This window comes from Fusarium tjaetaba (genome assembly GCF_013396195.1).
Source record: "Fusarium tjaetaba strain NRRL 66243 chromosome Unknown NRRL66243_c0000257, whole genome shotgun sequence".
Lineage (NCBI taxonomy): Eukaryota > Fungi > Ascomycota > Sordariomycetes > Hypocreales > Nectriaceae > Fusarium > Fusarium tjaetaba.
In genome coordinates this window covers 2044-63453 of record NW_023501453.1, presented here as the reverse complement: position 1 = coordinate 63453, position 61410 = coordinate 2044, and the positions used below count along the sequence as shown (strand labels likewise).

General features: G+C 49.5%; 13 protein-coding genes across 13 annotated transcripts; 7 read left to right on the top strand and 6 right to left on the bottom strand.

Annotated features, from left to right (window-relative positions):
- Nucleotides 1-1041: 1041 nt before the first annotated feature.
- On the top strand, nt 1042-2590 carry FTJAE_10862 (uncharacterized protein; the record flags this gene model as incomplete). The annotated part of the gene is made up of 2 exons (XM_037343745.1): nt 1042-2092; nt 2145-2590. 2 exons carry the CDS (start codon nt 1042-1044, stop codon nt 2588-2590), a joined length of 1497 nt encoding a protein of 498 aa, XP_037202097.1.
- Nucleotides 2591-3273: 683 nt separating this feature from the next.
- FTJAE_10861 (uridine-monophosphate kinase (UMP-CMP kinase)) lies at nt 3274-3939 on the top strand (the record flags this gene model as incomplete). The annotated part of the gene is made up of 1 exon (XM_037343744.1): nt 3274-3939. One exon carries the CDS (start codon nt 3274-3276, stop codon nt 3937-3939), a length of 666 nt encoding a protein of 221 aa, XP_037202096.1.
- A 388-nt stretch (nt 3940-4327) lies between these two features.
- FTJAE_10860 (DNA topoisomerase 3-alpha) lies at nt 4328-5501 on the bottom strand (the record flags this gene model as incomplete). The annotated part of the gene is made up of 2 exons (XM_037343743.1): nt 4328-5343; nt 5399-5501. The coding sequence occupies 2 exons, from the start codon at nt 5499-5501 to the stop codon at nt 4328-4330; spliced, it is 1119 nt and encodes a 372-aa protein (XP_037202095.1).
- A 1689-nt stretch (nt 5502-7190) lies between these two features.
- On the bottom strand, nt 7191-8693 carry FTJAE_10859 (eukaryotic translation initiation factor 3 subunit M; the record flags this gene model as incomplete). The annotated part of the gene is made up of 2 exons (XM_037343741.1): nt 7191-7980; nt 8128-8693. The coding sequence occupies 2 exons, from the start codon at nt 8691-8693 to the stop codon at nt 7191-7193; spliced, it is 1356 nt and encodes a 451-aa protein (XP_037202094.1).
- A 1053-nt stretch (nt 8694-9746) lies between these two features.
- Nucleotides 9747-12095, bottom strand: FTJAE_10858 (CAMK RAD53 kinase; the record flags this gene model as incomplete). Its single annotated transcript, XM_037343740.1, has 5 exons — nt 9747-10189; nt 10240-10609; nt 10675-11267; nt 11323-11890; nt 12054-12095. 5 exons carry the CDS (start codon nt 12093-12095, stop codon nt 9747-9749), a joined length of 2016 nt encoding a protein of 671 aa, XP_037202093.1.
- A 1807-nt stretch (nt 12096-13902) lies between these two features.
- On the bottom strand, nt 13903-17508 carry FTJAE_10857 (ADP-ribosylation factor (ARF); the record flags this gene model as incomplete). The annotated part of the gene is made up of 5 exons (XM_037343739.1): nt 13903-15211; nt 15262-16718; nt 16768-17151; nt 17210-17343; nt 17445-17508. 5 exons carry the CDS (start codon nt 17506-17508, stop codon nt 13903-13905), a joined length of 3348 nt encoding a protein of 1115 aa, XP_037202092.1.
- A 4087-nt stretch (nt 17509-21595) lies between these two features.
- On the top strand, nt 21596-25783 carry FTJAE_10856 (C2 domain protein; the record flags this gene model as incomplete). The annotated part of the gene is made up of 3 exons (XM_037343738.1): nt 21596-24154; nt 24205-24786; nt 24845-25783. The coding sequence occupies 3 exons, from the start codon at nt 21596-21598 to the stop codon at nt 25781-25783; spliced, it is 4080 nt and encodes a 1359-aa protein (XP_037202091.1).
- Nucleotides 25784-32495: 6712 nt separating this feature from the next.
- On the top strand, nt 32496-36678 carry FTJAE_10855 (NIK-1 nonidentical kinase-1; the record flags this gene model as incomplete). Its single annotated transcript, XM_037343737.1, has 6 exons — nt 32496-33312; nt 33372-33404; nt 33460-34286; nt 34348-34614; nt 34666-36165; nt 36241-36678. 6 exons carry the CDS (start codon nt 32496-32498, stop codon nt 36676-36678), a joined length of 3882 nt encoding a protein of 1293 aa, XP_037202090.1.
- Nucleotides 36679-46866: 10188 nt separating this feature from the next.
- Nucleotides 46867-48843, top strand: FTJAE_10854 (uncharacterized protein; the record flags this gene model as incomplete). The annotated part of the gene is made up of 6 exons (XM_037343736.1): nt 46867-46985; nt 47196-47307; nt 47365-47419; nt 47523-47714; nt 47761-48588; nt 48644-48843. The coding sequence occupies 6 exons, from the start codon at nt 46867-46869 to the stop codon at nt 48841-48843; spliced, it is 1506 nt and encodes a 501-aa protein (XP_037202089.1).
- Nucleotides 48844-50842: 1999 nt separating this feature from the next.
- Nucleotides 50843-53519, bottom strand: FTJAE_10853 (condensin complex subunit 2; the record flags this gene model as incomplete). Its single annotated transcript, XM_037343735.1, has 4 exons — nt 50843-51094; nt 51157-52737; nt 52789-53371; nt 53425-53519. 4 exons carry the CDS (start codon nt 53517-53519, stop codon nt 50843-50845), a joined length of 2511 nt encoding a protein of 836 aa, XP_037202088.1.
- Nucleotides 53520-54867: 1348 nt separating this feature from the next.
- On the top strand, nt 54868-58025 carry FTJAE_10852 (cation exchanger; the record flags this gene model as incomplete). Its single annotated transcript, XM_037343734.1, has 2 exons — nt 54868-57644; nt 57695-58025. 2 exons carry the CDS (start codon nt 54868-54870, stop codon nt 58023-58025), a joined length of 3108 nt encoding a protein of 1035 aa, XP_037202087.1.
- A 1130-nt stretch (nt 58026-59155) lies between these two features.
- Nucleotides 59156-60083, top strand: FTJAE_10851 (phosphomannomutase; the record flags this gene model as incomplete). The annotated part of the gene is made up of 3 exons (XM_037343733.1): nt 59156-59260; nt 59314-59771; nt 59831-60083. The coding sequence occupies 3 exons, from the start codon at nt 59156-59158 to the stop codon at nt 60081-60083; spliced, it is 816 nt and encodes a 271-aa protein (XP_037202086.1).
- Nucleotides 60084-60353: 270 nt separating this feature from the next.
- FTJAE_10850 (WW domain protein) lies at nt 60354-60773 on the bottom strand (the record flags this gene model as incomplete). Its single annotated transcript, XM_037343732.1, has 1 exon — nt 60354-60773. One exon carries the CDS (start codon nt 60771-60773, stop codon nt 60354-60356), a length of 420 nt encoding a protein of 139 aa, XP_037202085.1.
- Between the last annotated feature and the right edge of the window lie 637 nt (nt 60774-61410).

Genomic DNA, 61410 nt, shown 5'->3' with positions numbered 1-61410 from the left:
ATCCTATACGAGGCGACAATACATTCAGCATGAAAGCATGGTCTCTTTGAAGCAAAGGTGAAGGTTGGTCTCACTTACGATTGACAGCAGCTTCATGTCCTTACAGAAATTGTGAAATTCTCCAAAAACTGCACTTGATCCTGCTAACAACGAAAGATCAAGCGATCGTCAGCGAAGCAATCAAGATTCTGGGCTACGGGGCACAAACGCTACTACAAAGACATATCAGTATTGTGATCAGGTTTGGATCATCAGTCCTAAGCTAATTCGCGTTCATTTGCATCTCTCTCCTAATGCCTATGTATCATTGCTAAAGTTAATTGGTACCAGCGGGACAAACGCATCGAAACGAACGTCACGACAAGTATGTACTGATCCAGAGCAGCGTAGACACAAGTCAATCCCTAGTCAGAAAGTGAATGACAACCTAAGCGGATACAGCAACTTGGAAAGAATAAGGGGATTTTACAGTGTATTGTTAACTTACCCTTAACGTTGTAAACGTTAAAATCTAAATGATGATATCCTTGATTGTGGTACCTATGAGGAGAAATACCGATGATGGGTCAAACAGAGAGGCTATTCAACGAAAACGTTTACAAACTTTATATTTTCTACGCTGATTACCTACTAAGCATAACAGCTTTTGAAACTCTAGGTAGAGAGCCGTAGACCATAAAACGCAATTCTGTAGACTCACTCCTAACTACAGCCTTACGTGCACTGCCTATTGGCATATATGTCAATCACACGTTTCTGTATTGTTTCTCAATGCTGCCTGATTTTATCTATTGTGCATCAATAGAGCCTATTGATATCCTATTGTTAAAATGGGCGGCAGCGCCCTGCCAGTGTCAGCTCGGCTTGCTATTGTTCTCCTCCTCTTCTCTGCATCACTGCCAGCCCCAAGCCGCATAAAAGCTCACAACTTTCTCCTCAACTCCTCATCGTTTCATTTATCTCCTCGCCGTTCTCCCCTGAGAAGCTACGATTCACTTGCTTCTTGCTCTTTGACTTTCCATCACATCGCATCAAAAAGCCATGGAGTTCACGACTCCTGACAGACAAGAGCGTCCCTCGCGAGCTGCGGCCCCTAAGTGTTTTAAGGATCCCGAAAGCGACTCTGACGAGCCAATCGTCCCGCGCTACCGCTCCGTGTCTTCCGTGAGATCTCGATCAATTCATGTCAAACATGAGACTCCGCACTTCAGCTCTGATCCTGCGGTCGAGACTTCTCCTCTTCCCACCTTAAACCAGTCCGCTGTGCTTAACAAACGATCATCCTCCAACGAAGAAGCCGACTCTCCCAACAAAAAGGTGCGGAAGATTGTTCTTAAGACCAACAAGTCTGCGACCGCCAGCAACAATGCTGCCACCCCCAGGCCAGCCACGCCGGACCCCTCGCACGTTGATGATTCGCCCTCGGACGACCTTTCTGGCATCCGAAGCCTCCATAAAGGTCTGACATCTATCCAGAAACGAATTTCAGTTACTCTACGCAAGACTGAATTTGCGGTTGAGCTTGACGCGGCCAAGAAGAAAATCGCTTCCCTTGAACGTCAACTCCTCCAGGCTAGTTCACCGGACGATAGCACTTCCAAGCTCAAACAATGTGAAAAGGAACTCGCCGCGGCCATGAAGAGAATTAATAGACTGCTTAACCACAACGTTGATCTCACCAGAAACCTCAAGGAGGCACAGGCTTATGCCAACGACAGGCAGGCCTATGCCGACACGTTGAGAAGGGAAATAGCTACCATGGAAAAGGAAAAAGACCCCAACTTCAATGATGCGTTCAAGGTGCCCGATGACGAGGTCGTGCGTGCCTGGGATGGTATCAGATACGGCATCTTCACCTTCGTTACTCAGGTCCTCACAGTAAAGCCTTACCGAAAGGCGGCCCCTCGAGGAGCAAACCACAACGTGGTCGAAGCGCTCAAAAAGGAGCAGAAAAAAGATATCAACCTGGCCGAGTTCCATTTTGAGCAGTATATCTGGAAGTGTCTTGTTCGTGACATTTTTCAAGGTGAAGCAGCCACCTTCGGTGGTCCTGCAGGCAGAGTTTTCCAGTTGTTCTGCTTGGACATCTCTAGTATGACCTCCAACTTATCCATATTCTATTGTAATGTATTAACAAAGCACAGAGATCGATTGCGAGAGTATGCCAGAACTGAGTCGTGTCAAAGCTCACACAGCCAACTTTTTAAGTAAGCAGTTCGACGAAAACAACCAGAAAGAGGCTATGGGCATCGTCGACAGCATGAAAAATGACCTAGCTATCTTCATGGACCCTGACGAGGAACACAAGGCGGAAGAGAAGCTTAAAAACATTGTCGACAAAGCGGTCAAGCTGAACAACTACTTCCTCAAGTCGAGGGCATTCTTCGTGACAGACTGGGACATCGAGGAAGAGAGTGATGACTTTGACGACCTCATTATTCGCCACAGGAGTGGCATCCAGGGCGGGAAGCCAGTCGTTGGGATTCAGATCACGCCCAGACTCAGCAAGATTGGCAATGCCGATGGCGAATTCTTCGGCTCGACTGCTATGGTCATTTATAAACCAATTGTCACACTGGACTATGAATAATGGTTGCAAGCCTGTATTCGAGAATATCATGTCGTTGCCAGCCGGGATGAGGTCGTCCGTTGCCAGGCTACGTATGAAGATGTCGGTAAGAATTTTGGAGCAAGTCTAAGCCCAGGTCAGAGGTCGGGCTTCAGGAGTATGTCCAGCATATGATCTGGAGAAACTGTATTGTGTGTATCGCAAGGAATCATCACTTGCGGCTGATCAAGGATGTGTCCATGGGCTGGGAGATTCTCGCTATATTCGAATGGTGGAGGCAATACAATCAAGGACTCCATTTAGCGCATGAGAGAATAAATTCTGTCAAAATAGTTGTCTTTTTCTATCGAGGTGATCGCGGATGTTACATTGCGGTTGATCTGATAAGTTAAGAGCTGATCTGAGGTTGAGCTTGTAAAGTGGGTTGTAGCAACATCATGGATGCCTCAGGCTCTATACGTATTGGACACCGCTCAATCCAAGGGTCTATTCCACTCCTCCTCGTCTTGGCAGCATCAACACGATCGATTTTCTATCGACTAAAAGATCAGGCTCCTTTCCTTGTATTTCCCTTCCCTAAAGTACCTTTTTAATACCTAAATGATCCCGCATTGACAAAGGAACCCAATCCAAAGGTAAACCCCTCTTCCATGATGAAACTCCTCAGCTAACCTCAACCTACAACTACAGCTCTATATCTAATCATGCCTGCTATCGAACAAGATGCGCCCGCGACCATCGCGCCCCAAAAGTCAACTCCGACTTTCGACCCTAAGGATGTGACCGTCATCTTCGTTCTCGGCGGTCCTGGCGCTGGTAAGGGCACTCAGTGCTCCAAGCTTGTCTCAGACCACGGCTTCTGTCACTTGTCAGCTGGTGATCTTTTGCGCGCCGAGCAGGAAAGACCCGGTTCACAATATGGAGACCTCATCAAGGATTATATTCGAAACGGCCTCATTGTTCCCATGGAGGTGACTATTGCTCTCCTCGAGAACGCCATGGCCGCCGACCTCAAGGCAAAGGATTCGCAAAAGGGGCGCTTCCTCATTGACGGCTTCCCCCGCAAGATGGACCAGGCCGTCAAGTTTGAAGAGACTGTCTGCCCCGCCAAGCTTGTTCTTTTCTTCGACTGCCCGGAGGATGTCATGGAGTCTCGTCTTCTCGAGCGTGGAAAGACCAGTGGTCGTGACGATGACAATGCCGAGAGTATCCGCAAGCGTTTCCGTACTTTCATCGAGACCAGCATGCCTGTCGTCAACCGTTTTGAGGAGGTTGGCAAGGTTCTCAAGCTCGATGCTACCCCTCCTCCTGACGAGGTCTATGCCAATACTGAAAAGGCCCTTGCTGAGAGGTTGGGCCCTGACTTTTAGCGATAAAGCGGTATAAATTGGAATTGCATACACTTGGGAGGAGCTGTGCCGGAGTCGGGCTGTATAGAAATAAATTCACTAATCCATGTTGCTAAGCCTATGAAACATGAACACTTTGCGTCTCGGACTATAATAGAATACTCTTGAATATCTATGCCGGGTCCAGTCGACGTGTAGTTTATACTGATTGGCAGTCACCGGTGTAATCTAAGCCTACACGACGAATATACTTTTAACAGATGTTTTCGTTTGGGAGGCCACACGAGAACTAATCTGATACTATTAACCAATCACTAAAAGGGTATATCTAACTACATTACCAAAGCTCAAAGCTTCTTACATCATCATAACCATAACCTTGCCACGTCTAACCTGACACTTAACACGATCAGTTGTCATCATACATCTTCATCAAACCAGCCTTGATATTCGTCATCTGACTCCTGTGCATTCGTTCGCGGTTCTCGAGTGCAGTAATGCGCTCTTGCATGGTAGCAATTTTGTCATCCTTGATCTTGAGGCTTGACCGCGCAGAGTCACGGCCGAGAACAATGCCCTTGGTGCGACGTGCTGCAGCTTCCAGGATACTCTGTACAGATGACAAAACGCCATTGTCAATTTGTTGGCCTCTCAAAAGATTCATAACTTCGTCCGTCACATCGTAGCTCGTCTCCGGAGGGCTACTTGTAGGAGGTCCTTGCGTTCCACATGGAGTCTTTGAAGGTGTCGTGGTGGCCGACAGAGTCGTAGATGACATGGAGGGAGTATCTTCAAAGGATACTTGCTTCTGTCTCTTGAATTCGCTGGTGGGAAACAGCGTACGCGATACAGAAGGAGTTGGCATCCCTGAGAATGAGCGGGTAGTGGTGGGAGTGGTAAAACGGCTCTGGGCGGCCTTCTCGGCGCTCTTGTCCGCAATGGCAGCCATCTGCCGCTCTTCATCCGAGGCAATATCGCTGAACTCGTCCTCATCTTGCTCAAAAACGTCGCGCCGTCTCTTGGTAGGTCCTCGGGTGGGTGTCTCAACAGCTGCAGTAGGCGGAGAGGGCAGCTTTGAATGGTCGGCAATCTGTGCTTGGTTTCTGATCGATTTGGGCATTGGAGTATCAGCTTCTGAATCCTCGCCGGATTCTGTGCTGTCAGCAGAATTATCGTCGCTCTGACGCCGACTCGGAGTCACTTGGTAGCCATACGACACAAGTGATTGCTGTGTCATGGGTGGAGGTTCAGATTTGGAGGATTCGCTACCTCTTCGGGAACCCCTCAGCCCGGACTCGCGTACCTTGGCTTCGTCCCTCCAGAGGAAGAAATTGCAATCATCGCACTTCCAGAAAAGTTTGCCGTTGTTCGGTCCAGACTTCTTCACCTCACGGAGTGTGGCTTTCTGGCGGGGTTCACAGTTACCTTGAGAGATGTCAGAGTTCAGATAAATTATGAGGCGGGAAAAGTTGTCACTTACACCACCAGTGTCCATCGCTATAACGGCCCTTGGGCATGCGCTTCTTCTGCGACCGCGGCGTCTGAGGGTCTCTTCGACTCTTCGACCTTGGTGTTGACACCATGATGACGGTGGAGTTGGCGTAGCAACTAGACTAGATCTGTAGACGGGGTGAAAATGAGACGGCACGACAACCACAATGATGATTTCGTTTCGTCTTCAAAAAGTCAAATGATGTCAATGAGAATACGCTCTGCGCCAAAGCGGGAGCTACCGTTGAAGTATGTGTACCGTACAAGTATCCGTAGTCGTACCTTATGAGCTCATGCGGGGTGCAAATGCAAGCGCTTAACATTGAGACAGAGCTGAGGCGAATCGTAATGTGAGAGGCTGGTTTGAGAAGGCGACCGGCATTTGAACCAACCACCAACCACCTCGTTGCATAGTAGCTGAGCAATGCTTCTGCTCATTCCCAGCAATTTCATAAGTATATATAATCTTGGTTCATCCAAAAGGCTTAGTAGTACTTTGATTTGTACTCATTTGAAATGAACCTGAACCAAGTCGGGATATTTGACTGGGCTTGGTCCCTTGTTCGAACAGTCCTAACACTGGCAGTCTGGCCTAGTCACCATGGATGAAGACTATATGGGATCGACCGTTAGTTCTTAATGATGAGCTCATCACAACGGATTGAAAATCATAGTCTGTCTTTATCTGCTGATGCTAGGTAATCCACCTAGAAGTACTACCGTTTCTCAACCTACCGTAGGTGCTATGAGAAGGGTCACGTGATTACTCATGTCTAATCCTCGCCTGATTTTGCTATACGATCTCATACCTCAATATGGTCCCACCTGAACTCATCACTACAGACTTCAGTTCGTCGATTGCTTAACCCATCCGACTCTCAACGGAATATACCTAGACTGGAATTACACATCAGTCTGAAGAAGCCAGGTCTTGGTCGCATTCAATGGCTTCTCGCATGTCCTTCCAGTCCGGGCGCTTTGTGGCTTCGGCCTCAAGACTTAGTCCTTTCACATCCTCTTCTCTGGCTTCTCGAAGCAGCCGTTTCTATTCTTCACAACCGCCAAAGCCCCGTCGTAATGACGAGGTCAAGTTCTGGCCTTTCGTGGTCGTAATTCTGGTGGGAACTGGAGGCTATGTTGCCCTTGTCAATCGACGCAATGGTAAGCTACGATTATTTGTGTGCCCATTCTCAGTATTTACTCTCCAAGGATTGTGCAATGATAGTGCCATTCCTGCCATGAAAACTTTGTCTACTCTAATTTACGTTGCATTGTGATGCTGCTCACGGATTCATTGACTGTGAAGATATCACTAACTGTTTCATAGGACGGATACACAACCCAGACCCTCACAAAAAGTTCACGTCATCATTCTAATGCCTCCGTTCTGTTGTTTGAAAAAGGCCACGGCAGTCAATAACACATGTACAATATAATAACAAAACGCCCCTTACACGCCTCCTTCACACAAGACTCGCTCTGTGTTTAACATGCATTCAATTTTTGTTCTATTTTGAAGAAGAGTGCCATGACACCATCTTCGCCTAAATGCTGGGAAGGTAGAAGACCAATATGCTCATGAAACCGGCTACGCCATTCGCATTAGCAATCCTTCGTTCGCTGGATTCCCTCTCTCATATGCCCAACGATGTATTAACACAAAGCAGGTATAACAATGTCCCCTATTCCCAGAAAAAAAGCCCCCTCATTTTTCTTCCCCACGACTGCTCTAGTCTTGTTTTTAGTCATGTCCTGGCATATCCTTCTCTGCTTTGCCTCGTCTAGTCGTCATCTTCTGTCCTCTCCCGGGGCTCCCTAGGTTCGCGGGGTTCACGGGGCTCTCGAGGTTCGCGAGGCTCCCGGTTTTGGTTCTGTCGGCGTCTACCACCATCTTGGTTTCCGCTAACGCCGGCGTTGGCGACCTTGCGCTCCAACTCTTGGATCTCGCGCTCCTTCTGTGCCTTGGCGTTGGCTTGCTCCTGGCGCAAAACGCCCAGAACGTTCTGCAGGGTTGCCCTCCAGTGGTCAACCCGGTTGGCCAGCTCCTGGTACTGCTTCTGGCCAAAGACGCGGTATGTAACCTTGTGAACAAGGAATTTCTGGCGTTGCTGGGAAAGCTTGCCTTCAACAAGTCCGGCACGGATCACGTCAATGGCCCACATCTCAATCTCGGTCTCGGGAATCTGGAGAGCCTTGGTAATCTTGGAGTACTCGATCTCGCGGCTAGGGGTGGAGGCAGCCAAGCTGGAGAAAGTCAGGAGGCGCATCTTGCGGTGAAGCTTCTCGTGGTCGAGCTTCTCCTTCTCAGCCCAACCCTGGTGCTCGTCGTTGAAGTCGTTGTAATCCTCCAGGTCCTGCTCAGCAAAGATATCGAGGAGTTGCGAGTAGACAGGGTGTGAGTCGCTTAGGGCCTGGACGCTTGGAATTCCCCGCAGGTCTTGAAACAGGAAGTGGTTATTGGAAGTGAGTGCCTTCTTGACGGCACGAAGAGATAGTCGCTGGGCCTCCTCGGAGGAAATGGCATCGCCGTCGAATGTTCGGAGAGCCTTGACGACGTACTCGTAGGCTTGTCTGTCAGATGTTTAGCAGGTTGTTCAGCAGTTGAACCATACAGGTGCGATAAGTGTCTGCAGACATTCCCAGGAATGGTTCCAGGCTAAATCCCACGTCGCCAGCAGAAACACTCGCGCACACTGTACACATTATAGAACAACTTACTGCTCCTCGCCAGCCTCAATGGCAACCTCGGCGACCTCCTCATAAATCTTTCGCTGGAAATCGGCGTCGGTGCCCCAGGTAGCAAGCCATTCGGGTAGCTTATCGAGATATGTGCGCAGACTCTCAAACATGCCGTGGGCTCTCAGGAACTTGAGGATTTCCATGAAGACGCGGGCGCGGACGGGGTCGGCGGGGTCGAGCAGGTTAAAGACAGTGGTCAGGGCGTTGAGTGACAGGCCGGCGCCATGGACGGGAGAGTTGAGGAGAGGCTTGGCAAAAGTAGTGCAGAGAGTTGGCAAGAACTTCTTGGGGTCGGAGGACATCAGGACAAGATGGGTCATGAGGTTAGAAGCGGCGGTATACTCCTTCTCGGGGACAGTGTTGAGGGCTCCAGAGGCCGAGACTAGTTTGGAAATGACCTCCTCTTGAGAAGGGGGCTTCTCCTGGCTCAGAAGCTGCTTGGCATCCTCAGCCTTAAGGTAGTCGGCCATCTCGGCAGCGAGGTCCTCGAAAGATCCATCGACAAAGACCAGAGTGGGCTGGCCGACAGTCTTGGTTTCGGCCATGTTTGCTGCCTTTGACTCCCTCTCGGGAATGGTAGTAGTTCGATATAGAGATTTCGGTCGCGGTGATGATGGTCGAGTGACTCGTTCCGGCTTGGGCGGTGCGGACGAGGATAGAGCAACGGGAAAAGAAGCGAACTCCGGGGACGCGCGGGGGGACGATCTCGAGGCGTTTGTAAGGTCGACAAGCGGATAAATGTGAAGTTTCTCGTCCCAGACGAATAGCCCTCTCTGGTGGGGCCTTGAGAACCCCGCCAGATAGGTTTTCTCCAACCTGTATGTGTGGGCGCTAAGCGATAAGTCACGTGGAGATAAGAAACACCTTGGTGTAAGTTGAATGTGATTGAAGGGTGCATCAGTCTCAGCTCTCGACAATTTTATCTTGAACAAGCCTTGTAGCTATGGTCAATTCAAACTATTCAGGGTTTCCATACTCTCCTGATTCGACTTCCAGCTGTTGCATGCTTGGCATATTTGGATTGTTATCTCAACCTGTAATCGTGGTTCTAGTTTGTTGCTTTCCAGGAGGACCAAGACAGGAATAAGAGAAGAAATTGAAAATAATCTGTACCCGGAAAAGCCTTTCGATTCTCAGACCTTGATAATCCTGCCACAGTACATATCTTTGACTACTTTAGTCTCGCAATTCTGTTGTAAGACCAGGAAAGTCGTGCTGCCATGTCTTCCACTTAGCCATCTCTCAAGTCAGGTGTGTAACACTTCACAATATAGAAGTGCTGCTTGAAGCTCTTTCAGCAGGCATTAAAAAACAATCAAGACTTTTCGTACGCTTTCAAGTTACTACTGGCTGATGAGCAGCCCTTCTCAATATATCCGTCCCCTTTCCTCCGTGATTCCAGCTGTATGCAAGCGAAGAAACAAACTAGAAACAACAACATCCAATACAAGACACCAGATGATCCCATGTACCGTCTCTATAGAGATACTCCTTCAAACATCCAATATCGGATACCAACTCAATGAGAGTAACACCAGAACAAAGCCAAATACTCCCTGATCCCGCATACTCAACTCTAACATTCCAAACCCACTGATTTATCGCTTGGCCTTGTTCGCCTTGATCTTCTCGCCATTATCACCTATTGGGTAAATGCTCGAATCATCGTCTGCGAATAATTCTTGGTCGCCCTTACCTCCCATCTCAATAAATTCGTCTGGTGCCCGTTGAGCGGCAGGGTCAGACTCCTTTGCAACATTGGTAACGCGACCTTTGTTCTTTGAAAACACCTTCACAGGGTTCTTGTCCTTGCCAACTTCAAGCTGAGCAGTGACCTGCACAGTGTTGAGAGAGGCCAGCAAGGTTCGCTCACGAGCAGGGGCTCTTCGGTTGACCTCCAGACCTGCAATGCCTCCGACGAGACCACCAGTGCTGTCATTAACACCCGGGCTACTCTGTGTGAGCCACGGATGTTGCAGGCACTGGTCAATCGTGAATCTCTTCTCGGGATCAACGATCAACATAGAGTCAATGAGGTCGACTGTGCATTGTTAGCAGCTGTATAACAGCCTCAGTATGATATTCACTTACGTGCTGGGTCTCCGACGGAGTCCCAATAAGGGGAAGGGTAGTCAAAACGGCCACTCTTAATCTGCTGGGAGAGGGTGAAGGGGAAGTCGCGCGAGTAAAGCTCATCGGAGAAAGGCGGGAAACCACACAAGCAAATGTAAAGCACAACTCCCAAAGACCAGACATCAACTGCCTTTGTGTACTTGCGCTGCTTGGAGTCTGCGAGGATCTCAGGCGCAACATAGCTGGGCGTCCCACATAGTGTAGTTGTGAAAGACTCCTCTCCAATAATTTTGGCCAGGCCAAAGTCAGCAAGCTTTACATGCAGATTCTTATCGACTAGCAGAATATTTTCAGGCTTGATATCTCGGTGCACAATGTTACGTTCGTGCTGAACAGACACGGTTAGTCCTGGAGCGTCCTTGTAGAACGTGCAAGGGGAATGCCATGGCTTACCAAGTACTTGATGCCCTGGAAGAGCTGCACAAATAACTTCCTTGACTCATCTTCGCTCAGCTTCTGCTTCATCACGATGTAGTTGAAAAGTTCTCCCTCTGGTGCTAACTCGAGCACCAAGTATACGCGATCACGTTCGTTAAAGGTGTCCTTTAGGCAGAGAACGTTTGGGTGACTAACCCCCATCAATACACCGATTTCCTGCTGCAAGCCCTCCGTCTTTGAGCGATCCTCCACGCCAGGGTGCTTCGTGAAAATCTTGACTGCAAAGCGCTGACCAGTGGCCTTCTCAACGCATAGATAAACCTCGGCAAAATGACCCTTTCCAAGCTTCTCTAAAAGAGTGTACTGTTGGAGAAAAGCGCTTGTCTGTCGACTCTGGGGGTAGCGGAAGACAAAACGCGCCTTGCCGTGGACAGCAATCTCATCTTGCTCCTCAAGTTCGCGGCGCTGATTTCGGCCCACGATGGCTTCGTTGACGTACGTCCCGTTGCTCGACAGATCCTCAACAATTGCGACAGTATCGTTACCTTTATTTTCGGTGAAAATAAGGCAATGGCGGTTCGACACAATACCGTCGTTAACAACAATGTCTGTTGGTAAGTTAGCTGTTGCCATCAACGGACGCCAGATCTTTCTAAAACTAACCACACTCGGGATGTCGTCCAATCAGATAGCCACCAGAAGAGACGCCCTTCTCCTTCTTCTTCTCGAAGGCCTCTTCATCTTTCATCGCAGCGGACTTGCCGTTCTCATTGGTGTGATATTTGTTATCCTGCTTGGCGGAATCGGCCACTGTGTCTGGTAGGGGGCATGCGCTTCGTTTCTTCAGGACAATCGGCTTGTCGCCGTACTTCGGATCAAGTGGAACGAGGTATCCCCAGACGCCTTCGCGAATTTCGTCTTCGATGTCGTCGGAGATGGCAGGGTGGCGATCAACGAACTGACTGAGCGGCTGAGTGTCTTGAGGTGGTGACGATAACGCTTGGCCTTGAGAATATGTGTCCTCAGTCTTCTTGGGGGTCATCTCGTGTTGCTTCTGTCCCGGGGGGGTCGCGGTTGGCTCTTTGTTGAGCTCGTTGGAGTCATCGGTAAGATGTGTGAGAGGTGATGGCAGATGCTGCTTGTTGACAATCGGGGTCTTGTCTGGATCAGCCTCGAGGCGCTCAGCTCGGCGAGGTTTCTTGGTCTCAGTCTCATCGTCTGGCAACGAGCCCTGCGATGCGAAGCAAGTTAGTAACGGTAGGCGATAGATGGCGCGACACGAGATGGAACGACAGGCGCAAGAAGAGTTCCGAGAACGCCGACATTTTGCCCACCAACAGAATAGAACGTGAATCTTTTCTTCAGAAACGCCAAAGAGAAGGGAATGGACTAACGCGCGGGCGCTTCAATTGGCTCTTCTCGGGTTGCGGAGCCATGGCGAGGGCCAGGAAGGGTGAGTATTTGTGCGTGAAGCCAAGCCAAGGAGGAGCCGGGTGAAATGGTTCACGATGAGGTGGTACAAGTCTTCAACCAGGAATAAAAGATGCCGGTCAGTGGGGGGCTATGGATGAACAGTGATGCCTTGAGTGAGGGTAAGGATATGTAAGAAAAAGATTATGGACAGGAGGAAGTTGGAAGCGAACCAGGGCGTGAATTGAGCCTGGACCAAGAAAAGGTTATGGTGGTACTCTCTTGACGGGGAGATGGTGGAGGGTGCCTAGAGCTAAGGTAAGCTAAGGTACCTGAGTGCGACAACTGCCTAGAAGTGGTACATTAGCACCTTTTGATTCGATCCGATCCAAGCCACTTCTACTCCTTAGCAGCCCCCGAGTACCTGAGATGCAAGATGCGATGAGTCGGTTCGGGTTCAGTTGAGTCACAGTCGAGCCGAGTCGAGTCTCAGCAGGGCTTGAATCGAAACTGAGCTCCCTCGACAGCAAGTTATAGGTTATTTTATCTGGTCGGAATAGTTCAGTCATGAAGTGCTCACTTGGTCGACGCAGGCGAGAGAGTCACGCTTATGGCCATATTCGCCTCGTGAAATTGTCCATGACAGCATCGGTCGCCTTGTCTCTCACCTGTATTGCAAATGCGTAGGTGGGTCCTCAAACGCCAAAAATCCACTGAAGAATGGATCTCGGCTTGACGTTCCAGTGGAGCGAAGCCTCCTGTACGGAGTAGGTCTCTACTAACTCAGTAAACCCACCGCTATCCGTAGAACTGCTGCAATATGCCTTGCAGGTGGGTCTGAAGCTTTCATCCGATTCCTCCAAGCTGTCAGTGGAGATGACGGGACATAACGGTTTGAAGGTAGGTATGCACATATACCGAGATCGAGATATCAGCCCATGCATGCTTAACCTCCAGATGATCCAATACTGTATCTTCCTTAAGTCAATAGGATAGACACGCAGATATTACGCCCATCCACCCACTGACAACCCCATGGCCCAGTCTCATTACTTCGCATCGTCATCCGCCGGTTTCAAGTCACGTTGTCGGTCAGGATGAGACATTCGCCTGCCCACACGACGCTTGTTCCTAGCCTCGTCCGTCACGAGCGTCATGAAGAGCCACCACGTTCTAACCTGCTCGACCATGGCTTTTAAATAGCACTGCTCTCTATAGGTCACTCTGCAAGTTAAAGTAGTAGATGTAGCAACAGAGTGGGCTTAGAGACCGCCCTGACAGTCGGATCTCTACTGCAGACTTGCATGTACATGTCACGGCATTCTCAGCAGCAAATCTTGGCTTCAAGTGGACATTACCATTATTCAATATCATCAAGCCTATCTCTTTCCATAAAGTAAGCAAAGCTAAGGTAAGCAACAACAATGACAACCTGTCAATAAGGTACCCAATGACCTAGCATGCCCCCCGTAGTGATGCTCTACACGTTCAATGTGCCACTCTCCTTTCTACCGTCAATCCAAAATAGCATATACTTGTGTCTTTCTCCTCTCCCATATTCTTTCCTAAGTGCCCCGGTCTCCAGAATGACTTTCCTATTCGTATGGCATGGACAAAGCCATGAGCAACGTAAACGCCAGTAAACTCCCTTGTGCTGCCCTTGTCTTCTGTCAAAATACCTACCATCCTTCATTACCAAATACAGTTTGTTGTCCGTTAAATTGGCCCATTGCAGGGGCGAAATCGTTTCCCGATCAGTTTGTGCGTCCGAGGGAGATTGCGAAAGTAGCAACAGGAACTCAAGCCTGCCACTGGTTCCTACTGTCCCGGTTCCTATCTCTCAGGGATGGGAGATCTGGCTAACCTGCCCCCTGTGCTAACTCGTTTCTGTAACCTGGCTTCTTTCTCTCGCTGAAGCCTCTCGGCTGGGCTCATGTTGCTAGGTAGTGAGGGCACTGCATCCATCGATCCCTCGATGACCGTACGACCACGCTTCTGCTCAATGTAGATTTGGGCGAAGCGGCCCAGAGGAAATGCTGGCATAGTTGCAGGAATCTCGGCTCCATTCTGAACCAATAGCTCGGCCACAGGGAACGGCACAGCTTTTGCTTCCGCATCGGTCACCGTGTGGGGAGTTCCCGGTGAGGGAGCTGCTGGATCTGCAGCGGCCAGCGCGAGCCACACAGCATGTGTGCCCCTCATTTTGTCGACTGTGTTGGGATTTGCCTTTAGCGCCAATGCATAGAGTACTTGCTGTATCTCATTCTTCTTAATGGCTGCCAGGAGTGTCTCGTCTGCTGTCCCGTATCGTGACAACGTGGGCGATATGGGTTCGACGAACAACCGATCTACATACTTTGATGTGATGAACCGGAGTCGCTGTTCTCGGCTTGCTTGTGCCGTGGGCTTCAGCGACTGATCAAGCTTGGCCTCCCAAATCATGTTGGATACCCGGTTCCCGATCAGCAGTAGAAGTTCGACAATATCAATGGTGAAGGACTTGATGTCCAGCGTCAAAGACCGCACCTTGCTAATATGGGTTCCGAGTGATCGGTGAATGCCACTGCACTCGATGCAAAGAATAATGCCCAGATTGATCGATACCCACTCAACTTTGGATCCTGAACCACAATCGGCACACCACAGGTTGCCTTGATCATTGTCTCGGACCATCTGGAGTACCCTGTCAGGGTTCTCGTCATACCCAGAGCTGGAGGTTCTGACTGCGCTCGGTCGCGCACCCACGGTTATCCTTCGGCTCGGTATCCCAGTATTAGCGGTGCTATGATGATTTCCGTGGCTCAGCGATTGTGTCTTTCCTGTGAGCACAGAGCCAATATCTCTTCTTAGAGAGGAATCGCCGTTTGATGAGGTCGGCTTCCCTTGGTAGCTGCGTCCTTCCATTGCGCTCTGCAACGCATTGTTTATAGCTGTGATCCAACTATTCATGTCCTCTTCGGAGGTCGCCTGGTACACTCGTTTGAAACTAGGGGTAATGACTTCGAAGCAGAATCGTCTCTCCGCATTACGAGCTTCTCGAACAGATGCCATACGAAGATCGATAGGGTCAATGTGGAGATCAAGTTTCTGCTTCCAATTACTGTACTCTGACAGTTTTCCCTGGTCCAGAACGATCCAGAATCTATAAACCATGTTAGAAAAGGCTTGTCATACCCAGATTAGGAGACGTACTTGTGCCAGCCCTGTTTGTTCAAATTGCGAGGGTCAACATGTCCTCCCGGTCTATTGAGAGCCCACAGAAGGCCTTCCTTCCGATGAGTGACGGCAGATGACATGCTATCTCGCTCCTCAAGGTCCCGAATACCTTTGAACTTGGAGGCAGCTGCAGGGCTTCCAACACCTGTCTGACCAAGACTGCCTGGAGATCTAGATAACTCCACACCTGATGGAACATTCACCGATCCGGCATTGAGCTGAGACCCGGTGCTGTCAGCACGACCCAGATCTGAATCCGAGGTATTGCCTGTATTGCCGTTGGTGGCGGAGCCGATGGGCATATTGCTTGTAGTGCTAGTTTGCTCGGGTTCCTTGTACGGTGTGTTGCTCTTTTCAAGAAGACGTCTCTTTTCCTCGCGCTCTCTTCGTTGATACTGATATTCCTTGTCGGCCTCTTGAACTTCATTGGACAAGGCTTCCAATTGGGGTAGAAGAAACTCAATCTTCTTCGCAGCATCCATAAAACCTCGTGTCTGAGCATCAGCGAACCTTGTCAGATGAGACAGAACCTCCTGTTCCTTGCGCCCGCCGTGAAGGTCCTGCATGAAACTAGAGTAGTCAAATCGTTTGAGCTCAAAGTTTCGTCGCTTGTTTTGGTATTTGGAATCGGCCTCCGCAAGCTTCTTCGCCTTAACCGAATCCTGACGCTGTCCCAGATAACGGGACACATATGCATAATAATCTTTGCTTTCCTCCTCGAAGTCTCGTTTCTTCGACTCGGCTTGTTTGATGTCCACTTGGTATAATTTGGTTACCGGTTCAATAATGATCTTCTGTAAGTTATAAGTGTTTTGTCGCTCATACGCTAAGATTTCCCTGGCAATCTTATCGAAGTAATGTGTCAAAGCAGGTTGGACGGCGTTTGCATTGGTTGCTGCAGCTTCTCGCAAAGCATCCACGAATGCGGTGAAAGCATCGTTGGCTTCACTCTGACAAGAATGCGCATGTTCTGCTTTCTTCAGAACTTTCTTCATCTGAGTCCTCATGTTGCCTGTCTTTTGCTCAAGAGCTTTGAGGGTAGCCCGAAAAACGGGACCGTCATCGCTGACCATAGATTCCTCGTTCGGCTTGGGACAGGCTATGTCAACTTTGACAGTCTCTTTGGCCTGCGGGAAGCCTGGTGTAAGGGGCATTTCGGCCGTAGGAATAAGAGGCGAAACAGGCTCATCTATGATATCAGGAGCGGTGATACGAGAGTCGACTGATTGGGACGAGGCAACGCGAATCTTAGGCGGAGATGCCAGGAGAAAAGGGGGCGAAGGTGAATTTGGATGGCTCAAAGACGCGGGTGTGCCTGAAAAAGCATGAGCAGATGAGGGATAAAGAGCATCTCGAGGGTTAGTACCTGCAACGAAGTAGGAGAAACTAGCTAGCGTGTGCAGTCGGTGAGCTCGAGGGTCATACTCGACAAACTGCTGGTGGTTAGCACGCTTGCATAACGCGAAAGGAGTGGCACAGTACGCTGCACGAGTTCCTCCAGCCGCCACCCTTATCCTCAGCAGGCTTCGGGGGCTTCCATTTCCATGTCCATTCGAACGATACTGACGGGCTTCCTCCTGTGGTATAATCGCCGACTAATGCTACGTTGGCATTTCTATGTAGATTTGGGTCGGCATGAAACTCTCTGGTCACCAAGTTCTCGACTTCTTTCAAATTCGAGGCGTAGACGTAGGTAAGGCCCGATATACTGGTATCGATTGGACCGGATGCTGGTTCAGATGAACTGGCTGGTTGCGCAAACTGCGCCTGGCGCATAACGAATGTGAAGGAAAATATGAGCTCGTCATCGTTGCTGAGCTTGACTAAGAAGTTCGGCGGTGCTGCTGGATTTGAAATATCAGGATCCTGTGGTTAGGTCAGTAACTGACGCCGCAAAGAAAGGTCGCAAACTGTCGCAACATACCTGGACGAACTCTACAGGAGATGTGTCGCCGAGAGGTCTCTGGGCGGAAACTCTAGTCGCAGGAAAGGCATTGGGAACGAAGTTTACAGAAGTGCGCTTCCGTGGGTTTGTGACGACTAAAGAGGATATGCTCACTGCAAAACAGAGTCGGTCAGTTAGAGTAACAAGCCACAACCTCGGCGCAGGCCTCCAGCGAGATCCAAGGGCAAGGCGGGGAAAAGGTATGAGAACGTACATCTATTCTGGTCTCTCAAGTAGAGAGCAGGCCCCTCCTCGGGCTTGCTGCTAACGATGCCCATCGTCAAGTAAGTCTGAAGGGCAGCGATGGTCAAGATACGAGGAACGATTACAGTGTCGGCTGGGGACCAGTAACTGGAGCTGTCGGGATCTTTAAAGACGGACTGGAGCGACGAACGAACGAACGTACACTGGGGGGGCGCACAACGACAGGCGACACTGTGACACCGTGACAGCGAGCTGCTGCAGCCAACAGGCAGAATAGCGCCGGTACGAAAAGTGGTAGCGCGGGGCTCAGGGCGGGACAGGGGAGCCCGTCATCTGGCGCTGAGCCAACCGGAGTGGCCCACTCGCACCTCGATTAGGTGTAGAGCCAGTATCAGACTCGTGTGGCTATTTGCGACCGCTCGTCAATCGGCCGCCAGGAGTCGAGGTCAGATAACTAACGTGGTCGATAAGTAGATGGGTAGGGAAGTGTGTAACTGCTGTTGACTATCGCGTATCCCGTATATAATGAATGCGCCAAAGTCCAAGGCGGCGTACGAATGTGGTGAAGCTATGGGTGCGGGTCAAGTTAGGCAGTTGTGAACTCAACTCCTGTCATCAAGAAGCAAGAAGATAAAAAGAGCTGTTGCCTGTCGTAGTCGTAATGCTATCGACGACAGGGTGGACATAAACGACAATGTTGAAAGTTGTTGAATATTCGCGATCAAAGAGCCAAGGATGATGAATGGCCATCTCTGGAAGTGTACCTAGGTAGTTAGGTAGGAACGAACAAAAGCGGCATGTTAGAGATTTATCTCAAGTAAGAAAAGCCCAGCGGGGTACATAGGGGTTGCCAACAAATTCGAAGCGGCTAGAGCAGCAAGTGAATTCCATAGGTAGGTAGGTAATGAATCCAGGATTATTAGGAAACCTAAGGAGTTTATGATTCTTCCTCTCTGCTGTCGTCGGCTAGGATATTGAACAGAGGAGGGAGGAGTCTCCTCACCTAATGTACCTACCTACCTACCTACCTAGGTACCTAGGTAATCAAAACACTTTACCTACCCTACATAATTTACCTAGGGATCCATGCCTTGCCTATAATAATGACTTTTGAAGTAAGTTGCGTCTTGTTGATGACAGATACAGTGAATTAATCAGCTCTGCGGTCTCAGTCTTAATACATGCGAGTCACAAAGCGAAGACTGACTCAACTAGAATGCTGCTACGTACTGGCCACCTACCTCCCAATTCAGCAGTATTTACCAGTACTGTGCAACAGTTACATTTACTGCATTGTTCCACTCAGGCACTAGATTTTGTCCTCATGGTTGATGCAATCACATAATGCAGGATTGGATATCAGGCACTTTTGGTAATGAGATACACGCAAACTTCAACCCTCATGTCATGAATATTTCCCTTTTTCCTTCTCCGATTGTCGTTATATCATCTACTCACACACTTCATATTTAGAACCAGATTGAGAGATCGGGAGTCGAATACTAAGAAAAGCAGGGAACTACCTACCTAGCCTTTAACCGGTCTGAGCCCCTTGTTGCGGTTGGCAACCGGCCACACTAGAGATAACTCTTGCTTTACTCCGTATGTACTGGGCTGTTTTCTATCTCTACCTAGGTACTAAGTCTAGGTATGCTAACTGGTAGGTACTATGGAACCTACCTACCCTCCACAATGGAGCCTGTCCCTGTAAGAGACCAAGCATCATCAAGTGCCAGGCAAGGTACCCGCAGACCCTCCAAAACCAGACGATGCAGTTACATGCGTCAATTTGAAACACAGCGGCGCTGTTGGTGGGCACTTGGGCTCAGGCTGAATTCGAAAGCGTTATAGGTGCATTTTGGCGTTGCTGAATGATACTGGACGATCACTGATACATCTTCAGTGAACACTCGATGGGCTGTCTAATCATCTGCTCAAGAGAAGTTGTCCCTGCACAAGCAATTATCGTCTCTCAAGAACTTACCATATCTCAGACCTGTCACACAGTACAGTACCTAACTTAGAGTACCCATCGACTCTAAGAACTTCGTCTGACCTTGGCTCATTTTCGGATACTCTACGGAGTAGACAGGGAACTCTTGCTGCTGATCCCTTCAGGCATCTCCAGACTCCTGCCAGGGCCCTTGTCCTTAGGTGGTTCCTCTACGGCGGGGTTTTGGTTTCTTCAACATCCATCGAATCCTATACTATGTAGGTACTCCGTACGTAGCAGTACATACCCGGATCCCAAATGGAGTAGGTCGATGGCCAATTGTCTGGTGCATGCTCGTCCTCCTCCATGAGTCAGGTGGTGATAACCGACAGCCGCACAGCGAGAGATCTAGTGCTTTTTCCCATGACAAATGTGCAGGCAGATAGATCTTGTGCATAATATGGGCACTGATAGCACAACTCTGACACACCTACTCTATGAACGAGGTACAATACGCAACACAAGATATCGATCTCCGCAACCTCGTGAGCCACCTCAACGAAGATGGGATATATTCAAGACACGGGATTCTTACACATGATCATAACCCGAAGCTTCCAAGTACCTTACTTGTTGATGCTGCTACTTAACTTGGGTACCCAGTCATCTGTTCATGTTCTTAGATAGTGGTTCAGCCCTTCGTCAGCGCTCTGTAGACATTGGATGTATGATAACTGCATTTGGGGTGATGCTCAATTTATGTTAATACCTGAGGTAGTCGTATAGCAGTCAGAGTCGAGGACAGTCAATCCTTCGACAGCCAGGTGCCCGGTTAACATCCAGGACACATCACTCAGTGCAATGTAAGTAAACCAAACATCGACAACTTGGGTACAATCAAATGCCGTATCGTGGGGACATATTACATCTAGAATAAGATATTAATAGAAGTATCAAATTATTAAGGAGCCAATACAAAAAGATAGGTTGATTCTAGCTATTATCGAAACAAAGCATGACCAATGACAAGATATTGATGTGAGCCATAAAGATGTCAAGCAAAAGAGATAAAGATGGGACTATGAAAGGAAGACTTATTTTTATCTAAATGTCTTCATGTAGCGATTGCATTCAATTCCTAAGCGACCACTTGTGCCATGGGTATGGAGAATTTCATTTGCAGACATTGGATCCAATGTGTCCCGCCTTCATGCTATGATTACACGAAGAAACCCATGAACTGCAGAATGCCATGATGGAATTGAATTCCTGGCGATTATACATACATAAGCGCCCAAACACGCCGTTGTTTAGGTATCATTGGATAGGATCAAACTAGCGCTTCTCAGGGTCCTACGGCGATGCCATTAGCGGGTTAGCGGTTCAAGGACGTGTCCCGGTCATGTTCCTCAGCCCATGGGCTGGCTGAATGGATGACGTCTCGCCCCATTCCTTGGGCTGGGAGACTCTTATTTTGGGCTGGACCTTGTAGTTTTGGGTCCCATTTTAGGCTTTGTGTCAACAGTGAGGGACGATTAGAGGGGACGGGAGGCTAATTGTATTGGATGGGATGGTGCAGGCTCTTTAATGCTTCCTTTATGCTACAATCGATGGCCATCACCCTCTCTCAGCTAATCAGATACCTACGCTACCACAAACAAAGGTTGTGTGATCTGTCGTTACTGTGTTCCCGTCTTGTTTCATCCTTGTCTCTTTGACCTCTTGAAGCACTGCAACCGGGGCGGCTCTGACCTCCAGCTCCATCCTGGACCATCATCACTTCACCCTACCGCCAATTTTTAATCCATCAACTATCCTAGGCTGGAGCAGGCAGATATTGACTTACAGTCGAAACAAAGCAAAACAAACCACTCTGCTCCACAACTACAAGGAACAGGATACAAATTTGACATTCCATCTAAACTCACCGCACATCTATCTAGGGTTTGCTCTTTTGCTATCCAGATTTGATATCTTGGACCCCTCGCTCCTTTTCTCCCTTGTCGCGCACGTTCGCCCGATCCTCCAACTCACCATCAGCATCCACGTTTGCTGACCACATCTCACGTTTTGACCGGTACCCAGTGTCATGAGCTGGGGCGCGTAGAAATAGACCATTTTCTCAGGTATCATCTCGCGTCCCGAGCAATCTCCATCCTCACTTTGTAGGTCCTTGTACTCGTCATTGCCATACCGCTGTCACTGTCGCCTCCCCTCGATCGTCCACAATGTCGTCAGAGTCCCGACGCTCCTACAATTCAGGCCGTCGGATGGGCAGCAGCAGAGATCTTGGTCGAGCCCGCGCAGCTTCCAGAGCCCAAGCAATTGTCGTCGAACATGATGAAGCCCGCAGCTTCGCTCTCCGATCCGCTTATCTACACTACCTCCTGCAACCCAAGGCCAAACGAAAGCAATATGTTCCAGCTCCAAAGCAACCCGTCCGAACTCACACCAGCGTCGGCGCACTCGTCCAAGAATTTACCTCCGGCTCTTCTTCAAGCTTCAAGCTACCTCACAACTTTACAAGTGCTCTACTCGAACGTTGCGGCGGCGTATTGAGGGGTAGCGAACGCCTCCCAGGTTATAATGATGCTGCTGTCAAGCGAAGCTTTGCAGAAGCTTACACTACCTTCTCTGAAAGGAACTTCCGCAAAACTATTGACAAGGAGAGGAAGCTTGAGCCGCTCATACTCATGTTTTACACGTCTACCACCAAGGCCGCTCAGAAAGGTGCCGCTCCTGATGACGATTCCTGGAAGCTTATTCCTGACCGACATCTTGCTCTCTTTGTTCGCCTGATCGCCACTATTCTTCGGGACCAGGGCCACGATCGCGACAAGACTGAACTCATGTCCAAGCTGAGTCTTCTCGAGAAGAAGCTGCTGACAAATGATCAAAATTTGGTTGGCGGTGGATCTGACGGCGCTGGCACGACGATCGAGGTCGTCGTACCTTTGAGTTATGATGTCAAGGACATGCCCTTGGTTCAGCAGGTGGTCAGGATCTTCGGACTGAGTCTTTCGGAGGCACAAGCCGAGATCAATGAGAACAAAGGAGTGTGGACAGAAGAGGCTGCACTGAAGGATCTCAAGTCGTACCAGCACAGGCTAAATTCAGACATGCCCGGTGCTCTGAGGAGTGATGACTTTGATCTTGATGAGGCCTTTCGGGAGTGGAAGAAAGCCGAGTCTCCTCATCTGTCCCAGATGATGCTTGATATTTTGACTGCCAAACCAGAGCTTGCCAAGACATCGAGCAGCAACATCGACAAAGGCTTCTCCAGCAGGCCCCAATCTACATACAACGATCCAGCGTTTGATGCTTCAATGGGTTTTGATCCAGCTATCAACCTCGCTTCTCTGAACATTGGTGGTGATTCTAGTATCCGAACAGTCGAGGAGAATATTTACACCTTTGTCCCTCCAGACCCCAGAGCCTTCTTCAAGTACATTCTTAAACATGCTATGACCTTTGACCAGATCAATAGCGACCCTGACCTTGACTACCAACCCTTATCAAAACAATCCATGGACCTTTTGACTGAATTGTGCGTGAGATGGAGAGTGCCCCAATGCTCCAGGCTCATCACTCTACTTGAGGTTGCATCACGCAACTATCTTGATCGGGAGTTGCTCCCCGAGGAGCTGGATGCTGTTTTCGATTTTGTCAAAACACCACTGCCAGAGGTCAAGAAGCCTCCTCACATATCAAACTACTCGACTCCCCTATCTGAGATCGACCCCAGCCGCTGGACGGTGCATGACTTTGCCGTCTATCAACACACTCTGAATACCCTTCATGAGACACTGCTCCGTGACCTTTATGATAGGATGGAACAGTGCTATGATACGAAACCACCCCAAATCGGCGTCGTCCAGTACATATTGGACAATCACATCTTCAGCGACCCATGCTTCTCTCCTAGACCTGAGGCTGCTGAAGAGTTCTCTCAACACCTCAGCCAGCGTCTCCACGATCAGGCTCAAGAGGCTTACCGCCAGTATATGGAAAAGGAGATATCAGCTGACCGGAATGACTGGGATTTTGCCAATGTGGTCAAGTTGGGCAAAACAGTCATCAAACTATGTGAGAGGATCAACAAACGCTATAATAAAAATCCCGAGATCATGGGCGTAAATCCATTCCAGATCCTGGTCGAAGAAGTGTTTCCTCGGTTCGAAGAGGATGCAAACGCCATCATTGAGTCCATCCTGGAGATGGCTCAAGAGACTGGCACCGAACTTGACATACAAGATGGCTTCGAACTGTACAGAGAGTTGGTTGCAATCCGCCGCATCCACAACGATTCTCTACCTGATCGGCCATTTGCTTTCAATGTCGAGGACCTTTTGGTCGATTTCGTGTGGCGATGGGTTCGTGCAGCCGAAAGCAGAGTCGAGGAGTACGTTGAGCAAGCAGTCAAGCAGGATCAGTTCCAAGTACGCACTGAGAACCCAGAGGATATCCCACGAGATTCGGAGAGGCACAGTGTTTCTATCATTGACATATTCATGTTGTTCAATCAGACCCTTGACACTGTCTTTAACCTCAACTGGGGCAACGATGAACATCACGCCAGATTCATGACATCCCTCTCGAAGGCATTTGCCGCAGGTATTGGCAAATACTGCGAACTTGTTGATCAAAAATTCGCGAAAGAGATGGACCGCCCTTCAGCTGAGGAGTTGGAGGCACAGACCCAGACTACTCAAGAGAAATGGATGAGATATGCCAAGGATGCCTGGAACAATAAAGATCGGGTCGAGCCTTTCCAATTTTACTCAGAGGTAAACGCTCGGTATGAGATGCTCTTTATGAATACTGCTAACGCTCACAGTCCTTTGTCAAACTGAACAATATCGAATATGCCATGCAGGAGCTTGACAAGTTAGAACGGACTATGGATCCCGATGCTTGCGCTGCACTGCTAGAAAGAATTGACGGACCCAAGAAAAAGACCCGTCGACCTAATAAATACACCTTCACGATCAAAGTTGTTGAGGCTGAGGATCTCAAGGCGTGTGATGCCAACGGCTACAGTGATCCTTACGTGGTATTTGGCGACGAATACCAGAAGAGACTGCACAAAACACGGATCATTCAGAGGAGTCTTAACCCGCGTTGGGACGAGACATTCGACATCACAGTTCAGGGCCCAGTCAACATGATCGCAACTATTTGGGACTATGATACGTTCGGCGACCATGACTATGTTGGACGCACGTCGCTCAAACTCGATCCCGTTCATTTCAGCGACTATTTGCCGCGCGAGTTCTGGTTGGACCTAGACTCCCAAGGTCGACTACTTATAAGAGTTAGCATGGAGGGCGAGAGAGACGATATTCAGTTTCATTTCGGAAAGGCCTTTCGCCATTTGAAGCGCACTGAGAGAGATATGGTCCGCAAGGTCACGGATAAGGTAAGGATCTGACTCTTGTACAAACGTGAAAGAAAAACACATCACTGACAATGAGTAGCTCACTTCTCAGATCAATCACACATTGTCTTTGGAGACTCTGAGACATCTGCTCGGTACTGGCGGTATTGGCGCGTCGGTAACAAGTCTCTGGAAAAAGCGAGCTTCAACAGTGCCGACTGCAACTCCAGCGCAAGTTGAAGCGGCTCTTGCACCCCTGTTTGCATACTTTGACGAGAACTTTGCTATCATGAAACAGACGTTGACAAAGGCCACCATGGATGCTGTCATGGCACGACTCTGGAAGGAGGTCTTGATGGTGATTGAAAATCTCTTAGTGCCACCTCTGTCTGAAAAGCCTTCCCAACAGCGACCCCTTACACGTAAGGAGTTGGACATTGTCTACCACTGGCTGGACTTGCTTTTCCAATTCTTCAATGCCAGAGACGATTCAGGAGAGCAGCTAGGTGTTCCAGCAGAGACCCTCAAGTCGCCTAAGTGGCACGAGCTGGCATCGCTGAACTTCTTCTATTTCGAGGATACTAATAGTCTCATACGCGAGTCGGAAAGAATGGCAGCTGCGACAACAGAACGCGCACGCCTGGCTCTCCAGCAGCAGAACTCACAGAGTAACCGCCTGTCAGCTCCGGCTGCTCTCGGGGCCTCGCTGGGCGGCGCAGGGTCGTTCGCAAGCATGGGTACCATCAGACGTGGCAAGAGTATTATGATGAGTCGTAATCTGGGCACTATGCGAAAGGCCAAGGAGGCCAAGCGCCGCGAAGCGCAGGCTGATCCGAGCGACGATATGATCTTACGCATCCTCCGTATGCGGCCAGAAGCAGCGCACTATCTCAAGGACCGACATCGTCAGAAGGAGAGACAGGCTGCCACAGCTGCTGCGGCGCTGATTGTCAAGAATAGTGTAACGCAAGGTTGGAACTCGTCTACGGGCCCTGCTTTCAGTGGTAACTTCGGGTGTAACAACTTGCCGAGGCGATGAAGAGTGGCAGAAGGCAAGAGGGGGATCATGGACACAATTCTCGGTGATACAACGGACATCACTGGAGTGGTTTGGGAGGTCTGCGAAGGTTTTTATGATGTAGTTTGGTTTGTATTTTTGTTGATATGTACCTATCTATCCGGCAGGAAGACAACGCATCAGATACCCATATTCGTGTGTGCAGGAAGTTGCTTTCTTAGTTAATTATACATGGATGTTTTTGCTCTGATCGGTAACTATTGGGCTATATAATAAGTAGACGCGTTGGTTGCAGTCTGAAATTCTCAGCAGTTCAGTGTGGTGGTAGTGTTGCTGTGTGAATCTCCCATGATTGTCTGAATACGAGACTGTTTATCTGAGAGCAACTCCATATGTGCAAATGGGGTCACACACGTTGAGACTCAGTGCACTCGACATAGCAGAAGCAACCGAAAACTTGAGCAAGATAAATAAAATGACCAGTGGTAAGCTTCTAGACACTCATTCAACGTCGAGGGTTGCTTGTTCCTCAACATCTTATGCATACTGACCTACGCGCTACCCTACATCTGGATACAGCGTTGGATATGGTCGCAGAATAGTGGCTTAACCTGATACAAGCATGAAATTCAGCCTAATGTTGTGAGCACAACCCAACGGCGATCAATGCTTGGTGCCGATCTCCGAGTTGGTTACGATCAGGAGTGGAACGAGATGAGATGGAAACATGGTCAATCGCAAACCAGCAACGTCTAACAAAACAACAATCCCTTAACCTGTGCTATCTATGTCTTTGATCTTCGAGACATGCAAGAAGCAACATGCCATGTGCGCCGGGGCCGAGCAAAAGTGGCGCGTAATACACTGTGACCATACCTGCATTGGTTTAATTCAGGGTCAAGTTGTCTTGGAGAGGAGGTTTTGAGGCCGTTTGGCTGCATCCCACAAAGACGCCTCCCGCGTAAACGAAGCCGGGAATAGATATGGGTTCCCTAGCACGCAAGCACGAATCAGGGCCGCTTTGTCGCCGATACCGAGATCCAACTCAGATACATACTGGTAGTACATAATAGTTAGCAATGGTCCACGTCTTGTCCGCACCGAGCAAAGGCGGACCAAGACTGCAACAAACAGCCCTGGAGGCAAAGGGATACGGGCTAGACGGGCCATAGGAGAATAGTTACAGGGGGTAGACTAACCGTTTAAAATGCAAGCTAAGACTAGCTCGGTGGTCCGCTGGACCCTGCCCACAGAGAACAACGGCCGCCGAGGTGGGTGGGAAAAGTGACAGCATTTTCAGGGTCCTTTTTGAGGGTCCAGTTCAACTCCACTGAAGTTGAGCCGGCTTGTCCATCAAAAACAACCTAGGGCGGAGCACTTGATCATTCTCGTTGTCCATTGTAGATAGGGCCTTGAATGAGGGGCAAAGCAAAAAGGAAGAGGAGAAGTCACTCTCACTTTTGTTCATAGTTATTGACTGACCTCTGACCTGGTTGGCACGAGCGAGTGCGATAAGTAATTTGGCAATGCAATTGTGCATTGAGCCCCTGCTTGATAAAATTCGGAACGGTGATCTCTCATGGACCGACGGTTTCAACAGAGCAGGGCAATTGGAATTAGGTAGGGTGTTTTCTGGAGGAGGAGGCCAACACATGTCTGGAAACTCCTAGTACATTATGTCTGTACATTCTCAATTCAGCACCTAAGTACCTAAGGTATCTAGGAGTATCAACAGGGGACCCTTTTACGCCCTCCTCGCCACCACACTCGAAATCGAATCCGACCTGTCTGGTAAAAGCTTGCAGGGCCACTCATCACAAGAGGCAATTCACCGAGTGGAGATGGGCCGATACTGTTGAGCCCTTGGTTTCGGTTCTAGAAGAAAATGTCATCCAGGCCAAGCCAGTTGCGGGTTCCATGGTTATACGCGCGATTCGACATTGCTTTGAGCCGGTTTTGGACGATTTTGGTGGTGATTGACAGTTGGATGGCATTCGGGGTACCTCTTTTGGAACGACGACTGAAACTGACGGTGCCGGTAGTGGCTCAACGGCTTCAGCGTTGTTGAATGAGAGCAAACTCATGGCACATGATAGGGAGAAAGCTGAAGCTCATGAAGCCTAGAACCACAGATGAGTGTGAGGAGATGAGACAGTTCTTGGTATTCGCCATGAGTACCAGTCCAATCATTTGTGAGCAACCAGTCGTCAAGTGCCGCCGTCTTTTGGAGAATGCGTTGCTCCTGGCCCTTGGCCCTCGACTCCGTAGCTCACTCCCTACTACCTATCCCATCCCTTTCGTGCAATGTCTCTGACCGTCGATCTTGAAATCAAAAGCCGAGTCGTGCACGTGCTTCTGTGACTGAATGGATTCGAAACATATCTCACGTGGACTACAAGCCACCAATCTCGAAGGAGTACGGGCCCACCCCACGTACAGTATGCTCAGATGTCCAAGACAGTGACAATGGTCGAAATACCCGTCAGAAGAGGCTCTTGTGTCCAAACTATACCGTGCGGACTACGTGGCGCCTTGCGAAGATCCTCAACTTGAGAGGCTTTTTGTTCAAGCGGCAACGACACGAGCAATTGCCAAGCTCGAATTTGATTTGCCCAAGACGGGGCTCAAAAGATGTCGTCCACACAGATTAGGAGTTGGATCAAGGGCACCCCTGTCGGTGAATAAGAAACCGACGTGCCGCAGCTGCACCATGACGTTGGTGGCTGACTCGATTTTGACCTCGACCCACCAGTTGAGCGACCCCTGAACTCGCGATAATAATTACTGTAAGGTATTGTGGATGGATATGGCCATATGTTCATATGTGCTACTGGCCGCAAAACAACTGGATATTATCCCCATCAGATGCTCTCCTATCATATCATCTTCTTTCTCGCCAGTGCGCATTGGTGTGCCTAGCCAAGTCTCCTCGCTGTATTGGTATGTTGTCTTGAGGTATAAGGGCCGGTCTTTGAGAATGCTAGCACAAACTACTACCTAGCCATCCCCGATATCACTGGCACAAAGGCTGGGTCCCAGGAGTAATCATTAGCAGCCTGCGCTGTGCGGACCGAGCGACAACACTTGCGCCAGCCTTGCCTGAAACACAAGACACTGTCCATCACAATGCCCATCTCATGGCGTATGTCCTTACCCTATTGCTCGTAATTGGTGGTACTGAGCAAACACCACGTACCATACGCGGCGATAGCACGCTCCCTCGTGGCCAACAGCCCTAGGTACTAGTTAGCCAGCTGCTCAGCTCTATAATTTGCAACCTGCGGGGACAGTCCGGAAACAGTAAGCATCTGTTGAGAACCGCACAGTGCTAAGACACCTGAATCGTCGGATATATGTTTTGATTTTCCAGGCGGACAGTGATAGCTACAATATTCGCTGAATAGCATTATGCTATCATTAAGTTGAAGATGGAGCAACCTTCTGGTGTGACCCAGGATATTTACTGCGAGCGAGCATCTTTCTAGTGCAGTCAGAAGACCGATGGGACAATACCTGTATCTACATATTATGTGAGTGATCGTGCATGAGAAAGTCGGGTCAAGAATTCGGATAAAGATCGCGGTGGAAATACTTATCCTAGTTCATCTTCGGACTACCTAAGCAAGGGAGACCCGTATGTACGAGCCCACGAGGATGCCGCTTAGGTATTATTATTGACAGCTCGAGAAGCCCATTTCAACAATGGAATGACCACGGAGCCGCGCCTACATAAGTAGATATCACACTAGATGGATCCATTTGCAAAATCTACCAACACGAGAGCACATTCTTTATGCAAAGCCGTGACTGCTTTCTAGTTGAACAAACATTAACGGTACTGAACATAATATGGTGTCTTAGCCTCCAATTCTCACTCGTTTAAGGGATGGGCAAGTATCATCACTGTGCGAGTTATTTAGCATAGTACCACCCCCCACATCAACGGCCTTGGCCCTTGGCAGCCAGGGCTTGTACTGATGAATACTCGTGACTGTTGGTAGTGGACATCCTTCGAATGGAATGGGGAACGTCTTGTCGTTCTGCGCAAGATTTGGAGGTGGACCAACATCGAGTTGTTTCTTGCGACATTTCTTTGCCAGCTAATAAGAGTCCAGTTCAACTTTGTCAGTAAGCAGGCTAATCAACCTCGACTTAGAAGGTATACCAAACTATCTATGTACCTATACTTGACCCAGGCGTCTCAAATGCCTTTGAGTTTGGTGGTAATTAAACCCTGGGGCCTCTTCTGATGAAAGGGTGCACGCCACTCGTAACCGTCTACCAGTATTTGACCGCCCTGCGGGACAAACGACAAACCAGTATCCGTAACTAGAGGGAAGACATAAAATAAATGGGAAATTGAATACTTCTGAAGCGGCTGCGGCACTGGCACAATATGTATCTACAGGACAGTGTTTCTTAATCCTTGATTGCGCGGTTAACTTGCTTTTTTACTGGAACGATAGGATGCTGATATATGATACATATGAGACGAGAGACGCTGTTTGGTTTTGTGGCACAGCTACTCTATAGCAGTGTCGTACCGACTTGAAAGTCTTCTGGATAGGAGTAATAGAGAAACGTCTTATAGAAAGTGACCCCCTTCATCGTTTCTCGTTCAATCATCCATCCAATATCTCAGCCGCCTCTACAGATGTAGTGCCCGTCAGACATTAGCGGACAGTAATAATGTCGATCGATTCGTTCGTGCAGCCGCCAGCCTGCATTAGGGGCGGGGCGAGCCTCTGGGCATGCTGCCATTGGCTATCAAGCCTCAGATTTCCCCAGAAGGGCCCTTGTTCAAAAAGTGACATTGCTCGCAGACTCCGTTTGCGAGGCAGCCTGTCACTATCGACTTACGGATATGGTAAATTGGTTTTGGGGTCGAAGAACGTCGTCTTTTTCTGGAGATTTGGGGTGTTTTTCAATTGAGATATGTGAGAGAACCTATAAAAACAATGACTTTTGTAAACCCAACCCAGGTACCTTACTTACCTAGGTACTTTAGTACCTAGAGTCTCCGCTTAGAGGCAATGGAAGGGACGAAAAATAGACTGGCGTCTGCATGCCATAATATACAAGATTTTGAACTGCATACGCAATCATGTATCCGTAGCATTATCGGGGACAGGAAATGCATTTATCATGAGAAATGCCATTTTTCTACAACATGAGTATACCGAGATTTACACATAATTCAGGAGGCAGACCTACTCTGCATAGGTAGGTAGGTACCGTGAAAAACCCCAACAGCAATGGAAGGTTTCTTTGCCCCCTTCTCACAATTCCCTGCTGTGATCACTCGTTTCCCTACTACTTTTGGGTTTCCCACTCCACTGTTGATAGATATGGTTTCATCCCCCAAGTTTCAGGCTTCGACTAGATCACATCACAGTCCAATTTCACTTCATTGACAGCTCGTAGTAGAGTAGCATCGCTGGACAGATGGAGCTGCGATTCTCCAACTAATAACTTTTCTGAGCAGGGTTCAATATTTGTCTCTCACAATAGCCGAAGTCATAGTTACTACTACTCAGTCGAGGTAATTCCATCTGCAATCCATACCTAGGTAGCCAACCAATGCCATGCCTCCGTGTGTACGCAGTATGGGCGAGAGAGATATTAGTATTATGGTATGGGTGGATGTACAGTGAAAGAGTCAAACACCAATTCGATCCGAAAAGAGAAACCTTACTAGACCTGTTCAGACGTTAGCACCTCTTGGTTGGCTCCGCCTTTTATCTCTTTTGTCGCCCTCCTTTCCACCTCGTAACTGGCTAGCTGGCGGCTGGTCTCGCTGTGCTGTGCTGTGCTGTGCTTTGCTGTGCTGTGGTAGCGTAGCGACCGAGGGATCTACCCAGCACCGACCCAACTCGGAGATACATGGTGTCCTCGCGAGCTCCCTGAACAACCAGAGGTACATACATACCCCCCCCCAAAGGGACGGGAGTCAAGGACTCTCCTGTCAGTGGAAGACTAAAATATACCTAGGCGTGCTAGACCCCCCACACCGGTGTTGCGGTCCAGTGCTTGCTGCCACCGCTGCAGCTGGGACCACCTTTTGAACTGGGTTTATCCCCCTCTCCAGCTGTCTTGAAGTACTTTGCTCCGTCCCTGATCCCAATCGTATCCCTCACCCCATTTACCATTTACAGTGCACTACGCCCGCTTCAGTCAACTCGTAAACGGCTCCCGTTGAACTTTCAGCCTAATCTTTTCCTCCTCAAACCTCACGGTCTGTCGCGACGTTTACCATCCGACCTCTCACCTCTACGGAACAGGCTCGGATTAGTCTCGACAATACCCTCCCTCGTCTTCTCTGCTGTTTGGTTTCAAGTTCACGACGACTTTGCTTGCTTGTACTTTGTCTCAGTCTCATCTTCGCCCGTTTCTACTCGACGGGGTCATCGCCCACTGTCACCTTGTGTATTGTACTGTGTCCGTACCCAAACTCTCGACAATCGAGGATGCTGCGCAGTCGACTGCTGTTGCGTCCCTAGTTTGGTCATCGTCCTGCCTTGCGTCGTACTGTTTTCGAGTATTCTCTACAATCCACCGACCCGGCGCTGTGCCATCCATCGACACAAATCTGCAATCCATACCCATCCACCACCCACTTTGGACGTCCGACTCGGCGCAGCCAGAAAACATTTATATATAAAACAAAAAGGAACCGGCAAAAAATCTCCTTGTCCATTACTCAGCTGCGAATCAGCAGTCTACCTGCATCACCATGGTTGACGACGCGGCCCTCGCCGCTGCGGCTTCGATTGTCGCCTCGATTGCTCCAGATCCCCGACTGCCTAATTCGATACCGGTTGGTGTAGCTTCTCAGGTGCAACTCCCGGGGCCAGATACTCCCGCCAAGCGTAAGCTCGAACTTGAGCTTCAGAACCTTGCTCTGCGTGTTGGAAAGCTCGAGAGCCAGGCCTCAGCTGCCTCTGGGTTCCCAGAAACGCCCAACGAGGTTATTGACACTCTTTTCGGCGAAGAGGCTCAGGCTGTGGCGGTCCGTCCCAAGCCTAAAGTCTTTCACGCCCAAGGTAGCCTGCACTCTCCGCATCTGCCATCTTATCAGCTGACCGAAGAAGCCCTTGAAGGACTTCGAGAACATGTGGACGACCAATCCAAGTTACTCGATAGTCAGCGCCAGGAGCTCGCTGGTGTAAATGCTCAGCTCTTGGAGCAGAAGCAGCTACAAGAGCGAGCCCTCGAAATCCTCGAGCAGGAACGTATTGCTACTCTGGAGCGCGAGCTTTGGAAGCATCAGAAAGCCAACGAGGCCTTCCAAAAGGCTCTACGAGAAATTGGAGAGATTGTTACCGCCGTTGCTCGCGGTGATCTGACCATGAAGGTTCGCATGAACACTGTTGAAATGGACCCTGAAATCACAACATTCAAGCGCACTATCAACGCTATGATGGACCAGCTGCAAATATTTGCTAGCGAAGTCTCGCGAGTCGCTCGTGAAGTCGGTACCGAAGGATTGCTTGGTGGCCAAGCCCGTATCGGCGGTGTCGATGGAACATGGAAGGAATTGACTGACAACGGTATATTTCACATATCCCAGAGTCCTTCGTACCACAAAAATTGCTAACCGCCTCTACAGTAAACGTTATGGCCCAGAATCTTACTGATCAAGGTTTGCAACTTTGCCTAGATACGAAATTGATACTCTGTGACTAACAGGTCTCTAGTGAGGGAGATAGCATCGGTTACCACCGCCGTGGCCCACGGCGATCTGACTAAAAAGATCGAACGACCTGCCAGAGGCGAGATATTGCAACTGCAACAAACGATTAACACCATGGTGGACCAATTACGAACATTTGCTTCTGAAGTCACACGTGTAGCGAGAGATGTCGGGACAGAAGGCATGTTAGGCGGACAAGCCGATGTTGGGGGAGTGCAGGGCATGTGGAACGATCTCACCGTCAATGTCAATGCCATGGCCAACAACTTGACGACTCAAGTGCGCGACATTATCAAGGTTACCACAGCTGTCGCCAAGGGAGATCTTACACAAAAGGTCCAGGCCGATTGCAGGGGAGAGATATTCGAGCTCAAGTCAACCATCAACTCCATGGTTGACCAGCTACAGCAGTTCGCCCGCGAGGTCACCAAGATTGCTCGTGAAGTCGGAACCGAAGGACGCCTGGGAGGGCAGGCCACTGTGCATGATGTTGAAGGTACCTGGAGGGATCTGACGGAGAACGTCAATGGCATGGCCATGAACTTGACCACTCAAGTGCGGGAAATTGCCAAAGTTACAACAGCTGTCGCCAAAGGTGACTTGACAAAGAAGATTGGGGTCGAGGTCAAGGGTGAAATTGCAGAACTGAAGAACACCATTAACCAGATGGTGGATCGTCTTGGTACGTTTGCCGTCGAGGTGAGCAAGGTAGCCAGGGAAGTAGGCACAGATGGAACATTGGGTGGACAGGCTCAGGTTGCCAATGTTGAAGGTAAATGGAAGGACCTCACAGAAAACGTCAACACGATGGCGTCAAATCTCACAGTCCAGGTAAGGCTCAGATCTCTGCTCAGAAAGCTCGGGTTTAACATGGTCACTAACCAAATCCTAGGTCCGAAGTATCTCAACCGTTACTCAAGCCATTGCGAACGGCGACATGAGCCAGAAGATCAAGGTCGAAGCAAATGGAGAGATACAAGTGCTGAAAGAAACCATCAATAACATGGTTGACCGTTTGTCTAGCTTCTGTTACGAAGTGCAGCGAGTTGCCAAGGATGTGGGTGTTGATGGAAAGATGGGTGCTCAGGCCGACGTTGGTGGATTAGACGGCCGCTGGAAAGAAATCACGACGGATGTCAATACAATGGCCAGTAACCTGGTAAGTAGTCCTTGATGACCCTGCGGGAACCTCGTTTTCTAACTCATACAGACTACACAAGTGCGCGCCTTCTCAGATATAACCAACTTGGCCACCGACGGGGATTTCACCAAGCTAGTCGACGTCGAAGCATCGGGTGAGATGGACGAGCTCAAGCGCAAGATCAACCAGATGATCTCAAATCTGCGCGATTCTATTCAGCGTAACACTCAGGCCAGGGAAGCTGCCGAACTTGCCAACAAGACCAAGTCAGAGTTCCTCGCCAACATGTCCCACGAAATTCGAACGCCGATGAACGGTATCATCGGAATGACCCAACTGACATTGGACACCGATCTGACTCAATATCAGAGGGAGATGCTTAACATTGTCAATAATCTTGCCAATAGCCTCTTGACGATAATTGACGATATCTTGGATCTTTCCAAGATTGAAGCTCGGAGAATGGTCATAGAGGAGATTCCTTACACGCTGCGTGGAACCGTCTTCAATGCCCTCAAGACTCTCGCTGTCAAGGCAAATGAGAAGTTCTTGGATCTTACCTACAAGGTCGACAGCTCCGTGCCTGACTACGTTATTGGCGACTCGTTCCGCCTCAGACAAATTATCCTCAACCTTGTTGGCAATGCCATCAAGTTCACGGAGCATGGTGAGGTCAGCCTAACGATCAAGGAGAGCATGGGGCAAAACAATGTCCGACCTGGAGAATACGCGGTTGAGTTTGTCGTGGAGGACACGGGTATAGGAATCGCCCAAGATAAACTGGATTTGATCTTCGACACGTTCCAACAAGCGGATGGTTCCATGACGCGCAAGTTTGGCGGAACAGGTCTAGGTCTATCTATTTCGAAACGACTCGTCAACCTCATGGGTGGTGATCTGTGGGTAAACAGTGAACATGGCAAGGGCAGTGAATTTCATTTCACATGCTTAGTCAAGCTTGCTCCCGACGACGCTGCTCTGATCGAGCAACAGATCCGCCCCTACCGAGGTCATCAAGTGCTATTCGTTGACAAGGCTCAGTCGCAGAACGCCACCTCAATCAAGCCTATGTTAGAGAAGATTGGATTGAAGCCCGTCGTTGTGGACTCAGAGAAGAGTCCGGCACTGACTCGACTTCAAAGCGGTGGCTCCCTTCCTTATGATGCTATCCTCGTCGATTCCATCGACACTGCGCGAAGGTTAAGAGCCGTGGACGATTTCAAGTACCTTCCTATCGTCTTGCTGGCACCAGTTGTTCATGTTAGTCTGAAGTCGTGCTTGGATCTGGGAATCACGTCGTATATGACCACGCCGTGCAAACTCATTGACCTAGGAAATGGCATGATACCAGCCCTCGAGAACCGGGCGACACCTTCACTCGCTGACAACACAAAATCTTTCGAAATTTTGCTCGCCGAAGACAACACAGTCAACCAGCGATTAGCAGTGAAAATTCTTGAGAAGTATCACCATGTAGTAACAGTGGTTGGCAACGGCTGGGAAGCCGTCAAAGCCGTCCAAAGCAAGAAATTCGATGTCATTCTTATGGATGTACAAATGCCGATCATGGTAAGTATCAACATTATCAAAACTCAATCTTGGCAGCAATCGCGCAGACAGATTAACTAACGGTTTTGATTGTAGGGAGGCTTTGAAGCTACGGGCAAGATTCGAGAATACGAACGTGGCATAGGAAGCCACCGCACACCCATCATTGCCCTAACGGCCCACGCCATGATGGGCGACCGAGAGAAGTGTATCCAAGCTCAGATGGACGAGTATTTGTCCAAACCCTTGCAGCAGAACCACCTCATCCAGACGATCCTCAAGTGCGCGACGCTCGGCGGCCCTCTGCTCGAAAAGAATCGTGAACGGGAACTGGCACTCCATGCCGAGACGAAATCGAAGCACAAGGAGGGGGGACAGGGCCTGCTACGACCCACGCTCGAGAGCCGCTCATTCACGAGTCGAGAACCTCTGTTGGGAAATGGCAAGGAGAGCCCTGCCATTCTGACCACTGACGAGGATCCCCTGGCAAGAGCACGTCTTGACCTCTCTGATATGCGAAGTCTTACCAACTAACTGGTTCTCGCATTTCAGGCTTTCATGAGATCGCTCAGTCAGTAACGAGATGACGATGGGTCACATGCCTACATTTGTCATTGCAAAACACTACTGCACATTGTGAGACGACTAGTTGAGATTCACCACAGGGTCTTTCCCGGTAAACTCACTACTCCTGTACCTATCGTGGATTTTATGACAATACCGACTGTTTTTCACGGGATCTGGTGCATCAACTGGCCCTGGCTGACATTAAGATCATGAACCCGAGGCGCTGGTTGATTAGGCGACAGCGAATTATGATATCTGGCAAGGTCCAAAGCACTATGTCACTGCGTTCCTCAGCTTCCATTTGCTTAAAGCTTGAGATGGACATAATTCTTTTTTATCGCATTTTATATTTGTCATGTGGGCGTTTCTGGGGTTTTGATGGGCGGACGATTACGTCAAACTTCCTGCAGAGAAGGACGTTTATCGATCCAGTTGCTCGTTGCAACGACGTATATCGATTTAGACGAACATGATCCGACAACAAAAACATAAGTATACGATACATGTCGGCGACCGCAGTTAGAATAAGGAAAGGACGATTGGAGAAGGGCCACTCGAGGATGGGGGGAGGGGGTTTCAAATGGAATGATGTTTGATCTTTTGCTCTACGGGGTTGCTCATCGCGTTTTGTCCGGTTTTTGTCTGTTCGTTCATGTTTATTATTTTCATTTTGCCCTTCTATATGGATGGGGCTGGACATGAGCCTCTGAGCTCGAGGAGTACGTGGGATCGCAAGATAGGTGAGAGAACAGGGATGTCTTTTCAATGAAATAGGGAATGATTATCGAATGGCCGCTACCGTCCAGATATTTCAGGCGTAAGAGTCTTTGGGGAAGATACTGATGAATGACTTGACACCCTGCTTCCCTCATCCAGTCTATTATGTGACACAATGTGTAGCCACTGCTTGAAATGGTTGGTCGCTTAGGCTGCATCCTTTTCAATCTTCTCTACGTCGCCATTAGTACCATCCGATGATTTGCCCTTCTGACCTTTGTCTGCAGCTCCCGGGGAGCTGTTGGCCTTAGCTATGGCAGCGGGCATGTGTGTAGTTTCTCTGGCTTCTAAAGAAGCGAGAATGGCATCTAGTCTGTTCTCAAGGTTTGAAAGATTATTCTCAAGGGCTGTAGCCGCTTGTTCGCCTCTATGGATCCTTTGCGTCAGTTGCGGTTCTTAAAAAAAATCGCTCTTAGAGTTTCATGCTAAAGTGGCAGGGAGGCCAAGGCAAGGATAGTGAGGGAGGTGTGTAGGAACAGGAACGACTGCGTCATGCAAGCTGTGAAGATATCGTGATGCGTCTTTGCTAGGGATGCTCGCCTCGCTTGCGAGTCACCAATACAGCGCAAGAACTTATATAACCAATGAAATGCATGTCGAGTGACTTAAGGACGTAGTGATACAAGGATCAGGAGACAATCGGAGACTTCCTTCACCGATGAAGAGACTGTACAGTCTGGAGATGCAAGGGCAGTGATGGGGTGATTATCGGTGCCAATAGGTGCCGATCTCCCGAAGAGCTTGTTCAGCTGAGTTCTTGAGATTCAGATTTTGAAAAATGGGAATTTTGAAAATCGCCATGGCCATGACTAGGTGTCGGGCACGCCGGTAGGTGAAGAGACCTGCGAACTGAGACTGAGACCAAGGGATTTAGAGGCTGGGGAGTTTTTTGTTGCATGCAGGGTCTTGTCAAAAATCTGAACGAAAGCAATTCATGTGGTTTGATGGCAAATGGTGTGTGTAACAGAAATGCGAGAGTGGATGGGAAGGATGTGTAGTGTGACAGGGAGTGTGAAAGTGAATAAAGAGTGAGATGAACTGGAGAATGACGCTGAACTTTGGAATAGCATACCTAGCAAGGTCTCGGTAGGCCTGGAACAGAAAATTGTCAGTTCACGGACTATCAATATCATGCAATGCAGTGCAATAGCGGATAGTGAGGGAAAGATTGACATGAGAGGAAAACGGGAGGGTGTGTGAGCAGAAGAATGCTGACAACAAAATAGTGATATGATAGGGGTATTCCCCCAAGATCCAACCAACCCCAGGATCCAGGGATCAGAGATGCAGAATGCAGTATGCCAATGTTGATGCAGATGCAAATCAGGAGGGTTCGACTTGTGGCAGACAGCCAAGCGAAGCGAGAGGCCTCGACCAACTGGCTGGGTCTAGCTAAAGGTATAAAACGTTCCACGGGCAGGCCGGGTCTAGACTTTCTGGAGTGGGAATAGACAGGGAATGAATGAATGGCATGTTGAGGAATGATATTGAGATTGGGGGACCGAAAGAGCATGGTTTGTGGTGGCGCTTGCAATTGGTCATCAGATTCAACAACCGGTAAACAAATCAAAATGCGAATAAACATATCGACGATCATCTCTGCCATCATGGTAGTTGGTGTTTTGCTGCTAACTTGTTTCCATGATTGGAGAGATGGCAATGTGTGCCATCCCCACACGTACGTTCTTGTTTGTTCTTTCAGAGCCGGCAAAATGATATCGGAGCAACATACGTATGTATGAGAGCTCAAGAAAATGAACGAAAAAAAGAAGGTCGTGGCTTTACTCACCTGGGCCATATCGGCATCCCCCGAGGCTGAAGGCTCTGTGGCCCGGTTGTTTGTGTCAGATGGGGCCATGGTGTTTTAACTGCCTTTTGCTGTCTATGTACAGTAGACAGAGGCAAGCAATGTTGCAACGATCAGGGATAGATAGGCAGGTAGGTAGGTAGAAAGGTGAGGTAGTCAATGCGATGATTGGTTGAGCGGAACGAAGCAATCACCTCGTCTCTTGGTGGCCGTGCGATGATATTGTTTGCGCTGTTTGTTGCAAGAGAACGGAGAAACTGACTGAGGCAGTGAGGCTGTTCTGAAAAGAGCGGGCTGACTTTCGATCCACATCCAATCCAATTTTGGATTGCGCTTGCTACCTTGCCTTACCTTGCCTTCGTGGTGGGGGTCCCGGGGTCTCGCGTGGGCAATTAATTAATTCCCTTATTAGATGGTAGGAGGTAGGATCCAGGATGGCTGCACCCTCTGACCCTTAAGCCTTACAGTATAACCGCCGTACAGATCCATCCATACCTAACTTAGGTACTGAAAACATCAAGTCGCTGAAATAACTAGGTACTGACATCTAATTGTAGGTGCCCTGCACTCTACAGTGGCCCTCTCGTGGAAATCTAAGCAACATAATATATTGGTTTCAGAAGCACTTCCGCGCAATTAGTCCACTAATTGTCTGAAAAGGAGAATATCTGAGAAAATAACATACCCCAAGTCACAGCTCAGACATCTATACGGTATCTCAAGGTGGGCAATGCAGATAGTACATAGTGGGAATTTGGCAAATTTGGGCCTAGAACAATATCTAGATCACGATTTCGACGGGCGCGAACACGGGCCGTCGAAGACGTCCATGGAGAGGGAGAAAGTGGTGGCTTGTCAATGTCGAATCACGAGAGACACTGAACAAGGGGTAGTTGAGCCTCGACGCTCGACTCTATTCATAAGCATAGGCAACAATGACGACATTGGCAGATTCGTCTAAATAGTCGAGGAGGGACGGTGGGATTCTTTTGCAGGCCGATGCCATCTTCTACTGACAATGGGCTGTGGATACACCTTAGGCCATCTAGTGAACGTGAAGCTCATCAAATAACATTTGCAAAGTCTTCTGACATGGGCCAGACATGTATCATGTATGAGAAGCTAGTGCTGCCCTCGCAGATATACAAGTTAAAGAATAGGTTACTGGCTGTTTACTCCGTACTTCAGGTTTGCTTTGCCGGTAACAAGAAGACATCCCAAACACACAGCCTAGCTACAGTACTTAGTAACGTGTCTTAGATGTACGGGAAACTTTCGTAATTCTCCCGTTATTAGGCACCCGTAATAAGACAGCACAGGAAGATATTATCCGAAAGAATAAAGGTTGAAATAGATAGTTTCCCATAGTTTCTATTTTATTTTTAATTAAAGGTATAAGAGCTGTGGCGGATCCATGGGCTCGATCGATTAGTCTAGACACATACAACACATGCGCTACAGGCCTGGACCACGACGGATGGTGATCGCAACATGATCTGTGCCATTGCGGGTCGCTTCTGGACAACCGCAGCTGAGCTTCTGGCATCAGCGAGGGAGTGAGGAGATGGCTCTCAATATTGCTGCCAGGCCCGAAGGAAAGCGAGCGGTCTACTGTGTCAAGGCGTTGGGTTGGGTTGGGTCGGGTCTCTGAGACCAAGAGACAGATAACTGATGCTGCTGTTGTAAAAGTTGCACAGGGAAGCAGATGAACAGGCGTGGTACGACCGTGATATGCATCTTTTGTCCAATACGGATCGAGGCTGAAACAGACAACTCGCACCCAACAAATGGAGCTCCTTTGGAATCTCCTTTGGTCCGCATTCACATACATACATACGCATCCAAGTCGATGGCAAACCAACACGCCAGATCTTAACGTGCAGCTGCATTGACACCCATACTCTAAAAAGGGAATGTACTTCGTGAGAAGGAATTCTTGGAGTATGCCATAGATACGTGCTCACATTTCATGGGATGTACGGAGTACAGTAAGTACTAAGGTAGGTTAGGTAGTCGATCTATCTTTATCCACTCCGCTAATAGGAAATAATCAGAGTGTCTCTAAAACTCTCCGAGCAACTGGGCTGACTGGGACTGACACAAACCGGTGGAGTGCGCTGGCAAGCCTGCCTGCCTGCAAGCTTTTGTGCCTTTGGCCATCGATCGAACTCGCCGCTCGCATCCATGTCTATGGCTGGGGTTCTAGATTCGACTGCGACCTACCAGCCCGGGTATCAGAGTGGCCCAGCACGATCAGTTTCGTAAATCGGGCAGCTCTATTCGCAGTGTCGCAGGTGGAGATGAGAGCACAGCACAACAATCCGATGACTTTACCTATGTTAGTACATGCCTAGATAAAGAATGCCCGTACATATGCTGGTGTACAACCCCCCGCCGGTGCAAAATAGGCTACGGAGATTTCTTCGATAGGATCCATCGATTTACATAAACCTGGGCCTGGCCTGGCTACTCGGGGCAAATCTAGCTGCTGATCATTTCCTATGCTTTATCCGATGTGATTCCATGTTCAAGTGCTGGAATACAAGTCCCCACGTATACACTTATAATCTAAACTACCAAACTAGATAACCACTGTACTTACTTAATCTTGTAGTACCTACTAACCTTGGTACCCAATGTAAAGCATATACCTCCCCTGAGGTAACTTTGTTTGTAACTTAGGTACCTTACCTCAGACCTGTATGCAAACGTGTTGAATGTGAAGAAGCATAAAAAAGCGCTTAAGGCCGGCCGATCAGATAGAGCAACAACTATTAGCTGGAACGGAAACCAAATACCTTGGGTACCTCTAGAGTGGGATTATTATAGGTACCTTATAGGCGTAGAGCAAGATTAACAGGAGATCCGGGAATAATAGCCTAGGAAAGCGGACTCTAAGCGGCCCCTTCCATGCACTCTATGCAGGGTTTGGACAGGAACCAACCAACTGCTTCTCTCCCTACCAGTTAGTGCATACCCAGACACCCTTTCCCTTTCCAAAGATCAGATATGGATGGATGGCCATTGCCCTGTCAGCCTGTACCCAGTTAGCCAGTGACCCTAGCATAGGTAGGTAGGTAATCCTACCACTTCGTGACTTATTCCTCCCGTCAACGTTCTAGACTCAACATCGTGGAGAAATATTCGCTTTGATGCGCTTTACGCGACCCTCGGGGAGTCGGTCATAAGTCTTTATTTTTGCCATCAAAAACTGCAATGCCCGAAACCTTTCGGTCGGGCAAGGTAGCTTTCATATCTATTCCTTGTGCAGAAACCCCCAGCCGTCGTCGGAGGCGGACGTTGGAGATGCAGCCAGCCAGCCCAGGCAGGTACTTCAGCCTCCTTCAACCCTCCAGGCGCCTAGTTTGGCTAATAGTACATAGTTAGGCTGCTGTCATAACAGCAGAGAGCACCTAGTCTTTCGCTTCTCCCGAGAAAACCGGGGATTTTTGGATTCCGAGAGCTTTAAGCTTATTGGCTCAGTGATACGGACCATGCTCCGTGACCCTTACTTTACATAATTCTTAACTTGCAAGTTCTAATACTAGGCCGTGGTCAGTTTTACGATCGATCAAGATATCGGCAACTCAAGCTCAGTACTTGGTGGAAATGGCCAAGGTGGCACAGTCCGAATAAGCCTCTGGGATCGAAACGAAAGATGCATGGCTGAATGGTCAGAGGGGGGGCGTTACATTGTACGGGGAGTCGGCCACTCAACCCGCCACTATTCACCAATCCCAGGGCCCTGAGGGATCGAGATTCTAGACCCTCTGTCGAATTCCCATCCCACTCATGGCGATTTTACCACCAGCTTTCGATTCACAATTACTGACACCACGTATTGTGGCTATCGAATATTTTTAATGCCACTTGAGTGGCCGGACGATGAATAATCCTATCTTGCACATCTCGGTCGTTGATAGCCATTGACTTACAAACTACTTGTGAACTATCGCATGCCCACTTATAGCCACTATGCCTAATAGAACCAACGATCCCCTTCAGCTTCGGCTCGTCAACGCAGAATATGCCCAAATGGCCCAAACAGAATTAGACTATGTATCAGAGCACCGGAGAAACAGAATCAAAGGAGGACTGCCGGAGGTCGGTCGTGCGCTCTCACCCTGGATGACACTGCCCCGTCACGGTAGAAAGGGAAAACACATGATGCCTTGGAACGAGTTCCAATATGCGTCATTCGACTTGAGGCATCATCAACCATCAGCGCAACATGACGAATTCTGGCGGCAGCATCCCTCTGTCACTGCACGAACGGACTTCCCAAAGACGTCGGTGGCCGCACCGTGTGGCCCGCGAAAAGGGGTTCTGGGGCATTTCTGAGCAAGCAGATCACCTGTTGGCGCGGCATCATGGGCGATTCGATCAAGGCCCTGCTCGATCATGGTGAAGTTGGAGTTCTAGCGTTGTGCGATCAATAAGCCAAACCTCGATTTCAACAAAGGCGATGGCTCGATGGCGATCAGGAACAACCCACGAGCGGATTGTGGATAGCCCAGGGCGTGCGTCACTTATACCGGCTCCACACCCCCGGCTCGCAATAGCTCCGACCACCAGAACTTGACCCAGAAACTCCGTTTTAGTTAACCCACAACCACCTGGCTACCGACGAGCGTTGCCATTTGTAGAACAAGCTCAACTTCAACCCTGACCGTCCGTCTGTCACGCTTCTTTTAGCTGTTTGATGCGTACCGTCTCGGCGAGTTTCGAAGATCTTTGAGGCTTTGAGCCAGCTGCAGAGGCTAGAGGATAATGGGGAGACCACGTCCAAGAGCGTGACATTCTCACCCCATCACGCAGTCATCCCGTATCGTACCGTACGGGAGGCCACGACCGTTTCACGAATTGGGATCGAGATCTTACCCGTTACAGTTTCTGAGTAGCTGCGCTACCGACATGCGCCTGAGTTCGAGGGCTGGCAAAGCCTGGTGTGGACGGGTGACGCACCTAGCCAATGACTGTCATCCTGCCATGTCGGGGCAAATCAATCAATCAAATTGACGGTTGATCGTCATGCCCAATTGCCTCTTTCTGAATAGAGGATGCGATGCGCCAAACCCCATTACAGGCCTGCCCGCGTCCTTGGAACATCATGATGGGACCGCTCGCTCTGTGGAACATCAAGCAAACACCAGCAGCATCAGCATCAGCATCAGCAGCAATGGTGTGTATCTTTTCGATGAGTGCCGATTTCCTTCTGACTTTCGATTTGGTGCTCCCATCTCAAGCACCGCGTCGCATTTTCCATTCAACACATCCATCCATCCATTCATGGATGGGCTCTGCTAGAACTCACAGTCACGGGCACCAGTAGCGTTGCGTTGTGTTGCGTTGAAGCGACATCAATATGCCCATGGTCCCAGATATCGTTCATGAATGCGTCAATTGGACCAAGTTGGGGCATCTCGATGTTGTCCAGGTGCCGCCCTATCGTATACGTAGCCGACGACAGGGCCTCGGGGTCCACGCTTCTTGTTTTCGACCCATCTCGAGTCTGAACTGCATTTCTGTACGTACGTTGCTTAGCAATGTTGGTGCCAATTGTCCATAACTCCCAAGACCTAATATGATGGATGATGGACAATGATGATAATGCTTCGGTGTAAACCGGCCCTTGCATCATTCATCTTTCTCGAACGTCAAAACTTGATACGCTCTAATATAACAGAAAAAAGAAAGAGGCTGCGGATCAACAGCCAGCCCAGAATTTAAGAGACAAGCGTGCCAAGGCTGTGTGCCCTTGACGGAAGATTGTAGACCTACACCCTTCTTCCACACACGTTCACGCCCCCTTTAGGTTGAGTTGTGAACTGACTGGGCTAGACCATGCCCTCCTCGTTCTCTTGGTGCCTCTGAACAGCAAGACCACCCCCCGAAGCGAGTGCCATGTAGGAATCTGATATTTCTGCTCTTTTTCTGCCACTTGAACTCTCACGATTCTATCGTCGCTTCCGAAACCCTGCTTTGCCTATTTCACGTTCATCAACTAATAATCGTGTTTATTCTTTTGCCGGTGGCTGCGGCACCTCCGACTCTTCCCCGTTTTCCCCTGGACCCTGTCTCTACCTCCATCTATACAGCATTCTGGATCCCACGATGCCCTGAATAAGAATCCCCCATCCCAATATTGGCTCTAACACCAGCTCCCCACAGAGCAACTCATATTTGACCTGTCTTTCTTCGACAGCCCTCACACCCCCTCCCGTACGTCCACGACTGAAGTCCCGTCCCTACAGTGTAATTCTTATATTCGTCCTGCCTTGCCTTGCCTGTCCTTTGACTCTCACGCTTGCGCACACGCCAACAAGAGCCTAGGTCCAGAACATTTGATCCTCAACCGACCTGCAGCCAAACCTAACCCGGGGCCTGTCCCCTTGGATCTGTCACCTCACAGTCGCCTCATAAGTTTCAGTCCAAAGATCACCTGCCAATCCACGCCTTGTCACTATCCTCGACATCTATCCCAGACGAGGTCTTGCGCCGCTGACAGACCGTGAGCTTTCATTCTTCCCTCGTCGCGGTTGGACACAATACCCTTCCCTCAATCCACCACAGCACAGTACTTGCTCTTTGCAATCGAGATATCCGATTCCGCTTGTTGTCTCTGGGGGTGCTCGTAACTGCTCTTCACTCCCTCTCGAACCCATCTCATCTATCCAGCCTACTTGCTGGCCCTCTGCTGTTTCCCTTTCCCTTGATCGTCCAGCTTCTGCCTCAGAAAACTCTTTCTGCTCATCGTTGTGGCTTGTCAATTGGCGAAGAATAACAACCCTCCACCATAGGAGCCAACGCTTTTCTTGTCCACGATCCACTGCTCCCAAATTCTCCGGCCCAATATCATCACATCTTGCTTGTACGTGCCTCCTATTTCTTTCGTCATTCTCCTACGCCTCTTCCCCTTACCCCCCGTATGTTCACCATGGACTTTATGCCCCTCAACCCAATCATCAGACCCTATTCCTCTCGATCCCCGAGTTTATCACTCCCTTATTGCCCAAGATCTCCGTTGCACGTCCGAACCTCCTCACTCATCACACTTGATCGGTCACTACCCATCGAAGATCCAAAGCCTCAACCGCATAGTCAGAAGCTCTTCGAATGTAGCATAACACCTTATTACTCCCAGATTCTTGCCCACATCAATCTCACAATAACCCCTTGTTGAGCCACCAAGCTTGAACAGACATCGTCAGTTCATCAAAGCTCAGTGCCAAACCCCGCGTTTCAAAACCCACCTATTTTCATTTATACCCATCTATCAACTCAACACCACCAGCCGACAAGAAAGACCATCAAAAGCCTCATATACCAGTGGCTAACATTTTTGTATAAAAGACGACCCCGAACATAACACCAGACTTACACTGGAAACACCCTCGACGCAAACTGGCTACCACTTGATACCTTGGGGGTTTTTTCTCTCTCATCAAATTGTATAACACCGTAGCCACTTGAACTCGGGACGAAGTTGAACCGCCACACTGGCACCAATCAATCCAAAAGAACCGTTCGTCTTTGGAGGGAGGTTCCCCGGAACTTTCCAGCTGGGCTGTATGTCTCCCGACCTTGAGTCAATTTTTGCCGAGTTGGGATTGTCCCAGTATCTTGGTGCATTCGTTGAGCAAGGTTTCGATGAGTGGGATATCATTCTTGACATCCAGGAGTCAGATCTGTATGCTTCCTTTTCACTGGACTGATTGCAACACTTCCGCTAACAGCCTTTTTCAGAGATGCATTGGGTGTCAAACTTGGCCACCGGAGGGTATGATTCCTGTCACCGCCTACTCAGGCAGCCACTGACTCAATTTCCTTAGAAGCTCCAAAGAAGGATAGCTAATGCCCGAGGCATCTCCCCATCGGTGTCATTGGTGACTCCTGTCAGGCCAACCAGCGAAGATGCAAAATCGGATAGTGTGCAGCCTGAGCCCACTCGGATGGAACTACCACCCGAAGGACAAGGTGTTGCCAAACGAAAGTATCGGCGTCACCCTAAGGTGAGTTGAAACTTTTGCATTTCTCCAGTGGCGACTTGATGACTAACGAGGTACCAGCCTGACGAGAATGCCCCTGAGAGACCCCCGTCAGCATATGTATTGTTTTCCAACAGTGAGTTGTACCCTGACACGCGCTCGCTGTTCGTGAATATTTACTGACAAACGATGAAAAGAAATGAGGGAAGACTTAAAAAGCCAAAATCTCACGTTCACAGAAATTGCAAAACTCGTCGGAGAGAATTGGCAAAACCTGAATGCAAGTGAAAAGGAGGCATACGAAAGCCAAGCAAATGCCGATAAGGAGAAGTACCACCGTGACTTGATGGAATATAAGAAAACGGCCGATTATCGGAAGTATATGCAATACCTCCACGAGTTCAAAGAGAAGCAGGCCAAACGCACCCAAGGTTTGTAGCCAGATGGCATGAAATCCTCCACACGTTGACATGACAGTAAAACTGACATCCCGCCGTTGGCTAGCCGATGTCTCCAAGAGGACAAAATTGGATCCCGTTCGATTACGACACAGCAGCAGTAGCAGCAGCACCATGACACCGGGAGGCAATACTTCGAGCGGCAGTGGTAGTGAGAGGTTGCAGGGGAGCGAGCCACCACCTTGTCGGCGAGAAAGGTTGAATTCGATTGCATCGATAGCTGAATCGCAGCACTCGTCGACTACGCCAACTCTGTTATCCCAGGCAAACTCGAACGACGAGACCATGTCATCACCCCAGGCCGCCTATTTCGATACTGGAAGTCCACGGGAACTCCATTACCAAGCTCCTAAACGCCAGCAGTCCTGGCGAGAAGGAAGTCGAGGGGTAGAAGTTTCACATCAGCATCTACCCTCGTTGTCCAACATGCTCGAAGATGGAAGGCAAGGGATGCCAATTGCATCCGGGTCGGAAGGTAACCCCTATTCGAGTGGTTTTGTTGCCGCGAACCACCCTAGGTCGGTACCCGAAGTCCCCAACGTGCTTCCGTCCGCGCCGCCCAAGCCCCCCCTGCTCCGGCACGAACCGTCTTCCAGCAGCAGTATTGGTTCAGTGAGTCCAGCAGGGGCCTTTGCACGGACTCCCGGCGAAGGACCGCTCCCAATCCACGCTCTTCTTTCCCACCACCAGACGCTGCCGACACCAGTTGTTGCTGCCAATGCGGCCATGTTCGAACGGGGTTCTCCTGTTTCCGGGTTAGGTACTGGTACGACGACCCCGAGCCCAACAGACCCTGTGCCGCTCGCAAGGCCATATTTTGGCCACGGCGTTGTGCCCAGGGGATATGGTACTTGAATCTCTGGAGGCTTCGTTAAGAAGTCCAAGCTAACTCGGCTCTTAAGGCTCTCAACCATTGCCACCCACTGGCCCTTCAGCCAGGAACGACGAATACATGGTGGACAGCGATTTGCCAATGACGCCGGCACCTGATCTGATGGCCCCAATGGAGGATCGGTCCTTCAAGACTCGTCTCGATGGCATGAGCGTCTTGCTAAGAGCTGGTGAGCTTGTCGAAAAGCACGAACGACACGAACGACGATGAAGGGCGGTGACGATGAACTTAAGCTGGTAGCATACATACTGCTGCTGCATTCGACGCCAAAACGCTTGTGTCCAGATGTGTCAAGGCGCAACTTAGTCACCCCTGGGGACCCCTTTTGTTTCCTATCTTATCCGATACCCACGCATGATGATGACAAGTCTTTTCCATTTCATGATTCGGTCTTTAGGTGGATGGTGGTACCGTCTGAACGAGTACCTATAATGGCTGCTGTGGTAATATCGAGTCGCGGATTCTGGCGTTAGGTGCTTTGACTTTGGGTTGGAAAGAGTTTTGAGAGGATCCAAAAATAGCATTCGGAAGTCATGAGGAATTTGGCTGGTGTATAGTTGAAAGGTTTGTCCATGTCGGTAACTGGATTTCTCGAGGGCACATAGTCTATTAGTTTTTCAGTGTGCAATGAATTAGGTATTACAAGAAAATGACCAGGAAATGAGTTAGAATGGAAACGTACGGCAGAACCAATGCCAAGTCATGGAATTGGACGTTATGTTAATATACATGTGAGTGAGTAGTGCATATCCACATCGAGGAACCAGATTGGTGTTCTGATCAAGGGGGTTTACGGGTGTGAGACCACCACCAGATCATTGCGGCGAGAGAGGGGCAGTCCCGTCCCGCGATACTGGTACCAGTAATTCGGAAGACAAGGGAGGTTGTCGATTGATTGATTGATGGATGTGTATTGTATAAAGGTACCTATAGGAGATGCAGCTGCGCTATCTACAATAGATGTGTAGTAGTAAATCGAAGTAACAGATAAAGGTGGGTGACCGATTACATAGAAGGAGAGGCCAAGGTTGTGAGGAGAGAAAGATGAACGAAATGAAAAGAACGAGACGATCTCAAGGGTCCTTCCTTATTCAGACTTATCTACCTCAGCAAAAGTTGCTTTGTTCTTGTTCTCTCGTCTGGTTTGGCACCCCCACAATTTATCAACATCGTCATAAGGGTCCAGTTCGTAACCCGTTTCGACGTCATGGCGCAGCCACAAAAGCCAATGAGTGGGCCTGAGACTGGGATATTGAGGTACGTACTCCGTACTCGAGAGTTCCAGGTCCCTTAAGGTACCCTTACCTTGCCTAGAAGTTACTAGAAGTTAGTCCCTACCTTACCATAAAAATCATAGAGATCTTGAATATCTAGGTATCTTACCTGAATAAAACCAAGGTAAGGTAATTAGGACCCGACTTGAACACACGAGCTGGAAATCATTTGCTCTAGGTACTGGGGTCACTATATGAGTTGGTCAGTACCTAAACATCATCTCTCAGCAATCTCTAGTACTTACTTACCCAGGTCACATAGGTAGTTACAAGTTTACATAAGTAGCTATAGTAATTATTTCACTTTATCCATGGGAGCTGGAGAGTCAGCTATGAGATGAGTGTGGTGTTATGGGTATCATGGTGGCATTCGCGTATTCGACTAGGTGATAGAATGGCGATTCTTCTACCGCCGTTGATCTTTCCAGCACCTACGAGATTAGGATGTGAATGTCAAGTCAGGCTACCATTGACCAAGTATTTATTATCATTGGGAAAACTCGGATACGACCCAAGAGACCACAAAAGCTCACCCACCCGCTCAAGAATTTAAACTTGCTTTCTTCACATCTGTAAGAAAAGGAACCCCGCAAAAGGAGGCTGCAAATTCAAGAACCACCACCTCATCTTCGAGCTGGCATCCACATGGTATAAAGCAAAGATCGTGAATATGATCAATCAATCATTCCTTCGTGTCCTTCATTCAAAACAAGTACTCTAGATATTGTTACTGTTGACTTCTCCCCCCAACGCCAGGATATCACGTTATCTTCCATGCCATGCCATGCCATGCCATCCATACCATACCATGCATTGCTAGGTGTCCCTTGAACAATTCCGCAAGCATCTCATGCATGACTCGTCAAACAAACAAGTACATGGCCACCCCCAAATTTACTCAAGACAAGTGGTCACATAGCTCAAAATGGCTCCCGCTATTCACCCTCAACAATCTCCGCTGACCAATCCCTGCGGATCTCGAGTTCTGACAGACCAGGTGTGTTGTCAATCACAAGACCCTTCTCATTGGCCAAGTGCAAGAGACAGATAAAGCAGAATGAGGTCGAAATATCATCCATCACCGGCTTGGGATATACGGTCTGCAGATTGTTCATGATCTCTGTGAACTTGAGCGTCTCTTCTTGCTTAGGTTCGCTGACATCCACTGCTTGGGGCTCAGGTTGTTTCTGCAGTTAGATGTATTAGCATAATGCCACATCGTCGTTTTCGATTGTGCACAAAAACTTACTTGAAGAATGTCGACATCCATACCCTTCCACAACTCTTCCTTCAACCTTCGCACATCCACCTTCTTGGCTACCCTAGCATATTGCACATACTCGGGTCGTACACGCCTCGTTTGAGTGACCAGTGTCGTTCCGAACGCCCCAGTATTAGTTACTGTCTCTCCATTAAGTAGAGCTGTGAGCCCTCCGCCATCAGTGATTCCAGCCTGCCCTTCAAGCCCTGGTGAGAAGTGTTCCCTTGCGTCCGCAAATTCTAGATCGTCATCGTCGTCCAAGTCACCGCCGCCGGGGAATGGCATAACATCGTCCTGGAAGAAGTTGGCATCATAGTCGCCTTCAGGCAACGCTGTCTCGTCTGTATGTTGCGGGGCCTTTTGGTTGGCCCAGAATGCTTCGTCCATTTCCCCATCAGGTTGATTATCTGCACCGGTATTACCAAAACCACCCCCGCCGCGAGAGCTGAAGCCTGTGCGTCGTTTGCTCATCCGTGCCTTTGGCTTGAGGAACAGGCTTAGCAGAGACCTGGAGTTAAAGTGCTTGTCGTCAGGCAGAAGATTGCGTGACTTGGACTTCCAATCCTTCTTAGGCATGCTGATGGCCGAATTGTTGGTAGCCTGTGTATGGATGATATCCGAAGTGTGTGAATCCAGCGGTGCGGCAAAGTCGATTTCAAAAGGCTCTTTCTCCTTGCGCTTCTTTGTCTCTGTTGCCGGCTTATTCACATCCTTGATCTTCCTGATCCTCCAGTGCTCCGCGCTCGCCCAATTCTTCTGCAATGCCTGGTCGAAAAATCCAAGGATATCCTCGTGCATCTTGTCCGCCTTCTGCGCGCTCGTCATTGAAACAACGTATTCACCGTTGCCGTCCATCTCATCCCCCTCACCACCCTCTTCACCAAGGCCAGCGTCGTACACTCGCATCTGCGGCTCCAGTGCGGCCTCTCTAGCCCAAGCCTCGCCACCCTCGCCAAAAGCAACATTATCAGCAGCGTCGAAGGCTCCCAGGGCGAGATCATCATCGTCGAAGCCTGCTGCTTCGTCACCATCGATTACGAGACCGGAAAAGTCGCCAAGCGCGCCGGGGGTCTTTTCCTTGTCCTGGTCCTGTCTCCAATCCTCGGGTGCCTTGAGGAATGGAATATCCATGGATCCCGAAGGGTCGCCAAGATCAAACGTCTTTAGAGAAGGACAAACATCGAGCTCATCGAGTCGCTGTAAGTCCGGGATGAACTTGGCACCAAGGACTCCGACATCAATTTCGACGTCGTCGGCTTCTTCCTCATCTTCCAGCTCTTCTTCCTCTGGGTCGTTCTCGGCCTCCTCGTCTTCTCCGTCATCCTCTCCATCGTCGGACTTCGTCTTTCCAAGGGTGGTGGCATCACCAGTATCGTCGCTACTGTCAAAGACGATACGTCCTTGTGAATCGATCATCAGATGGTTTAGAAGAAGACCCTTGGCGCCACCTTCATCAAAATCGGCAGATGCTTTTTTGAACAAGGGATCGACGGCGAATTCCAGCTCAAACTTTTTGAGCTGCAGCGAATTGAACGAGGGGGCAAGGGTTGCTTCAGATGATCGTTGTGTCTAGTAGATGTTAGGTTGAACCTTTGGGGCGTGCCCGGATGTTTGCCATACCTTCTTCTTGGGCTTCTTTTTTACGTTGCCATCCTCATCGAGTTCTTCTTCGTCGCTCTCGTCGGCATCCTCGCCATCCTTGTCTTTCTTCTTGGCGTTGTTGCTATCGGCGAGGCCACTCAATAGCTTCCCTGTTTCCGTAGCGACGCTGTCAACACGATTGGTGTAGATCTTGACGCATCCGTCCAAGGTGCAACTGGCCTTTTGGAAGTTCACACCGTCGCCTTCCTTGAGGAGTGACATATCGTGAAAGTAGTCTATGAGAGCGAAGTTCCATGAATTTGTCGCATTAATTTTGTTGTCGGTGGCCATCTTCATCCATTCTTCGAAATTGGCGAGAAGCGGCACACGCTTCATAGGCGTGACCGCAGAGCCTCCGACCACAAAGCCCTCGTCATCTTCGATATTGCTGGCGCGGCCGCCGCGGGGAGTTTGGGGATCACCGTTCTCCATGTCGTCAAGGCGAAGGCCAACCTTGCGAGGAGTTGCGGCCTTCTTGATCTCGTTGAATTGTCTTTCGTGGAGAGCTCTCCTGGAGCTCATGCGCTGCCCCTTTTCAGACACATCATCGTTGAGGGGGATTCTGGATAGTTGCATTAGCACACCGCAGTTGTTGCTGGGGAGTCGATGACTGACTTGACGGGTGACTGCGTTATGAATGGTGAGGCCGTACTAGAGCCTGTGTTGTTCCTAGCATTCCCCGTCCGGGGGACTTGAGCAACTCGAGGCATTTTCAAGTTATTTGTGTGGGTTTTGGGGGAAATAAAAAGGGCGTGTTTGGACGAGGCCTATCGCGTTGTCGTCCCCCTGGCCTAAGTAAACAAAATAAATGCCAACTGCTAGCACGAGGGGCGGGCGGTGTGTGGGGTGACCTCAACCTACCTACCGTAAACACTCAGTAAAATGGAATGGGGCTATGGGGCCGATTTCATCCACCTTAGCCAATCAATCTTAAGATTGATCAGATCTGTCACTATGTTTAGTAAGAAAGGTATCCACAGCCCCGTTCCATTTTACTGAGTCTTTACGGTAGGTATGCCCGGGCTGTTATTGTTTAGCCTCAGGCCCCAACTGTGGCTGGAGATGATACTTAGCCACAGCACGGAGTTACAGATAACTCTCCGCCGTCTGAAACGGAACATCACGGACAACAGACGCTGCGGCTGCCAAGGCATGAACAGTCCAGAGACTCCAAACAACCCAATGGTAACTTACCCCTGCTCATGCATGTCTATGCCACCTTTATCCTGTCTGATCACCAAGTTTTCAGTCAGGAAGCACGTGGCGCAACCTAAAGCAAGCACGTTGAAGGTGAGAGAAGCTTAAACAAGTGACCCGACGTACGTTGTACGTGCGAGTGGTAGAGAAGCCGGTGTGTCGTATCGTACAGTATCGACAAAGCAAGCAGCTCTTGTCATCGTTAGTGATCAGTCTGTCACTGGGAGCTCTGAACTGGATCAGCTGTATCTTGGTGGTTCCTTGCAATCTCGAAGCTAATAAGGTACCTTAGCCACACCTCACTCATACTCTAACTGTGGCAAGCAATCTGTAGTGTCTACCTGAGGTAGGTTAGTAAGGTACTAAGGTTAAGTAGGTATCTCTGAACAACAGGCGGCCTCCCTTCATCTTCGTCACCATCACCAAACTAGGTTGTAACAAACCCGTCGCAAAGAGACGCTAAAATGCTGGAAACTGGATTTCTGCATGCTTCAAAAGGGAAAGTCGATGCATAATGGCGGATATTAAGATTCTCGATCACCGATCCACGATTCCCCCCCCTCGGACGTGGGAATGGGGCATGCCACGGACTTGGGAGCATGTAACGTCAAGATCCATACCACGGACACTTTATTAACCTAACCTTTAAACCTTACCTTATCTAGCACTGAATCCAATTCTTGTTCTCCAAACATTTCCTCTACATCTTTCCTACTCCCATCCCTGAATCGTATCTCAATTTATATTCTTAAGCTTCATAGGACCCGTTCTTGCTTCTTGGTTTTCTTCCTTTTTTTCTCTTTCAAGATCATAATGGCATCCAGAGAAGCTACTTCATGACATGACGATACCAGTTCCAACATGACGAATACCACTCCCCGTGGGCTTCTCTGCCCCGTCGACGAGACTACCAAATGTCCCAATGCGACTCCCAAACGTTTCCCCAGAGGCAGCCGCTTACAATCTCGCCCTTTCTATACTACGGTCCTCCTTCTATCAGTCCTGACTGCGTATTCATTTTTGTCGCATACAACCTTCGCGCAGTCCGTTTCGAATCGCGCGGCAGATCCCGATCTGCTCTTCAAGCGCAGTTCCCCTACGGTCGAAACACCCGAGTGCAATCAAATCCACGACGCTTTAGACAAATGCGCCTTTGTGCGCAAATACTGCAACGATGATGATGCTGGGCTTATACACTATATTGAACTGTATTATTGCTCTTTCGGCAATGCAAGACCCGTCGCATTCACAGCTCTCGTGCTTTGGCTGGGCCTCCTGTTCAGCACCATCGGCATCGCTGCAAGTGATTTCTTCAGTGTCAACCTAAGCACGATAGCGACAGTTCTTGGTCTGAGCGAGAGTTTGGCAGGCGTCACATTTCTCGCCTTTGGCAATGGGTCTCCCGATGTGTTCAGCACCTTTGCAGCCATGGGCTCTAACAGCGCCAGCATGGCCGTTGGAGAGCTGATCGGCGCGGCAAGCTTTATCACAGGTGTCGTTGCTGGTTCTATGGCATTGGTGAGGGAGTTTCGTGTTGATCGGAAGTCATACACACGCGATATTTGCTTCTTCATTCTTGCGGTCGTCTTCACCATGATCTTCCTAGCTGATGGCCACCTTCACTTGTGGGAGTGTTGGGTGATGATAGGCTACTATGGAGTGTATGTCGTTACTGTTGTAACATGGCACTGGTACTCCACGAGACGCAAAGCTAGACAACGCAGAGAAGGCGAAGCGCGCAGCCATGTGTATGCAGCCCTAGGTCACTCCGGAGACGAGTTGGCCGGCGAGCCATATAGAGACGACCCAGATGATGCTGGCTCGGGCCCTGGCACTGCGCACGCTACGCCGCCTGATATCTCGCTCCTTGAAGCCGGACCCAGAATCGAGGTTGACGGTATGCCTCAGCGAGCTGGAAGCGACACGTCTAGTGAAGACCATGATCGCATGGTTGCAGCCGAGGTTGCCAGCAGCATGCGAGTTCTGCGAGGTCGTGGAGCTCGACGAAACACAATGACGCCCATCCGACCTAGTCTTGTAGGTGCACTGGAATTTCGGTCTGCTTTGGCGCAGCTACAGCGCGAGGGTAATTTACAGCTGTCCACGATCCCAGGGAGAAGCTACTCCGATTATCATGTGCACAGGCGCAGGCAGACCACCGCAACAATCGCGGAATCGGCTCGGTCTGATGGCCAGTTGGACCCCAACACTGGTGAGCACGCACCCATAAGGAACAGAGCACTCTCTTCCGGAGACGTCCCAGTTGGTGTGCTTGCTCACCCAGACCTACATATTCCACGCCGCAACGGATCTGAACCGACGTTGTCCGTTCCTGGCTCAACAGCCAGTGGAACGAGGGCATCAAGCCCCAGCCCATCCTACACTGTAGGAGGAAACTTGGCAGCGCCTCCTGTCGGTCCTAGTGGGACCACCCACGATGCGCCTCCAGAAGACCAGAAAGGACAGCTGCTGACTCCCGAGCTTCGTCTGCAAATACCTTCCAGTCGACGTAGCAGTTACAGCGACCGCTCCTCGCCCAACACGCCTTTCCCTATATACAGTGACTCGCCAGCACTGCTTACGCCCAATTACCAGAATGACCCAATTGAGTTCGTCTCGCCAGGAGGAGTATCACCCAGTACCGTCGCACCGGGTCCAGCAAGCCGTGAGACACCCTTTGCCGACTTGCAACTGACAGTCGATGCCCCGTCACGTCCTGTTAGATGGTGGCCTTATGCCGTGCTACCAGCTCCCCATGTCTTGTGGGCAACTCTGTTCCCTACATTGCAAGGCTGGAAAGAGAAGACGGCATGGGACAAGTTTGTCAGTGCCATCTCTGTCCCAAGTATCTTTCTTTTGGTGGTGACTTTGCCTGTCGTAGACTCAGAGACAACAGACGGCGAATCATCTATCCTCGAGGCAATCAACGACCACACCGATCATTACCATCACGATCATCAAGGTGTTGGGCACATGGCCCCACCCATATCAATCGAGCACTCGGCGATTGAGCCAGAAGGAGAGTCGGAATGGGAGCGTTATCGTAGACACACCATCACAAGCCGTGGCAACAGTCACGTTGGCCCTGCGACGACACCATCTACAGCACATGCTGCAGATGGAGAGACTCTGGCCGCCTCGCAGTTCTCTCTGGGTCCACCAGCCATAGTGGCAAAGCCAGCTTCAGATTTCCATTCCTCCAGCAGTATCAAGAATGACTGCACAGGCTGGAACCGATGGCTCGTGGCGCTACAACTATTTACTGGTCCCCAGTTTGCTGTCCTTGTGTTTTGGGCCAATACCTTGGAGGACTGGGAGAACCCTCATAAAGCTTTGATCCGTATGGTGTTATACACACTCCTGGCATCTCTCGTTCTTCTCGGTGTCTTGGTCGTTTTCACGTCAGAGGATAGACCCCCTCGTCATCATTACATGCTTTGCTTCATGGGATTCATTATTAGTATTGCTTGGATCTCAACCATCGCAGGCGAGGTTGTAGGGGTTCTCAAAACAGTTGGAGTAATTTTGAATATCTCGGAAGCGCTACTGGGTCTCACCATATTTGCTGCTGGCAACAGTGTGGGGGATCTAGTCGCTGACATTACAGTAGCACGGCTTGGGTATCCCGTGATGGCTTTGTAAGTACAGGAGGGCTTCCTTGGAGCACTTGGGCTAATATGGCATCTAGATCTGCTTGCTTTGGTGGCCCTATGCTGAACATCCTTCTGGGCATTGGTATCGGCGGTGCCATGATGACAATCCAGAAGGCAAACAAGAAGCATCGCAAGAACCCCAGCCATCCCATCAAGTACAAGCCTTACCGCATTCAAGTTGGAGGGACGCTGATGATCTCAGCTATCACACTGCTTGTCACGCTGGTGGGCTTGCTTATCGTTGTGCCCATGAACAAATGGATCTTGAGTCGCAAGATTGGATGGGGACTGATCACTCTCTGGGCAGTGAGCACAATCGTAAACGTGATCGTCGAGCTTACTGGAGCTTGGGGTGAAATGGCATAGCCTGCCATGAACTCGGTTGGGCTTATAAAGGCGTTTTTGTCTTATTCATACATTCTTTGAGCGACTGTTTAGACCAAGCAATAACATGGCTTTGCATTTTTATTTATTTATTTTGTAACCGAACGAGAGCTGATTTGAGAGATCCTGCCTGATCCAAGTGTATATACATAGGGATATCCATCAGGTAATCAATGACCCTTCATCCATGCCGAATTCAATCCTTGTTCACTCGTTCACCGAGCTCACCTCGACTGAGAGGCGGGGCCCACTGGTTGCTGCGAGCTATTTAGCGGTGAGACTGGGCGGAACAGGTGGCCCACTAAAAAGTTTCTTACGCTAGTGGAGGTCGTGAAGATCTTTTGGTGGAGGGGTAATGTTCGAGGGTTTATTATAGGTAGAGGGGTAGCAAGGAGAGGAAGACTCCATAAGTAAGGTACCTAGAGCAGCAACGAATTGTCAGTCCAGAGCATTCAAAACAAGATGTGATACCTACCCAGCTTGCCAATCTTCATTTTGTTGCTGTTACTTCTCAAAAGTTCGGTGATAGTTCGAACCATCCTTGATCATCCAGTTATCATGGCCCTTGGAAAGTGTTGCCTTTAATCCAATGGGTGATTCCAAAGTCAACCAACAGTGAATCAACAACCCCTGGATCTTTAGCGGTAAACGTGGCCCAAGGGGTAGGAGCCAGAGGAGATCTTTGAGAAACCAGTGGACAGCAATTCCTCTCCTTGTGCCAGTAGACTTGTTTTTTCAACGGCTCTGCCAATATACTACAGGTAAGCTTTTGTTGAACCACCAAGAGCAGTAACTTGGATCCAATACCTGTATTACCTGAGGTGGAAGTTAACAGTTCGTCGTCAAGTCTGCCCCGCATTCAAGTTCATCGTACATGCAGACATGCTCTGTAAAGTACCTAACTACTAACCTACTACCGGTAGGTACCTACTACTAATCTACATAGCTCCCCATCCCTGCCCCACCTTCTCCCATCCATTTGTTTAGGTAGGTAGTATCGAGTCCCCTCTTCAACACCAAGGAGCTCCCTACTATCTATCTCACCTTGTTCCTGTATCCTACAGTCTCGATTCTCTCTTTTACAAATAACAAAAACAACAACAACATTCGCAATGGCTCTCGCATCCCCTCCCTCGTACACTCCTCTCCAGGAGCGTCCTCTCAAGGACACCATCTGCCTCTTCGACGTTGACGGCACGCTCACACCCGCGCGCCTGGTACGCTCAAACACCTTGTTCTGAATACTCCCCCCAGTCGCTAACCCGTACAGGACGCCTCGCCCGAGATCCTCGACATCCTTCAGAAACTTCGCTCAAAGTGTGCTATCGGATATGTTGGTGGCTCGGACTTCGCCAAGCAACAGGAGCAGCTGGGCAAGCCCGCCGGACAGCCCGTCACCGCCCTCTTCGACTTTTGCTTCTCCGAGAACGGCTTGACTGCCTTCAAGCTCGGCGAACCCCTCGAGTCCAACTCCTTCATCAAGTTCATTGGCGAGGAGCAGTACAAGGAGCTTGCCAACTTCGTTCTCCACTACGTTGCTGATCTCGACATCCCCGTCAAGCGCGGCACCTTCATTGAATTCCGTAATGGAATGATCAATATTAGCCCCGTCGGTCGTAATGCTAGTACTCAGGAGCGAAACGACTTTGAGGCGTTCGACAAGGACGCAAAGGTCCGGGAGAAGTTTGTCGCTGTTCTCAAGGAGCGATTCGGCCACCTCGGCCTCACGTACGTTACGGTCCCTAATTCCCCATGGCACGCTCTGATCTCTGACATTCTCTGAAAAGCTTCTCCATTGGAGGCCAGATTTCCTTCGATGTGTTCCCCACCGGGTGGGATAAGACCTACTGCCTCCAGCACCTTGAGAACGAGGCCAAGAAGCCTGACGGTATCGCCTACAAGACCATCCACTTCTTTGGCGACAAGACATTCGAGGGCGGCAACGACTATGAGATTTACACCGACTCTAGGACAACCGGCCACTCCGTCACCGGACCTGAGGACACCATGCGTATCCTCAAGGAACTCTTCGATCTCTAAATACATATATGGGCGTTGGAATGAGATTCAAAAGCATATATACACAATAGAAACGAGACCAAGAAACATGCAATGTTTTCATGAATATCTTCCCAAATGTGTATAAAGTCGATCCGTCTCGTACCCGTATAATGCTGCTAAGCTCGACAAACTAATAATCAACAAGGTATATATATGTCTTCGTAGTATCGTAGAAACGCTATATGTGCAATAGAAATGGCAAAATCCAATCAGCACCCTTACCTAAGAATCCAACTACCACCAACTGAATCATCGTCCATATTCCAAATGAGGGATGATAACAGGACCATATTTAGTTGGTGCTGTGAACGCTCCGTCACCTTGAACAACAAAGTCGACGGCCAGGCTCACCTTGGACAGGCCCTGTTGCGAACCGTTCAGGCTGGGGTTAGGGCTGAACGGTGTCTGGGGCACTGCTGCCGCTGCGTCCTGGTCGTATGAAACAAAGGCGACGTAGTTTCGACGACCCATGAGCTTTTTGAGCTCTCTTGCGGCACCGCTGGCATCAGAATGGAAGATCTCCATCATATCTTCTTTTGTGTCTGACACCTCGTGCGTTGACTTCTTGCCATTTTGAGGTACGTAAAGCGTCTTTTGGTTGTGCAGCATCTTGAGCACATAGTTGCTCTGAGGTGCGGCCACGATAGGGGATGAGATGATCTGGTACATGGTCTTGTGATCACCTGGGTGCGTGGGGTCATGAACCAAGCCAGCTCCTGAGGCATTGACGTCTGCGGAAATGTTAGCCTGAGAATCCCAAAAACTGATATGTGGTAGTCAACTTGCCTCCAGAGAGGAAGGTCATTCTAATTCCCTTCTGTTGTGAAATGCCTTGCAGAGTTCGGATCAGGTAGGTTCTCTCTAGGTCCTTGGTGTCGTGAGTCCACATATCCTTGAGCACTTCTTGAATGTCAAGCTCGCCAAACTGGTTCAAGACATTACCCATGAGACCAGTTTTTCCGACGGCCTTCTTCACCTGCGAGAAGCCTTGTGCAACCACATCTTTGCCGCCGACTACGCCTGCAACCGAGCTCGTGACCTTACCCAGAATGTTGTAGGTTGTGTTGACTGCCTTTTTGCCCGCAGCCATTGTGTTGGCAAGGCTCTCCACAGTGTCCAGGCGTGGGTACACAAGTGGTACCGAGATCATCCAGATACAATGCTGCACGCTTGGGGGGAGTGTAGCGACTTTGGGGAAAATCCCTTGGTACGTCGGGCCGGCCATTACTTGGGCTTGGGTGCGCTCGGATCGACAGTCAGGACCAACAACCACCACAGCCGGTCCGAGGTACTTCACAAAATGCCA